Source organism: Lactuca sativa, chromosome 8 (assembly GCF_002870075.4).
Source record: "Lactuca sativa cultivar Salinas chromosome 8, Lsat_Salinas_v11, whole genome shotgun sequence".
NCBI classification, from domain to species: Eukaryota; Viridiplantae; Streptophyta; class Magnoliopsida; order Asterales; family Asteraceae; genus Lactuca; species Lactuca sativa.
In genome coordinates, this window is record NC_056630.2 from 24,215,998 (window position 1) to 24,288,086 (window position 72,089).

General features: G+C 33.9%; 6 protein-coding genes and 1 long non-coding RNA gene across 7 annotated transcripts; 1 reads left to right on the top strand and 6 right to left on the bottom strand.

Moving 5' to 3' along the window:
• Positions 1–14,800: 14,800 nt before the first annotated feature.
• LOC111888985 (glutathione S-transferase DHAR2) lies at positions 14,801–17,180 on the bottom strand. The gene is made up of 6 exons (XM_023885117.3): positions 16,890–17,180; positions 16,697–16,787; positions 16,452–16,595; positions 15,568–15,685; positions 15,323–15,463; positions 14,801–15,080 (listed from the first exon to the last, which is right to left on the bottom strand). The coding sequence occupies exons 1-6, from the start codon at positions 16,945–16,947 to the stop codon at positions 14,994–14,996; spliced, it is 639 nt and encodes a 212-aa protein (XP_023740885.1). The 5' UTR covers positions 16,948–17,180; the 3' UTR covers positions 14,801–14,993.
• Positions 17,181–22,392: 5,212 nt separating this feature from the next.
• LOC111888975 (glutathione S-transferase DHAR2) lies at positions 22,393–24,339 on the bottom strand. Its single transcript, XM_023885107.3, has 6 exons — positions 24,075–24,339; positions 23,875–23,965; positions 23,630–23,773; positions 22,964–23,081; positions 22,721–22,861; positions 22,393–22,610 (listed from the first exon to the last, which is right to left on the bottom strand). The coding sequence occupies exons 1-6, from the start codon at positions 24,130–24,132 to the stop codon at positions 22,524–22,526; spliced, it is 639 nt and encodes a 212-aa protein (XP_023740875.1). The 5' UTR covers positions 24,133–24,339; the 3' UTR covers positions 22,393–22,523.
• Positions 24,340–33,525: 9,186 nt separating this feature from the next.
• Positions 33,526–35,543, bottom strand: LOC122195556 (uncharacterized). The gene is made up of 3 exons (XR_006185895.2): positions 35,405–35,543; positions 34,217–35,203; positions 33,526–33,889 (listed from the first exon to the last, which is right to left on the bottom strand). It is a non-coding gene; the product is annotated as an uncharacterized LOC122195556 (long non-coding RNA).
• LOC111888984 (uncharacterized) lies at positions 34,345–36,075 on the top strand. Its single transcript, XM_023885115.3, has 2 exons — positions 34,345–35,031; positions 35,102–36,075. Exons 1-2 carry the CDS (start codon positions 34,345–34,347, stop codon positions 35,843–35,845), a joined length of 1,431 nt encoding a protein of 476 aa, XP_023740883.1. The 3' UTR covers positions 35,846–36,075.
• A 2,186-nt stretch (positions 36,076–38,261) lies between these two features.
• LOC111888979 (dirigent protein 24) lies at positions 38,262–39,591 on the bottom strand. Its single transcript, XM_023885110.3, has one exon. The coding sequence runs from the start codon at positions 39,537–39,539 to the stop codon at positions 38,415–38,417; it is 1,125 nt and encodes a 374-aa protein (XP_023740878.1). The 5' UTR covers positions 39,540–39,591; the 3' UTR covers positions 38,262–38,414.
• Positions 39,592–49,245: 9,654 nt separating this feature from the next.
• Positions 49,246–50,355, bottom strand: LOC111888952 (protein ALP1-like). The gene is made up of 3 exons (XM_023885084.1): positions 50,068–50,355; positions 49,776–50,001; positions 49,246–49,697 (listed from the first exon to the last, which is right to left on the bottom strand). The coding sequence occupies exons 1-3, from the start codon at positions 50,353–50,355 to the stop codon at positions 49,246–49,248; spliced, it is 966 nt and encodes a 321-aa protein (XP_023740852.1).
• An 18,706-nt stretch (positions 50,356–69,061) lies between these two features.
• Positions 69,062–69,948, bottom strand: LOC111888954 (uncharacterized). The gene is made up of 2 exons (XM_042897497.2): positions 69,535–69,948; positions 69,062–69,375 (listed from the first exon to the last, which is right to left on the bottom strand). The coding sequence occupies exons 1-2, from the start codon at positions 69,926–69,928 to the stop codon at positions 69,182–69,184; spliced, it is 588 nt and encodes a 195-aa protein (XP_042753431.1). The 5' UTR covers positions 69,929–69,948; the 3' UTR covers positions 69,062–69,181.
• Between the last annotated feature and the right edge of the window lie 2,141 nt (positions 69,949–72,089).

The following is a 72,089-nucleotide window of genomic DNA, read 5'->3' on the forward strand; positions in this document are numbered from 1 at the left end:
ACTTTCCTAAAATAAACTAGTGCTCGTGTCTAAAATTTATCAGACACACATCTCACAATCTCCACTTAGCATACTAAGTTTAAGTCTAGAAATCCTACAAATTCCTAGTTCACTTAAACTAATGCTCTGATACCAACTGTGACATCCCCAAAATCTCGGCCAGAAAAGACCGATTTCATTTATGCTTTTTAAACATTTTCAGAGTAAATCCGTTTGATTTTAAAAGAGATGCGGAATTTGTTCCCAAAAACAAAACATGATAAAATAGATATTTATCAAAACATTTCATATAGAAATATGATTTCATTTCATAATCAAAAGTCGGGATGTCATGTTCCGATACAGATCATAAAGCATAAACGATAACATTACAAGTCATTCAACAAATATATACATATACAGACTTGTAAACAAAGACAACTTGATGATTCGCCCATCTTAAACTCTTGCGCCACTTCCTGTAATACAAATCAACTGAGTGGGTCAGGCTTGGGAGCCTGGTGAGCATATAGGGTTTTCAAACCCACAATAATTATATTTAATTACAACAATCAACAATAAACCCGATTACCCATTCCCGTTATCCTCACCTTACGTTCCTAAAAATAATCGTCTATTATAAGGAACTTATTTCAGGATTTTCGTCGGGACGGACATTACTGCAGAGGGGCTTCCTCAACAATAAGTGTCCTAAAGGCAACCATGTGGGGGATAGAGTACACCGGTGAACACGTCGTTCACAACACCTACAGGTAATGAGCCTGCTAGTGTTCCACAGGACAGTCTAGAATAGTCCGTGGTCGTCATCCATACTCTGCTGAATGACTAGAATAACACCAATAACACCGAGGCCTCTCATCTGTTTATTTCACACCAATTATCTACCCATGTTCTACCCAACATATTAGTAGATAAAAATATACATTTTTATACATTGTTTAAAAAACTGTATAGCATGCTCTGATCAATACATATTCCACATAACAGATGAGGCACACACACATAACACGTATTTCATAGAGAATATACATTCACACATATAACCACAAAATATATATACACGTAGCACGTATTTTATATTAAATACTTCATAATATTGCGTTGGAAAGAAAATAACTACACACTCACTTGATCAGAAGATGATCCGACAGCACTACGGCTTGCAGAAGTAGTGTCTCTTCGTAGATCTGGAAGATCTTCACAAAAATCAAACTCCTCGCGGGCAGAGCTTCGGCTCGGGAATAACGCTCTTCGGGATCCTCGGGGCTTCGGATCTTTCTTCGGGGCTCGGGAATGATACCGGGGCTTCGGGATATGATTGGCACGCAAATCGAGGCAAAACTTAGAGAGAGGGAAGAGTTTGAACAAGAGAAAATGGCTGATTTCGAGTTCTATTTATAGGCTGAGGGTCTGGGATTACGTGGGGCGTAATCTCAAATTACGCAGGGCGTACTCAGTACGCGGGGCGTACTCGGTTACGCGGGGCGTACTTTGACGTCACTGCATGCGTCGATCTGTGGCACTCAAGTATTGGTCAGGCAACTTGCATCCGCCTGAGTACGCGGGGCGTACTCAAATTACGCGGGGCGTAATTGACTCGTCGAACTTCTAAATTGCGTAACTTTCGCATACGAGCTCCGTTTTCGACGTTCTTTATATCCACGCGAAGGTCAGACCATACTCTATAACTTTCATTTAGACTCCGTCGGCTAATTTTGACTTTATTTTTTTATTATTTATTTTTAGAAGGCCCGGACAGGAAAACCTCGTTATAAAATCATAACTTCTTCGTCTGACGTCCGTTCTCGCCTAACTTTTCATTGTTTTGCTACTAACAACGAGATCTTCGATTCTCATTTAGATTGTTTCGGCTAAAAACCGTTTGATCTCAAATCAAGTATTCGGGCTGCATACTGCTAAGTCGAAACTTAGAAAAATCATAACTTCCTCATACGAAGTCAGATTTGGGTGTTCCTTTTATGCACGCTCTCGGCTTAACGAAATCTACGACTTTCGTTTAGATCGCTAAGGCTAAATATCGCTCTATCTTAAATTCATATTTTACGTCACTCGGCGTCGTGCCGGTTCTGTTGCAAAACTTCGACAGGTCATAACTTCTTCGTTATAACTTGGATTTTGGCATTCCTTATATCTCCGGAATCCTTGTTTCAACCACTACAACTTTATGCAAAGATATCGGGCTTATCTCACACTTTAATTTTGACGCTTATTTTATTCTTAATTCATTAAATTATAATAATTAAGAACACACACATAAATCACATAATTCACAAATAATACATTTTATTATTTCAAATTGGGGTTACAAAGGTTAACCTAGACTATTACATTGCTAAAAATGGCAAGCCCAGAAACACGGGCGTTACAACTTCTTACTTGAACTATTACACTTGTCCCATGCTCTTAGCATGCACACAATGTTTACCTATGGTTCTTACTTTGTGAAATAGACCAAATTGAACACATTTCCAATCATTCTCATTTCACAACTCCAAATCCTTTTTCATAAATTTAAGAATATCAAATTCTTGCCACTTATAGAATATGTTAGATTCTAACATTTTATGCAATGATCCTTTCGTAATGTCACTGCACCAAAGTCACAAAGACTATTGCCAATGATATTACAAAGTTCTCTATTGGAGATTGTTACAAGACAATTCCTTATATATGATGTCTCTCACTCAAAGTACATTCCTTTGAACATCCTTTTGCATAAAGGTTTCTAATCTAGACATAGTTATTCAATATTCAATTCCCAATGTGGACACGTTTCCATATTTTCCATATGACAACTTATTCTTAATAGAATCTTGTCTATTCATAATAATGTCGATATGGTCCATCCAATACGGAAACATTTCCATATTTTCCAATACTATACTTCCAACTACTCACAAGCAACCAATCCTCGTCGAACTTTGGATTGTCCTTTGATAGTTGTTTAATTATTTTAGTCAAAACCGATTCTAGTCCCTTTTCCCTTTAAATGCGCTAGACATTTGGAAAATCTTAGAATGGTCAAACATTAAAGCATTTGCAATCGATCCTTTACCCGAAGTGTATGGGACACGACGCATAATGTTTTATTTGTTATGTTCTCAAAATTCAAATTGTGAAGAGGAATGCCGTAATCATAATCGAAATTTTAAGAACACACTATGTACCCTAGACTAAATTTATTAACATTTCTCAACCTAAACCTTTAGATTTGAAATGAAGCATAATATTCTCTCCCTTAATTATAGCAAAACAACTCTTCTACTATTGCGACTTTGCAAAGTATAACTCTTGTTTTCTATAATTAATATTGCAACTTTGCAATACTTTCCTTAATAATCATACAATCATAACTTTTATGCTCCCACTATCATGATGATTATTATAAAACATAACATTTATGCTCCCACTAGCTTCGACATGTATTCATAAACATCTTAACTTTCAGAAAAACAATGCTTATTGAATTTCTTAAGTCCATGTTTCTAATACTTAATGCTTTGATAATCTTTTATCAAGGCTTCTTCAACTTATACACCTTTGCCTAAGATAGTTCATATGTGTGTGTAAACAATTGCCAAATCTCACAATTCAAATTATGGAAAGGGATACCGTAACCATAATCGAATTCGAGAATGCAATTTTACAATCACTATCTTCTTAAAATCTCTCTTAGTGAAAGCATTTCCTCACAATCATTTTCATGAAGTAGGAAATCTTATGACACTTCGATTTAAACGGTGTATGTGTTCCTATCCATGTGAATTTGTCAAAACTAAAGTTTACGACAAATTCAAACTCATATGGACCGAACTTTCTTAATCTTGATTTCTTGCCTTATGGTAGCACAGCTGCCCACCATGTATTCCAAGTAGTTAAGCAGCTCACTCTTTCCTATCAATGTACCTTTCATTGATTAAGGTGCTTTGCCTTTTATGCGTTCAAAATGAGAACTCATAGAACTCACATGCATAATTAACTCGATTGGATTGGCACAGAAACAAAATAATGTCAACACGATAGGTTGTAAACCTCAACTCGTGTGCTAGTGATGATCGGTAAGGTTTATTTGATTTGTTCTTGAAACCTTTCAAGACCATTAAGACTCCCACTGACTCCTTGACATATAAGATTCTCTTGTCAAAACATTTCTTGACAAACAAATATTCAAGAGTTAGTGTAGTTTTTATCAAACACTTCATAAATTGGTCCTAGTTGGTCTTTGTCTTATCCAAGACATCACAACTTTCCACATTTGATGAATTTTATAAACCTTCTTAATACTTTTCTTGAAACCTTTCAAGACCATTAAGACTCCCACTGACTCCTTGACATATAAGATTCTCTTGTCAAAACATTTCTTGACAAACAAATATTCAAGAGTTAGTGTAGTTTTTATCAAACACTTCATAAATTGGTCCTAGTTGGTCTTTGTCTTATCCAAGACATCACAACTTTCCACATTCGATGAATGTTATAAACTTTCTTAATACTTTTCCACTCAATGTCACAATCTTAACTCTAAGACTTGTTTTGGAACGAAGTATGATTGACTTCTTGATTTAACCATTTCTCCAATCCTTGATTCCTCTTCTTAAACATACAATTGTACTAAGACTCACTTAGAGGATCAATTGAGATATGGTTCTTAATCATTAAGACCTATCATAAAGCATAAAAGTTACTCTCCCTTCTTCTTATAATGGAGAAACTTTTATCTTTCTGCCTACTTGATTCTTATTATTCGTTCCGCTGTTGATTTAAACATTTTCAATCAATTCAGAATTACACTTAATCTTGTAAGTATAATCATATTTACTAAACCTTTAGTAAATCATGACGAATATCTTTGTTACTCTTATGGTGGACTTGATCAACACGCAACTTTGTGTATTCGATCTCCAAGTCCTTTACTTAACACTTTGTCAATGAATTAGTCTAATTTTCAAATATGAAATTTCTCATTCATCATGCAACCAAGTTGCGTGATTCCAAATTTCTGTCCAATTGAAACTTGGGCGATGAGAAACTCTCCCTATTTGGTAAATTCTCGACTTTCCATAAATAACATAATAAGAACCAAATCCATTATTGTTAATAATAGAAACATTTTAACATCAATTTTTTTATACACGCCATTGCAAGGATAAATAAATAAAACTTAAAATCAAAATTTATTTTATTGCGGAAAAAAATTTGTCCTTACAATGCAATTCATTGAAAAACTTATGCTAACACATCTTTCTTAGCAATCTAACTCTAACTCTAAGTAGTAGCTTAAGAATCTAATCTTCGAGAAATGCGATCGAAATCCATTCCTTCACGGTTAGGTTCTGCTCACTTCTTCCCTTAAGCTTTCTATCAATTGTAATTTTATCACATTATGTAGAATAGAAGCTTAAAAGAGTTAGTTAATGGATTTTACCTATATTAGAGTCATACATTTTGACTCTCCCATCTCTTAGATCTCTTAGGTAAATGGGGCAGCTTCGTCTCTAATGCCCTTTCTCTTGGCAATAAAAGCAAATTGACTCTTTTGACTACTTCAGACATTGCCTTTCTCTTATGATCAAACTTTTCGATCATAGCATGTCTTTCGTTGCCATTGTCTATATCCATAGAGGTCTTAAAGGCAGATTCACCAATCAACTTTGCTTTTCCATTGCGCCAAACCATTGTTGATTCAGCAGCAATAAGCATATAGGTGAGATCTATAAGGGTCATGTCGCAGTTCATCATATAGTACTCTCTTACGAACTCACTATATGAGTTAAGAAGTGATTGAAGAACCCAATCAACAGCGATTTCCTCACAGACAACGGATCCCAACATTCTTATCCTATCAATGTGTGACTTCATCCCTAGGACGTGTGCACACACCGACTTTCCTTCTTTATGTTTACTTGCCAAAAGGGCTTGAGTGATCTTGAACTTTTCAAGCCTTCAAACTTGTGGGTTAGGGAGAATAATTGGAGGAGGAGGAGGAGGAATTGAAGTATGATCTCTTGTTCCTCGATCGAATCATGGAATATCATCTTCATGTGGAATGCTTGTTCCACGGGATTTCGGAAGACCATAGTTGTCAAACTTTGACATCTACAAAATGGGAGAAAACGAATTCAAGTTAGTTGATTGATTAAGTCCTTAGTAAATCACCCAAATGAGATACTAAGGCTAGGACCCAACACATTATTCTACAACTCGGGAGAGGGATGTCGTAACCCAAATTGCAAAACATTTGAAGGTAAGTGAATGATGATTCACTAATTTCCACCATGAAAAACGAAAAAGAAATTTAAGTTTTAAATCTATGACAACTCCTAGATCCTTTGAGATTCATTGAACTTTCAATGGCATGTTTAAATCTCGATATGCCCCTCTTGTTTGTGACTGGGATGCCGAGGATCACAAAGCGGGTGTGAATAACCATGCAAACTTACATGGTGCCCTCACATGTTACAGTCACCTATTCGATGTGCCGGTAAACCACACATGCTCCATCGAACTATGACAAACATTGAGTCACCCTTTGCTACCTTTGCTTAGAACCATTTAGTGTGCCGGTAAACCACACAGGATCCACTAATGTCTTTGCAAGGGCACAAAGTGTAATTTCATGGAATTGCATCAATTCACTTTTGCCTAAGTAACTAAGATTGGGAATTTTATGAAAACATTTAGTTACTTTAATAATTCATTATACTTATAATGGAAGGTTTCATCCTATCATACCCGTTCGGCTAACGACCCTCCACTAGTCAAGAGTACGGTGGGTAAGAGTGGATACCCATTCAATCGCCATTTTATAGGCAATTTCCTTAAACACCCCTTATAGACCAGCTTCGTGAATGAGGCCTACTAACGGTAAGATTGACTTTTACTCATACATATATATAATGTTATACTTTTAATGTTATATATAGTATAGGGTGTATTTTACACTTTTAAAATATTAGGTGGTCTAATTTAACAATTATACTTTTAATTCAATTAAATTTAAACCAAAACTTTTATGGATTTATTAAAACTCTTTTAATTATACTCCTGAATTAATTAATAAAACCATGAGGGTGTGATTTGAACTTTTTCAAAACTATACTAGAATTTTAGAATTTAACATTCCTAATTAAACTTTTAATCAACTTTTAAATTCCAAAACTTGAGGGCAAGTTTTGAAACATTTCAACACATTAGGGTTTAGAATTTAAATATACATCAAAATTAAACCATTTAATCAAAATTTAAATTTCAAAACTTGAGGGCAAGTTTTGAAACCTTTTTCAAAACATTAGGGTTTCAACTATTTAAATTTCAAAAACAACAAAACTTTTGGGCTCAAATTTAAACTATAAAACCTAAGGGGAAAATATGAAACTTTTCATAACATAAGGATCAAATAACAAATAATCTAAATTAACATTTAATTACAGAATTATCCATATTTGATTTATTTAATGATTTCTTGCAAAACAATTTACCAATTAAGTCAAAATAATTAAACAATTATCACATAAGGAAACAATTATCTTATTAATTGATAAATATCTTCAATTAGATCAAGAATATAGTCAAATATATCATAAAATCGGATTTATATTGATCTAACATGATAAGGTAACTATCCATAAGCAAAAACAGCAAGAAATCGCGAAATTATCCCCATCTGACGAGTTGACTCGTCGAGTCAGGCTTGGACTCGTCGAGTCTGCATGGACTCGGCGAGTTCAGCCATGGAATCGGCAAGTCCAGCCTCCAGAAACCCAAAAAACGAATTTTCCAGTTATACAATGCATCAATACAATTGAAACCAGGCTAGGCTCTGATACCACTGATGGGTTTTGGTCATAAGACATCCTATGTGCTCATACAAACCCTAATGCTTGGATCTAGGTTTCTCTATTGTACATGCAAGTTATCCAAGGCTATAAACCCTAATTCTAGCATATGGGAATCAATATTAATATATAATTAGGTTTAAGATATTACCTTGATTGTTATGTAGCAATAACAATCCCAAATATCCTTGAATTGACTTTGGAAGGCTTAGAGTCACAAGTGACACTCCTCTAATGGCTCCTCTAATGGCTCACAAACACCATAAGCAAGAGGATGAAGAGGAGAGAGGATGGAGGTTGCCCAAAACGTGTTCTAACCCTAGAAAATAAGTTCCCCCACGTTTTTGAGCCTTAAGGGTTATATATATAGTGAGGCTATTAGGGTTATCTAACAAGGAAACCCTAATTTGGTTGCTTAAGCCCTAAGCAACCCATGGACTCATTTAATCAAGCCCTTGGACGATTTCCTTATGGGTTTCCCATTAGAATTCGTCCACCCCTTGATTCAAGACAATCCATGGCCCAAATTGTAATTATCTTATAATTACAATTCCAGTCCCTTAAGTTTAATTAATCTCTTTTAGTCACAAAACTAATTACCAATTAATTATTGACTAATATTAATTAAAAAATATGATTTCTCCTTTAATATATTATTCCCATAATATATTAATAAATCATATTTAATCCTTTATCTCCATAATTCATCCTATCAAGTTGCTTTGGTGAAGGCAACCCAAAAGGACCATGCACCATCGGGTCAAGTACATACCAAAATAGTTATGGACTTAGACACTAATCCAACATTACTATCATGCACACATCCCCTATAGGGATAGGGATCAAATCGATCAGGTAAGACACCCCGAAAAGCACAAGAGCAGGAAAAAGCGGGCAAGGAGTTCACTAAGAAGGTACCTACTATAAATACAATCATAAGAATAAAAATAAATATCTCGAAAAAATAATAAATGGAAACATACCAGTAACGACGTATGGCACCGCCTTGGCCTCCTTTGTCGCGAGCTGGAAAGCATGACCTCGAGCCCTCGAGGGCTCCGCCCTTTCTTGGCGTCTATCTGTGATTCCCAAAGTAGTCGGGGATGGAGCCAACACCAGTCTTGCAACAATCAAGGGACAGTTAGCCTTCACATATCCAACTTGATCACAGTGATATTGAATCCTGGTGCTCGGTATTGGGACCCACTGACGACAATCCCTAGCTATATTGCCCTCCACACCACATTTTGTGGCACCTAGAAGAATATTAACAAACACTCGTATGAACCTTGCCTCACTTGCTACAAGTACGATCCCTCACCACCAGATCGTGAATCAGCGGGGTTGAACCGCTTCGCTACAGCCTGTAATTGAATTGGATCCTGCCTTTGCTCCCTCGTCCGAGTTTCAATCTCAATCTCCTGTCTACATGTTGTATTCTGAAGCTTGGAGAGGGTATTGTAACGAAAGGTAGACACAAATTGTCGAATATCAGTCTTGAGCATGCTCAAGTATTGTGTCATCTGGGCCTGCTCTCTACCAGCATAATCAGGACAAAAAAGTTCCCCTCAGTAAACATCTCAGTGTGTTTATGATTATGTTAGGTACCTTCGTAGTGAATTCCCTGCCTGTTCTTGTGCTTTTTAACTCGAGTGTGATTCGGCCTTTTGTGTCTCAGTCCTTCAGTGGGTGTTTTGATATGTCTCTTGGAGAGTTGGAGTGTCTAGTTGATAATTTACTTTATTTCTGATTCTGAGATCTAAATTTTGTTTATTAAATACCAGTTTATGTTTTGTTTACTTCACTTTTCATATACTAATAGTCTTTATTATTATTATTATTATTATTATTATTATTATTATTATTATTATTATATATATATATATATATATATATATATATATATATATATATATATATATATATATATAGGGCTACCTATAGGGCAAGGTTATAATGTGGATGAACAACTATTGTACGGATGTGCGGACAATGCTATTCTATGAGAATTACTAAGATAATAAGTTGTTTAGTAATGTGAATACATTCAACCTCACACAACTATGGTCATTTTAATGTATTCTCACTAATTCTTATTAATTTTTGTTCTCACGTATCATTTTTCACTCATTCTCATTGTTACAGAATACGACTCAATAAACATTCTGATAACATTCTGACAGAATGAGAATAATAATAATAATAATAATAAGTGTATAATAACCTTATAGACGATTTAATTAGTAAGAATGTGTGATAATGACGAAAGTTATATAAGATTGAACATATTTATATTATGAAACAACGTATTTTCTTTGTCATTGTCACAGAATAGCATTGTCCACGCGTCCGCACAATAGATGTCAATCCACATTTGAACATATATATATATATATATATATATATATATATATATATATATATATATATATATATATATATATATAGTTTAGTGATTTTCTCAATGCTCAATATAAAATACTTCTTTTGGGGGAAAATTTTATTCTAATAAATTTATCATTTCCTTCCTCGAACGTATTTGGCATTTTATTGGTAGGATTTAAGCTTTGTTCTTCATTAGTAATTTGTCAATATTGCATACTTTTTAGCACTTTGTTCTTTAGTAATTTCTTTTTTATGATAAATTTATTTTTGGTTGTTCTAGAAAAATGTAAAAGTAATTTTGGCTTAGATATAAAGTCTCGCTTATGAGATTATTTATATAAAAATGTTTGTTTATTTTTTCTTTTAGTAATTCCATTGGGGCATAATATTTTTTCACACGGAGCATAGAAAATCTATAGAAACTTCTTGTTATAAACATAGGAAATAAATGGTATTTGTAACGGTAATAATGCATTCGCGTAATCGCATTGGGCTTGCTACAAATAGAAACTTCTTTTAATTTCCTAAATAATTAATATAGTTAATAGCACTGTTATAAAAATCCTAGGTACCGATTAATCTTCAATTAATTCTTAGACGCTATTCAACCAATTAGAATTAATCCTTAGACGCTATTCAACCAATTAGAAGACCCTTAGAAATTAAGCTCTGCATACATAATGAGTGAAACATTATAAAACGATGAAATTTTAATATTTTAAATAAGTTTTATCTCTATGGAAACTATTCGAGGCATGATTAGTGTTGTATTAATCATATTAACCTATTCTGTTATCATATTAGTGGTATTTACAAACTTCGATATGATATTAGTCATATTTATTTTTTTAAATTCAACAAATTAGCAATTAATGGTACTCAATTAATCCCCCGATTAATCTCCGCCTAGCTGATTAATCTCTTGACCCCAGTCCACCGACTAGCTAACGTCGAACGTTTTTTACAACCTTGGTTAATACTAATACAAAATAAATAAATAAAGGTGAAAAGCATTGATCAAGAAATAATATTTTCTTGAATAAAACTCATGCAACATGTTGTAAATACTTTGAATACCATATTTGTTTTAGCTAAAAAAAATTATTTTTACTCATTAGACCTGATTAGCATATCATAAAGGCCAACACACAAAACTTATGACAGGTCAAAATTCACAAACCATAGATTTTTATTAAATATATCCACTAATTTAAAAATGGAGTTATTATATATACATACTAATTTAGAAGTACAAGATAAACAGTTCTTTGCTTCTATTGGCTGAATTTTTTTTTTTAATTTTCTTTTTGTCTATTGTGTCTTCTTCAATACAGTGGTTTCCACGTGCTTTGATGGCCAATACGTGTCTCTTCTTTCTTTCTTCTTTTATTGTCGGCTCTTCCCCACCGCCTCTAATCTCGATTTCCACAAATCTCCCACCGCCTGCCGCCTCAAATCTATCGCCTCGCATAATAAGAACATCAAGAACGTTTATCGATTATCTTCATCAATACATATCCTTCTTTTGGTACTAAAATAATCATTGTTTAAGTTGTGGATCCCGTTCTACCAGGTTCTCCATTGTTACGTGTTTCCCATCGGCTTCTTCCAGAAAAGCACCACCGCCTACCATCTGGGTTTTACCCAATTTCAATCTCCTCTAGCCAGTCCATCGCTTTCTTCGCCACCATGACACTCAATCACATCCTCCGCCAACACTGGTAACTGTAAGTTCTCTTCTTTTACCATCTTCTTTTCTAAATCTACTCCACTTGGACCTCCCGTTATTCACTGCTCCCAGGTTCGATAATATGCGATGAAGATCAACAGAGGATAAGTAGTAGTTCTGGAAAAAAGGAGGCAGCGAACGTATAACATCGAATAGCTTTCAAGAATTTCAAAGTAATTTCTTTGATTTCTTCCCTTTTTTTGTTTCTTTTCATGTTCTTGCTGTATTTTCGGTCAAATAGTTTTGCTTCTAGCTACAGTATCGAAACCGATGGAAAGTGGATAAGTGAAATATGTGTAATATCGATTGCAAAAGAAGTCGATTTTTTCGTTGGCGAGTCCGCCTCCACTACAGCAGACGCCGACAACTCTGCCTCTCCCAAACTCAACTAAAACTTTAATGCGATGTTTATCAGCTCTTAAGCTTCATACTTCCAGTTCCATCTGGACCAACACCCTTCAAATGATAGGTTATGCCTTTTCACTTTCGAGGTCCCATAAAATCACGTAATTAGCCTTTGTTGTGTGTTTTCAATAATCCCAATAATTCCCTTTTTTTATCTGTTCGCTCTGCACATTTTTCCGTATAGGTATGTGTACATAGATCATATGGGCAACGTTTGTTGTTGCTAGAACAATGCGAATCGAATACCCATTTCTTTTTGCCCTGGATTGTAATTTATCCTATCTATCTTCTTCTTGATCAGAAATGTGCGTCCTGAATTGTATACAATGTTGAAGTTTGGTCATCATATATCTTTGGATAATATTTCATTCTTAGTTGACTGAACCTGGATTTACAGTTTTTTTTTTTTGTTGCAATTTTCTTATATTTTTAACCTATAACTGAAGAATTTGATTTACCAATCATATTCTCAATGGACTCTATAAATCAAATTGTCAAATTTATCATTATAATATTGTACATATACCTTTAATTTTGTCTTAGAATTTGTATATTAGATAAATGGGCGTGAAGCAAACGCATGGTTATATGTTCATTTTTTGGGTATCATTTAGATTGCATATTATTTCATTTGTCTTTCCATCTTCTCCCGCTCTAACTACAATAATATACTTATAGAGATGTATATATGGTTTGATTTCTTATCCATTTTAGCTTGATTTGGATGTCAATCTTCAGCTCACTCATATGTTCGATTCTGAAACACACAGGCAAAACATGAGGGTGTTCATTACCTCACCCCTAATACACACAAAATCAAGTATACATTTATAGGGGTAAATCTGTCCAAAATTTAGGTGACGCGTCCATTAGTTGTGTGATGCATCTTTAAGTTGGGACAGTTAAATATGTTCACCATTGATGGTTTTATTTGATTACTTTATTTTATCTTTTTTCCATTTCTTCACGGTACATTCTTTTAATTGCTTTGAGAATACATTTCTTTCATCTATAGTAATGATTATGTGATGAATATCACAACTTTGTCATTCTGGTTAATCATATATGTGCATGCACCTTTTTCATTCTTCTCTTCTTATAGGTCTATTTTTAAAGTTTGGCAAAGTGGATAGATTTCCCCCTGAACATTAAAGAGGTCAATAAATATCCCCACGAGCTTTAGGCTGATTGGCTCCCTTTTTAAGAAGAAAGAGTCTATTTTTTTGGGTATTTGAGGCCTGAAAACTTTACTCACACATGCCTATCAGGCATGTTGGCACAATACAAATATACAATCAGGCTATTCATTATCTTGACATCAAATTTTAATAACAAATACATACATATGGTTTATTTTTTTAGTATTTGTTGTTTTTCATGTACACTTAAGATATTTTGTATTAGTATTGGATATAATGATCACCAAGACTCTTAGGGTTCTATTTGTATTGAGAAATTGATGTTTCATGATCGCTTTGAAGATGCTTTACGCTTTGAAGATGCTTTACACTGATCAATAATGACAAAGTCGTTAAACGAAGCTTCTTAATTTTTCGTTTATATTTAACTCGATTGACCTCCAACCAAAACTGTTAAAGCAAAAAAACCTGGAAATTTTTTTACTTCATCGAGAATACACTCCTATAAACTATAATCAATCATCATCACATGGGTCCCTTTCATTCAATTTTCACAAACTTTACATCAAAATGTGCGTAATCTTAGTGGAAAGATAATTTCAGTTATGGATTGATGTATTAAATGTTAACTTTGCTATTTAACTTCTACAAAGGAAGTAGAGAAGATTACATCAAAGTTGGTGTTCCCCTATATGAAGCAGCCATTAAAGGCGATTGGAAAACTACTGAAGCGATTCTTGATAAAGATCTAAAACCGGTACGCTTTAGCATCACTAAAAATCATGAAACCGCCCTTCATATTGCAGCATCAGCAAAATGAACAAAACAGTTGCAAGAGTTTGTGGAAAATTTAGTGAATAAGATGGATGAAAAGGACTTAGAAATTCAAAAAAACAGTTCCAATACTGCCCTTTGTTTAACTGCTACAGCTGGAAATGTTGAAATGGTTACGATTATGGTGAATAAGAACAAGAGGTTGCTTTCAATCCATAGTACTCAAGCAATGATGCCTCTTTATATGGCTGCTTTATTTGGTCAACATGACATGATGAAGTATCTCTATGATAATTTTAAAAACTTGAGTGATGATGGTTGGACTCCTCAGAATCGTGTTGTTGGATGGAGAAAGAAAGACCAAAAAAATGGCTGTAGCAGGAGATTAGGGTAATTTTTTGTTTTAAAAGTTAGTTTTGTATTCATTATTTGAAATCATTTGTTAAATTTAATATCTAGAGATATTAATTAAAGATAAACGGGAGAGAATCTTTCAAAATGTAGCCTGAATGTTTGTAAAGTTTATGCTTAACATTCTTGGAGTAGTTATACAATTTGCAACCTTTGTAAACCATCTATTAGGAATTGTCACTATTTGGGTTCTGAATCTACTGATTTTATCCGTATGTTTCTCAGTGGTTTTTTTCGTAACCAATCCCGCAATGCGGGACTCTTCCCTAGTTAAAGCTAGAGCTTGGAATGGCTTCATGCATTAAGCTTCGGTACCCATCCAGCAATCACATATTCTTTAGCAGCTTTGGTTTTCTCAAACGACTCCAAAGCAAACAAAGACTGCATAAAATAAATCATAAGTTTTTATGCACATGATTTTAAATAAATAAACAACTAAAAATAATCATATTTATGTGAAATCTTTTGACACTCAAAAGTTTGTCAATACAATGACTTAATGGTTTATGCATTGGTTATACTTTTATATTTGAAAGAGACAACATATGTTTAAAATAAACAACCTCTCTTATACATATTCTTAAGAGTATATCTGAATTTTGTAAAAAAAAATGTAACAATACCTTTGTGTAGTTATGCACATGAATCAAACTTTCAGGGATAGTCCAGTTCTTGAAATGAGGAAGAGCCACCACAAGTTGGTAAAGAATTGGTGCCAAACTCAAATCAACGGCTGTGATCTTTTCTCCATTCACATAAGGTCCCTATATTTAATATGTTCAGCTTACAACTTACACATCATTCTAACAAAATAAAAATTGTAATAGAAAAACAAACAATCATCTAATTTTTTATTTAAAAATCTTACATGATTCTTGAGGTGTTCTTCCAATGCCTCCAATTCATCAAGCAAAGCTTGCTCTGTTCCATCATTACTATCCTCGCTCTTTAAAAATGTCACAAAATTTGAGAAAATCTCTGATCCCCTAAAAGTTCACATGACAACTATAATTGATTGAATTATATAATAGACAATAGTCAATTTGACTTTTGTAGTTGTACACGATGATTATGATTAATTGACAAATTCATCAAAGGTCAATTTGACTAGAGAAATTCAACTGAACAACTATAGTCAAGGACTCAAGGTACAAGTAATAAATAATTAAGTATCTTTATAATAAATAATTAAGTGTCTTTATAATAAAATACTGCAAGCGTCACAATATAAACAAGTACTTGACTTCAACAATCAACAACATGGAGAATTGAAAGAAGAATAAAAAAGACTTCATTGTTTTATATATTATTAATTTATGACCAAACGAAAATATTAATAAATAATAAATTGTACGTCAATCAAATCAATTTATATGTAATCCATTTATTATCTTTATCAATTTAGGTTGGTTGATAATGATATAGAAAGGGATATCCATTTAACTGATTTGTCTGCATTCAGCAATCCGATTTTGCTTTTCTGTTGATCAGATACACTAAGGACGAATTGGTCGAAGTCTAACTTTTCCCTCTACACACACAATTCACAGATTATAAAACTATAGATACAAAAACCAAGGTGTTTAGGGAAGGTTCAGGGAACTTCTCTTCAATCAGACCCACAATAACCAAGGTGTTTGAGAGAGAGAGAGAGAGAGAGAGAGAGAGAGAGAGAGAGAGAGGAGAGAGAGAGAGAGAGAGAGAGAGAGAGAGAGAGAGAGAGAGAGAGAGAGAGAGAGAGAGAGAGAGTACACAGAGGCGAGTTCAGGTGGAGAAGAAAGTGAAGGTTCAGGGAACTTCTCTTCAATCAGACCCACAATAACATCAGAATCAGAAATCCATTTGTCATCGAATTTTATCAACGGAACTTTCCCATTTGGATTCACTTCAAGAAACCTACATGAACCCACAAAAAAAATCATCTATTAAAACCCTACAATCAAAAAGGCGACATTTTTCTTGGGTAAATTCAAGATTCTTAAGAGAATCAACATCACCATTCGGGTTTGCTGTCCAGATTAATAAGAAGGATTGTGTAGGTGACCTTCTTCTCTTCCAGTGTCAAAAGAACCTTTTGACAAAATGGACCTAAATTCATACCAAAAAAAAAACCCACAAAAAGATCAAGAAATCTTGCTAAAATAAAATCTCTAGGAATCATGAGAGAGAGAGAGAGAGAGAATGAATTACAGTCTCCAAGAATATCAGGAGCACCGACAGCAGCTTTGCAACAGACCTCAATCGCCATTAGAATTGAAACTTATAATTTGCTGCTTGTTCTATCGAATTGGGTGAGTTGTGTGGATATTTATGCAGGACTTGGAGCGCATACTGTCGTTGATTGTCGACAGAACCCAATGAAGGGAAGGATGTTTCATATGCTCCGTAGCGAAACGGAACAATTGAAAGATTCACGTTTAACAAACCAAAAGGCATGATCGAAAAGTTAAAGAAAGAAAACGGATACCCACCCTATCTAGTTTCTAGAACAAGCAAATGACTGTTAAACAGACACTGTGTTTGTTCATGGATTTAAGTATTCTGGTGAAGACGTTTCGTAAAATGTTTTTAAGGATGTTCAAACATCAAAAGGAAACTACTAAAATATGATATATTTTCTAGAAGATAATCGTGATGCCAATGGTAGATGTAGGGTGCAACTAAATCAAGCCATTTCGCCGGATACTCATGACCAACTTGAAAATTACTCGAGCTCGTGCTACTCAAGTATATGATCGAGTCGAGCTTGAGTATTGAAATATACACCTCGTGAGCTTAAGAGCTAGTTATATTTATAATTTTACCCTTTATTTTAGACAAACCTATAAAAATGTCTTTATGGTATATGTATTTTTGGGGTTTTAGTCCAAACCACGATTTTTTTTGGATTAGTGGTCCTTTTGAGGTAATTTCGTTGCCTTTTTTGTCCCTCAGTAAACTAAAATGACTGTAATACCCTTATGATTTTTTTTAAAGAAAATACTTAATTAACTTGGGCCTCTCTCTCTCTCTCTCTCTCTCTCTCTCTCTCTCTCTCTCTCTCTCTCTCTCTCTCTCTCTCTCTCTCTCTCTCTCTCTCTCCTATACGTTATTCTCCTGCGCCATCACCCACTGTTGAACTCTAAATTGAGAAGATGAACTCCAAATTCTTCCCCACTGACTATCGATTTTCCAGTGACATCCTTTATTTCTTTGATTCCATTAACCCCCAAACCTATAAATGATATAATACATGCATACGAAATCGATTTTTCGGAAATCAATTGTTCTTGAAGACCCATAAGCCTTCTTTCAGATTCAGAAATTGATTTCTAGTTCCAAAAGCAACCCCAGACATCCGGTTTTTCTTGAAGAGCAAACATAAAATTGATTGTTTGTATGCGTGTGTGTTTGACTTGAAGAGCAAACATAAAATCGATTTTTCAGAAACCGATTGTTCTTGAAGACCCATAAGCCTTTGATCTAGGAATTTTCAGAAAAACGCATCCAAACACCCCCCCTTGTCATCATTAAATTGATCATCCAAACATCTTTTAAAACTGGATAAAAGAACTCACGATTCCATATCCAAAATCAATCAACAAAGGTTCCAGATCCAAAAAAAAAAAAATACTCATTAAAGTGCACAAATCGAAGTATCTACGAAATGCTTACATGCATCTCCACATCCAACCTGGTAAACCTCATATAGTATCCTAAAGAGGTGTAAAACATACCTAGTAAAGTGATATTGAGTTGGGAACAAAATTCAAATCAAACTATGGAGTTTGGGAACAAAATCATAATTGAAATCTGAAGTTTGGGTTACAGTGGAGAAATACGAAAGGGAAAGGAACAAAATCAAAATATAAAGTTGAGATCGTCGTCGGAAGTGTGGATGGAACTTCCATCGTGTCATCGTCCCCTGGATTTGTAAGAATTTGGGTTATAGGGGAGGAAGACGTATACAAAGGGTTGGGTTTGGTCATCGTTGATTGTATATTGTGATTCAAATGGGAAAAAAATGGTGAATCTTGAACCCTCGCTTCATTTTTTACATCTGAACTCTTCAAAGATGTAAGGCTACTATGGTTCATCTATGGAATTTTGTGTGTGAGAGATCTTTTTGTGTTTGAAGTTGCAGATACGGATTAGTTCTAGTATACTTTTGTTCCTGATTGTTTGTAGTTCTTGCATAAATAAAAAGTCATACGAGAGAGAGAAGTTGGGTCCTCTTTTTATTTATCAATTAGTAAAATAGATAATTATATATATTAAATTAAGAAAATAAAAGAAACATGAAAAATAAATACATGAGGGGCATTACAGTCAATCAGTTTACCGAGAGACCAAATATGCATCGAAACTAGGCCAAAATGACTATCAATCCAAAAAATTCGAGGTTTAGACCAAACCTCAGAAAATGCATAACACATGGACCATTTTTGCAATTTTGTCTTTATTTTATTCATATTTTATATAATCGGACCGAGTCGAATCGAACTCACGAGCTTAATCGTATTTCTATTTCAATTTAATGTAATTTTATCTTTTTAATAATTAATCGAGTCAACTTAAGCCGAGCTCGAAAGTGACAATTACTTTATCAAGATCGAGCCCGATTTGAAATTGAGGCTTGAGTCGAGATCGTGTTGAATTTCAAGCCCAAGTTTTTCAGTCGGGTCAAGTTTCAAGCTCGATTACACCCTAGGTAGTTGTATCTCCAATCTTTAGGGCGGCATGATGATAACTCAACGTTGTGGCGTCATCGGTTGGGTCATATGAGCGAGAAGGGAATGTCGATTTTCAGTAAACAAGGATAACTTGGTGGAGATGTAATTAGTAATATAAAGTTTTATGAAACTTGTATCAAAGAAAAGCAACATACGGTGAAGTTCAGGTATAGTTAACAAACAACCACTAAATAAATTCTTAAGTATGTTCACTCATGTTTATGGTGACCCTCATCGGTGAAATCACATAGTGGATACTCGTATTTTGTGATGCTCATTAATGACTTCTCAAAAAAAAAAAAGGATTTGGCTGTATTTTTTTAAAATGAAAAAACAAGGTGTTTGGGTGGTTAAAGGAGTGAAGAATGTGTAAGAAAACGGGCATGAAAACAAGTCAAAACACTAAAAACGGATGATTGGTTAGAATTATGTAATGCACCATTTAACGAATTCTAAAAAAGGAAAGCATATTTAGGCACCGCACTGTACGATACACATTAAAACAAAAACTGTTTGTAGAAAGAATGAACCAACCATTAATACAACATGCAATATGTATGTATTTGTTCATTAGTAAAAGCAATTTTTAGGCTAAAGTAGTAAATATTGCTTGCTATTTGGTAATAGATCTCCATTCAGTTGTAATCGACTTAAAGACTCTTCAAAAGGTTTGTTCTTGTAAACCTTTTGATTATTCTTATCTATGTATATTTATTGTCATGTTAATGATGGTAAACTGAAACCGAGAACTAGGAAATGAATATGTTTAGGATAAGCAGTTGGAGTTAAAGTTATATCGATTATGGTGTGCAGAATAAGGAAAACTCTAAAAAAAATACTATTAATAGAGATGTTACCTTTTATGGATCTACTATATCTTATCAAATATGAGAGAATACGAGTCTTTAAAGAAAAAAAAATGATTGTGGTGATATGTAGAAGGTAGATTAAAACAGACTCCTAACAGAGAATACAAGTCTTTAAAACAAACTCTTTTAAAGGCCCATGGCAAGTGCATTTAGTATAAAGCTTGAGCAACTGGATGTAGAAACATCATTCTTTCATGGTAATCTAGAAGAGGATATTTATGTCTCATCCCCAAGGGTTTCTTGACTACAAGGAAGATCATGTATATTTGTTGAAGAAATCTATTTATGTTTTGAAACAATGTCCAAGTCAATGATATAAAGGGTTTGATTTATTTATGATATCTCATTGTTATGTTTGAATCCGGTTGGATAATTGCGTCTAATCAAAGAAATTTTTTTATGATTTCGATATTTGTTGTGATAGATAACATGTTAATTGCAACCAAGAATATGGTTGAATTTAATGCCTTGACACTTTATTGAAATGAGAGCTCCATATGAAGGACTTGGGTGCAACAAAGAAGATATCAAGTAAGGAGATCTAGAGGGAAAGGAAAGTAAGTAGGTTATACAATGCAGGCCGACTTGTACTCGTTTAGCAGCAACTTTAAACTCGACTATACCAATTATAAATAAATAGAAAATTTACATGACCAAGAGTTCTGTATTCGAGTGTTGTTGGAAGTCTCATGTATGTTATGGTTTGTACTAGACTTGACCTGCATCACACCGATAGTATTAAGTAGGTTTATGAGTAGTTTGGAAAATGAGCAATCAAGCATATCATGTGATACTTGGAAGGACCAATAAATATTTGTTTGGTTCATGGTTTTGGTACATATAGTGATGGTTTGGTTGTCTATGCAGACTCGGATCATGGTGATGACTTTGTGAAGAGACGATCACAAACGTTCTATATCTTTACCTTATCTTGATGACTAATTAGTTGGAAGGCAACATTACAACCCACAATTTCCTTATTCACAAGTAAGGCAAAGTACATGTCAATGACCGAAGGGATGAAGGAATGAATATGGCTACACGGTCCCATTCAGAGTCTTATGTTGAAGGTGGAGAGGCTCACTTTGTATTGTGACGGTGAAAGTGTGTTAAGTCTGACAAAGAATCCAATACATCAAGTATATCATGATAATACAAAGCATATTTACAGCTAAACTTTTCATCCGTGATGTTCTTGAAGAAGCTTGATTCTCTACTTGGAGAAAACTATTGAAGAGAACCCAAAAGATATGTTGACTAAGGTGTTACCTACAGATAAGTTCAAGCTATTCTTAATTTTGGTAAATGTTTGAAAAAGGTGAGCCATTCATGGCAGTGAAATGGTTCTTGAAGAAGTCTTAGAGTTAAGGTAGAATTGTTAGACATGTTACTTTGAATTGTATGGAAATTCAAATGGTTTTATGGCACAACCCAAGTCTGCTACATGTTCTTGTATTTAAAAAATCTTGTATATGCAGGCAGCACAATATGTACTCGAGTTATGGCTGCAAGATTCATGATGTAACATACGTAAGAGTAGTATTACATTGTGAATAAGATATCTCCATTTCCTACCCATGGATCGAAGTCATCAAACCACATCTTTGTGTCATCTCATTAATTTTTTGTATCTATTTATTTCCCTCTTCTTTTCTCTTTAACACCTTGCATGACAATATCTTTAAGGAAAAGACACTTCGAATTTCATTGAGATGTAACTATGGTTATTATAAAACTTGGTTTAATCTTCTCACCATTTAACCCGAGTTCCGACCCAACTTCTATTGTTTAATCAAAAGGCAACAGCAATACACAAAGACTCAGATTGGGGGTTGAATACCCTGCAACTTTTGTTTGTAGTTTCTTGTTGTAAACATAGAAAATATATTGCATTTGTAATGACAATGCAAAGCCAACTTGTGACAATACTTAAATAATGCATATGTGTAATCGCATTTGGCTTACTATCAAACATCTTCCAATTTCCTAAATAATTAATATATTTAATACTAATACAAAAATCTATTGACTAGGGTAACGATCTAATATTTATTTGAATAAAGCAACTCATGCAGCATTTTGTAAACACTTTGATATACTTTGAATACCATATTTGTTTTAGCTCAAAAGTTAAATTTTACTCATTAGACCCAATAGCATCACAAACCATAGGTTTTTATAAAATATATCCAGTAACATAAAGTGAAGAAATGGAGTTACTAAAGCTAGAGTTTGGAATGGCTTCATGGATTAACCTTTGGTGCCCATCCAGCAATCATATATTCTTTAGCAGCTTTGGTTTTCTCAAACGACTCCCGAGCAAACAAAGACTGCACCAAAAAAAAAACCATAAATTTTTATGCACAGAATTTTTAAAATAAAATAAATATATATAAAAACCTTTTGTGTATATCTGAATTTTGAAAAAAAAGTAACATACCTTTGTGTAGTTATGCACATGAGTCAAACTTTCAGGAACAGTCCACTTCTTGAAATGAGCAAGAGTCACCTCAAGGTGGTAAAGCTTTGGTGCCAAACTCAAATCAACGGCTGTGATCTTTTCTCCATTCACATAAGGTCCCTATATTTAATATGTTCAACTTACAACTTACTCATCATTCTAACAAAATAGAGATCGTAATAGAAAAACAAACAATCATCTTCTTTTTTTTATAAATCTTACATTATTCTTGAGGTGTTCTTCCAATGACTTCAATTCATCAAGCAAAGCTTGCTCTGTTCCATCATTGGCATCCTTGCTCTTTAAGAATGTCACAAACTTTGGGAATATCTTCGATCCCCTAAAAGTCCAAATAACAAGTCTATAAATGATGCAATTATTTAAAAGATTGAGCAATAGTCGGTTTGAGTTTTGTAGTTGTTTATGAGAATTATGATTATGGATTAAACGACAATATCATGAATGGTCAATTTGACTAGAGAAATTCAATGAGACAACTATAGTCAAGGTACAACTAATCTCAATGATGAAGTACCCTTATAATAAAATACTGCAAGGGTCACCTAATTAACAAGTACTTGACTTCAACATCATGGAGAATTGAAAAGAAAAGAAAAAAAGACTCCATTGCTTTATAAAGTATTATACTTATTTGACTGGTTTGTCTGTATTCAGCAATCCATATTTGGTTTTTTGTTGATCAAGTAAACTAAGGAAGAAATGATCTAACCTTTCCCTATACACAGTTTGCTAGAAGTATCTACACAATTATCGACAGATTATAAAAAGTACAGATACAAAAACATAGGTGTTTAGCATTTCCATTAGCGTTTGTTTTGCATTTTTGGACTAATATGTACACACAGAGAGAGAGATGGAGAGAATTACACAGAGGCGAGTTCAGGTGGAGGAGAAAGTGAAGGTTCAGGGAACTTCTCTTCAATCAGACCCACAATAACATCAGAATCAGAAATCCATTTGTCATCGAACTTTATCAACGGAACTTTCCCATCTGGGTTCACTTCAAGAAACCTAAAGAACCACAAAGAGATCATCTTTTAAAACCCCAAAAACTAATTAAAAAACTTCACAATTTCGTGCGAAATTTCAAGATTCTCTAGAATTATCATCACCATTCGGGTTTGCTCTCCAGATTAATAAGATGAGTTGTGTAGGTGAGTTTCTTCTCTTCCAGAGTCAAGAGAACCCTTTGGCAAAATGGACCTGAATTCAAACAAAAACCCCAAAAAGATCGAAGGTGAAATTTCAAGAGATGTGTATAAAGGGAATCATGTTGTACATAATAAACTGTGGGGAAGAGAGAATGAATTACAGTCTCCAAGAACATCAGGGGCACCGGTAGCAGCTTTGCAACAGATCTCAATCGCCATTAGAACTGAAACTTTTTGATTCGCTCAGAGAGACGATACTTTCTTCTAGTGAATTCTATGAATCAAGACGAAATTGTGTCCGTATTAATACAGCACTTGGAGCTCATACGTGTCACAACCTACAACCCGATGAAGGAATGTTTCACATGCTCCGTAGCGTAACGGAAGAAAGATTCATTTACCTTTTACATACCAAAAAGCCAAAACGGAAAAGAAAGAAAACGGATTCCCTATTTCTAGAATAGAACAGCGAGCAAACGATTCGTTTTTTACCGATTGTGTTAGTGGTCGGTCAATTAAATGGAATAACTCGTCTGAAATTAAAATGTACACACTTTGGCATCATTATGTTCGATTTTGAGGTGTGGTAACAAGTATCATTGATTATTTGATTAAAAAAAGACAAATATACTTCAAATTAAAATTTTATTTATTCTTAGATTTATTTATTTACTTTTATTTTTGTGATTTAAAAATATTTTACTATTTTAGATGTTTTATTTGAATATATTATTTGATGCTGTTTTTTTAACATTTTATTAAAATATTTTTAAAATTATTTTTATTTTAGATGATTTATAAAGTTATTCTAATTTTAGATGTTTTATATAATGATTCTTTTACGTTTTGCTTAAATAAACAAATTAAAATAATAAACCAGATAACTATAAATCGTCCAATATAAATTTAATGTTGTTTTCTTTATTTTTGTATTTTGTTTATATCATTCAATTATATGTTAGTGCTTGTGCTTTTGTTTTAAGAGGTTTATGGCTTTATGCATTTTTCTTTTACATCATTTGTTTACATGTCAGTTTATATATCAGTGCTTCTTCATTTATTGTCTAAATAATTATATTTTTCGTATAACTATTTCTGAAGGAAAAAATCAAAGTAAAACTATTCAATCTAATATATATATATATATATATATATATATATATATATATATATATATATATATATATATATATATACACACACACACACACGCGCGCGCACACACACACACTAGTTTATATCATGTGGGAATCATGGTTATAAAATTAATTAAACTTTTAAAATAAAAATTTATAATTATTAATCAGTTATTTTAAATAAGTCATTTTAAATATATTATTAATTAAGAGATATATCAAGTTTTTAAAATTATTATAACATTAAATTTAACATATAATTAGAAAATGTAAGTTTGAATCTTGAAATGAATTGTCTAATATATCTACATGACACATGACATAATATTAATGAGGAGTTGTATTAGAATGACACTTGACAAAGGATATTAAAACTATTCATTTATTTTATATATATATATATATATATATATATATATATATATATATATATATATATATATATATATATGATAATGATAAAGAAAATATGTTTCTTTGATAATATCAATACGTTCAATCTTACATAACTATTGTCATTAACAAACATTTTCGCTAATTAAATCGTCTATAAGGTTATTATACACATATTATTATTATTCTCATTTCTGTCAGAATGTTGTCAAAATGTTTTATTGAGTCGTATTCTGAAAATTAGTGAAAAACGATGTGTGAAAACAAAAAAAAAATAATTAACGAGAATGCATGAAAATGATGATATTTTTATAAGGTTGAACGTATTCACATTGTTAAACAACTTATTCTTTAGTAATTCTCATAGCATACGATAGATGTACAATAATTAGTTCGAATAAAATAACCTAAGCATATATATATATATATATATATATATATATATATATATATATATATATATATGTGTGTGTGTGTGTGTGTGTGTGTGTGTCATTAAAAGAAAAAAGAAAAAAAAAACAAACCTTAAATAATTTTATTGTAAGACTTATAGCTATCTGGGTTTTTGTTTTAATTTGTTAATTAAAAAAACGTCAAAAAAATCAGTATATAATTTAAAGGAACAAAACATAAAATAAAAAATAAAAAAAAATAAAAAATAAAAAAAACAACATTAAATAATATAGTCAAATAAAATGTCAAAAATATTAAAATATTTTTAAACCACAAAAACAAAGATAAATAACTTAAGAAATAAATAAATAATAATAATATGATTTTCTATAATTTAGATAATTCACTAAAAAATAAAAATAATTTTAAAAAATCTATATTAATTCTATTAAAATAAAGATAAAAAACAATATATATATATATATATATATATATATATATATATATATATATATATATATATATATATATATATATATATATATATGGCAGATCAATAAAAAATACATAAAGATTTGGAAACCTTAAAACCTAAAAAATCAATAGTAATACATAGAAAAAAAATACTTTAAAATATCTTTATTTTGACTTTATAGGGCTAAAATTCGTATGTTTTGAAACAAATTCGTTGGAAAAAAAAATGCAATTTTTTTATAAAATTATTTTTTTTTAATTTTTTTCAGCAATTTTATAAAAGAAGTAGCGATTTATATATATATATATATATATATATATATATATATATATATATATATATATATATATACACCTTAAAAAGCATTTACTAAACTTATCTTCAAATCGAATGGGTTAAATATAAAAAAGTCAAATAACATGATGATAAGATTTTGAATGGGTCAAAGTTTGACCAAGTGTTTATCATATCCAATTGAATCGGTAAATACTAAATCTTATCCGATCAACATTTATGAAAAAGTCAAATAAGATAATGATGATAATATTTTGAATGGGTCAAAGTTTGACCAAGTGTTCATCATATCCAATTGAATCGGTAAATACTAAATCTTATCCGGTCAATATTTATAAAAAAGTCAAATAAGATGATGATGATAAGATTTTGAATGGGTCAAAGTTTGACCAAATGTTCCTCATATCCAATTGAATCGGTAAATATTAAATCTTATCCGATCAACATTTATGAAAAAGCCAAATAAGATGATGATGATATGATTTTAAATGGGTCAAACTTTGACCAAGTGTTCCCCATATCCAATTAAATCGCTAAATACTGAATCTGTCAATAATAATGAAAAAGTCAAATAAGATGATGATAATATTTTGAATTGGTCAAAGTTTGACCAAGTGTTCTTCATATCCATTTGAATCGGTCTAATACGATGTACACGTTATAAAGCATTTCATATAAACTGGAAGATGCGCATTGATCTTGCATTCATCTATCATCAATGTTTTGCCATTGACCGCAAAACTTTAGTTCTCTCTCATGCTCACTACCTCCTCCTTTGGTTTTTTTTTCTATTAAAATCGAATAAGCCCAAAAATGTCTTACGTTTAATCCTAGCCCAGGTATAAGAAATTTCTATCTGTTCGGCATTTTGTTTAACAAATTTTTTATGTCATTTTGTTGATTCGCACCCGTCGCTTTGCGCGGGTAAACGGCTAGTATATATATATATATATATATATATATATATATATATATATATATATATATATATATATATATATATATATATATATATATATATATATATATATATCATATATACTTATAAAGCTATCATTTTTTCTTAAATCTCATGTATTTGAAACCCCCATTCTTTTTTCCTTTCACCATATTTATTTGAAAACTCCCATGACTTTTCAATTTCTTTATAATAATAATTATAATTTGGTAATTAGGTTAAATAAATATCAAATCTAAAGTATATTCATATTTAAACTAAATTTCAATATTAAAATAATATCTTTAATTCTACTTATAAAATTATGTTTTTTTAACTTTTAACATATTATACTTAATTTATTAGTTTTAATATATTGTTGGATGTAAACCATTATCATTTTAAAGGTATAATTTTTGAACAATTTGTATAAAATACTTAAATTATTAATTAAAATATAACATTATAGGCTCAACTTAAATATAAATTTTATTTAACTTAAACAACCCAAAGATTATTTTATAAATAGTTAAAAATGATAAATTGTAGTGTCTTTCTAATAATGATTGTAAATTGGTTAATAAGGTTAAATAAATATCAAACCTAAAGTGTAATCATAAATAGACTAAATTTCAATTTTAAAATAATATCTTTATTTCTATTTATAAAGTTATGTCTTTAAATTTTAACATATTATACTTAATTTATTAGATTTAAAATGTTATTGCATGTAAATCATTATCAGTTTAAAGCTGTAATTTTTGAACAGTTTGGACAAAATACTTAAATTGTTAATTTAAATATAACATTACAGTGTAACTTAAATATAAATTTCAGTTCTACTAAAAAAACCAAATAATATTTTGTAATTAATTAAAAGTGATAAATGCAAAAACTAAATTATAATATCAGTTTAACAACAATATTTTCTAAATATATTTATATAATCGTTAAAAAATTTCAAATAAGTAGCTTAAAATAACTTATAATAACAATAGTTAAAAATAACTCTATATAAATGATTATATTGTTACATTTAAAATCAAAAAATAAGGTTTGATGTTTTAAATAATTATAATGATAGAAATTAAAACATTAAGCAAATAAATTTTAAAAAATTAGTTAAAAATAACAACTATAAATAATATTAAACCATATATAATATTTAATTTTATTGATGTGTAACTCGCGAGTAGAAGTCATTCAAACGACTGGGATTATGACGTTATAATAGATTTATATATTATCATATAATTCAAAGTAATCAATATATTATATCAAATTAATATACGAATTATTATATCAAATTTAACAACAACGTTAATGTTATATTTTAAAATATATATATTTGTAAAGACTTCAACTATATAGATGTTTTTGCGCATTACAATGTCAACTCAAATATAAATTTCAGTTCTATTTAAAAAAACTAAAGAATATTTTGTAAATAGTTAAAAGTGATAAACGTAGTGATAAAAGCAAAAACTAGATTGTAATCTCAATTTAACTAAAATATTTCTTAAATATATTTTTATAATCGTTAAAAGTTTCCAAATAAGTAGCTTAAAATAACTTACAATAACAATAGTTAAAAACAATTCTATATAAATGATTATATTATTAACTTTAAAATAAAAAAAACAATGTTTGATGTTTTAAATAATTATAATGATAGAAATTAAAACGTTAAGCAAATAAATTTTAAAAAATTAATTAACAATAAAAACAACTATAAATAACATCAAATCATATATTATATTTAAATTTATTCATGTATAACTCGCGGGTAAAAGTCATTTAAACGATTGAGATTATGAAGATATAATAAATGTATATATTATCATATAATTCAAAATAATCAATATATTATATCAATTTAGTATATACAAATTATTATATCAAATTTAACAACAACGTTATTGTTATATTTAAAAAATCATATATTTGTAAAGACTTCAACTATATAGGTGTTTCTGCGCAACGCGCGGGCATTCGCCTAGTATATATATATATATATATATATATATATATATATATATATATATATATATATATATATATATATATATATATAGAGAGAGAGAGAGAGAGAGAGGGGGAGGGGTCAATTGAGAAAAAAAAGGTTGAGAATGGGGAATCATTCTCAGCCACTCATTTATTTTTGCCGCAAAAGCCTCCATCGTACCAACAGAAATGAGAAAGGAATAGACATGTGTTTTCCAACAAAACATGTTTCCTTAAACTATGCTAATCATTACCTTAATATATACAAAAACATAGTTTTTTGTTTTTTTTTTAATTTTTAAGAAGCTATTTTTATCGAAAAATGATTTTAAATATACCAAAATTCATGATTTTTTATTCTCTACAAATAGACATTCATATTGATATAATTTTAAGATAAAATAAAAAATTTATCTTTTTTATATTTTCAACTATCGTTATTCATAAGTGAATAAAAATGAATCAGGTTTTTACTACAGTACATTCGTTATTTATTTATGAATAAAAAACTATGATTAATTTTTTATTTTATTTTTTTTACAATTTAAGTATCATTCATATATGAATATAGCATATAATAAACATAGTATGTTCATATTTAAATATTAGACGATGCATTCACTTATGAATATTACATAGTATATTCACTTGTGAATATTAGATGGTATATTCACTTATGAATATTAGATAATATTTTCATATCTGAATATTACAGAGTATTACATGTTATATCACATGTGAATATTACATAGTATATTCATTTGTGAATATTAGATGATATATTCACTTATGAATATTACACAGTATATTCACATATGAATATTACACAGTATATTCACATATGAATATTATAATGTATTTTCACAAATACATATAATTTTTATATGTTATTCACATATGAATAACATACAGACTTTCCTGTCAAATGATCCAACCAAACACACCATACATTTCTATCCAAACAAGATTAAACAATAGCAAACAAACATCCATAAAATCATTGTCATCTGTTTTCTTTCCTGTCAAATGAAACAAACCAAACTCCCTTCGTTATCGTTGATTTCCAGTCAAACCCATTTCTCCATCTGTTCATGATGAACACACCAAACTTGATCAAATCCTTTTCCCCCATCTACTCACCCGTTGAACATCGATCACCCAAACACCCACCTAGCTGATTTACAATCAAACTAAAAGAAACGAGAAGAGGACCGTACCAATTGAAGCAGCAACTGCTAGGGGTGAGCATAATAACCGAAAAACCGAACCAAAACCAAATTAACCGATACAACCGAACCATAATAACCGAACCATTTTAAAAACCGTTGGTTCGGTTTCTAATTTTTGTTAACCAATAACGAACGGTTCGATTATGGTTTTATAGGTTAACCGAACCATTATTAACTGAACCGCTAACTTTATATTTTAATATAAAAAAATTATATATTATATATAAATTATAAAATAATATAGTAAAACTTATTTAAGACCCATTAAAATTCCAAAATATAATTAATTAATCCTCACTTATCAGGAGACGAACGAACAATCAAACCATCAAATGTTGATCATGCAGACACACGCAATCTTCCAATCATGCCAATAGTTAGATTATTCATTAATGTTGTAATTCATAATCGGCTAATTCTACACTTTGTAAACATTATTCACAATTAGTTTAATCTTCACACTCATAATCCTAAATGAATGATTCTCACACCGTTAATCATAATCAAAGATCGTTTTGACTTTATAGACCTATTCGAAGGATTTTTTGACTTAATCACATTGAATATATATGAGTGTTTGGAATTTTTTTTTTATCCAGATAACACATAATATAAATGTTTGGCTATTTTATTTTATAGTTTTTGATTTAATCGCATTGAACGTGTATGAATGTTTGACTTTATTTTAATGTTAATATTAATTATAAATATATGAAATTATTAATGTCAATTTTTTTTAAAAGTTTTATATTTTTATTGAATGTTTTTGATTTTTAATGTGACTATGTGTTATCACACTCTGAGTATCAAATGTACACATTCCTTTTTTTTATTACTATAAGCTAGGTTACAAACATTGGCGTCGAGGACTTTTTCGTATTCCGTTTTCATTTTTTATGTCAATATATTTTTGTCATTTATATTATTTTGAACATTATGGTTAACCAATATTAACCATTAACCAAAACCGTCAACCGACAAAAACCATTAACCATAACCAATATTAACCATACTCAATGGCTATCAAAATGCATTAACCAATCATAATGGTTATGGTTCGGTTTTGACCAATAACCTAACCAAACCGCCCCATACACACCCCTAGCAACTGCCCCATCGAGATCCTTCAGCACTTCCCGTCGATTACCACAGCCAAAAGCCACCATCTTCTAGACTATTTCCGTCGATTGGAACCTCGGTTTCCCTTTATCCCTTGGCTCGTTGACCCACTAACACCGATGCCATCTTCCCTCGCCTCCCTCTCTCTTCATTTCTCGCCGGCAGGAAGCAAATGAGAGGCAGCGGACGTCCGACCCAATCTCTTAGCAAAACCAAACCCTTGCTTCTGGCTTCTTTCCAATCGCAATCTCCTAGCAAAACCAAACACCTCCTCCTTTGGTCTAGCCAAAACCACGGAGACCATCTCGGTTTGCGAGTCGAGCGACGAACCTCCGTGCTTCTCCCCCTTAATCAGACAAAGACGAGCACCAGAGAATCTTCACCTTGGTCTCCTTTGCTGCCGACAACGGGAGGTGAACGAAGGGTTGCTGCAAATCTCGCTGTGTTCGTTTATCGATTCGCTTCTCGTTTTCCTCTCGCCATCATCTGCTTCGTATCCCCTTTACAGCTTTACCCGATCAAAAAAATGGATTGATGATGGTTTAATCGAAGAAATTTGGATGATTGTTGAAAGTTGGAGAAGAAATTTGGATGATGAACGATGAATGAGTTTGAACTACAGATACGTATTTGATATTAAAGGTTGTTCTCATATTTACAAGTTTGCCACTGTGTCTTTTTATGCTTGAATAAAATGAGTGGCTGAGAATGATTTCCTCATTCTCAACCTTTTTTATTTTCTCAATTGAACCCACCTATATATATATATATATATATATATATATATATATATATATATATATATATATATATATATATATATATATATATATATATATATATATATATATATATATATATATATATATATATATATATATGAAAAGACCATAAGATGTAACTTATCAAATTTTAAATTTAAGGACCAAAATTGAAAATTCGATCAAACCACAAGTAGCATTTCTGTAATTTACTCTAAAGAAGATTAAACTAGAGATTAGAGTGAAGAGACCACACACATTTGAAGGTGATCAACCTTAAAATATTTTTGTTAACAGTTGTCTTGATGATAATGCTAAGGTTTAGGAAAAATGGAGGGGGGGAGGGGGTGTAGTGAGTTTGGTAATGGGACGTTTTTTTCAAACTTTATGTTATAGTGGATTTTGTTTATAGTAAAAAGAAACCTATGTTGTTTTCATTTGTATAGTGGAATTAAAAGTGATGGGCCCAGTTGGCGCCGACCATGTAAAGTATTATATTGTTTGTTTAATATTCTATCATTCACGTAGCCTAATACTTCTTAACAATTATTTACGAATATCGTGCGATCTCATCCACATTTTAGTTAATACGACAATAGAAAATTATTTACCATGCAAACATGTTTAAAATTTCAATAAAATACAACAACATTAAACCTTTTGTAAAGTACATATATCTAATATCAAATACGTTGCATAATTTTATTTTTCAGTAATATACAATTGTAAGCAATTTAATATTGCTATACCATGGTGTGCATGTTGATGATCCGACTAAAGGACGTCAACCTGTCTTTTACCAAATGAAACCGAGACTTTTTGTATGAAAAAAGAAAAGAATATCGATCTAAATAAGACAAATCAATAGTCATGTTGTAAACATGAGTTTATCCTTTATACAATAGTATAGAAGGGTCTTACAAGCCAGGTTGAATTATACAGGGGTTTCTTTTGAAATATATTTCATATACGTGTAAAAATGTGATTTCATTCTTACAAGAAAACTCCAAAATCCGAAGCATGCTAAGGATTTCCTCTAGAAAATTATGCCAGTGATGTAATCAAATAAATTCAAACCTACAATTAATGATAAACCCTAATTTCTCTCTCATATCAATTCAATTTAGCCACCGTTTTATTCATTTCATTCTTCTTTATCGTAATATCATTTATCTGTCATAATAACTCCACCTTCTTAACCTCGATTCATCGAAATCTTTCGCGTTTTCAGGATCCTGAAATCAGTAATCATTCGGGGGATTTTCATCAATCCTCTCGGGATTCGTTTAGTTTCATAATCAAGGTTAATTACAAATCAAAATCTTTGATGATCACAAACTCATTGTTCTGTTAGTTCGATAAGTCGAATCAATCCCATAAGGTATGATTTCATTGATTCAACATCATTTCCAGTTCTTGAACCACATGTGAACAGTGAATTCGATTAATTATCAATTATGATTTTCATAAACTGATGTGTTTCAATCTTTCATTTGGTTTGGTGAAGTGCGTATTGAATGATTGTGTTTTTTTTTTCTAAACATGAATGTGGGTTTACTTACTTCCTGCATATAATAATCTTCTTTAATTATGATGCTCTCATGATGACGTTTTCTCTGTATTTTTCCTTCTCAGCAGCAGATAATCACTTTGCCTACAATTTCTGCATAGAGATACGAAGCTGTTGAATATGATAAGAACCGAAAGAAACAACAATCCAAGTGTCATTGCAAAGTTAATGGGTCTTCATGAGGTGCCATTGAAGCAACAGCCAGTTTCTAGACCAAAAAGAGTGTTGTCTGAGAACTATCTCCAGAAATCTGCTTCTGTAGGTTCACGAGGAAGAAGATGGAGTAAAGTTAAGCAAAAGAATCGGGAGATATTAAAGAAGCCGAATTCAACATTAAATGATTCAAGTAAGGATGTTTCTTTAAGGTATCTTGAGAACAGAAGTACTACTTTTGGGTGGGAATTCAAGAAGCAGCTTTTAGCAAGATCAAAAAGGCCCAAAGTTTGTCAAGAAATTTGGTCTGGTATACGGGTTTGTGATCATAGTGAGGTGCCTTCAATGGCGGGTCTTGAGTCAAAGCAGAGATTAGAATTAGGAACACAAGATTGGAAAGATAAATCTGCCACCAAATTGGTATATAAACGATTTAACATCTCTTCTCTTCCAAATAAAAAGCTCAAGAAAGTGTCTAAACATGATTTGGGATTCACCTCTGGGAGACAACACAACAATTTGTTGACAAATTCTGAGGATGTTGAGTTTTCTTCTGGTGATGAAGGGATCAAACAAATAGATGAGAAAGCAGAATGCAACGATTCTGCAAAAGAAGGATGTTTTCCCTGTTCTTTGGATGTTTCTTTTGAACAGGTAATACTTGCTGCTTTTCATTATGGTTTTCTTTTCTGAAGCTAAACATATCTCGTCGCATATTTTGCAGGATTCACCATGTGAAGACAGATTCACGTCTTTAAATTGCATCGATATCGATGAACATGGAAGCAACGCGACTGAAGCTCATCATCCGAGTCCAAATTCAGTCCTGGAAACAGACAATTTATCAATCGATGAATACGGTGACAAATTTAGCACTGATCTCCATGGTTTGTATTTGAAACTTCAGATTCTGAAATCAGAATCGGAAGAAAACCAATCTAAACCTGAAATCGTTACATCAAGTGACGAGGATGCTGCCGAAACCGAAAGATGCTTCGGACCAAAAGAAAGTCAAGAATTTTCGTACCTTGTCAACGTGCTCGATGAAATTGAAAGTTTCGAAAGATGGCATTCCGTCGAACACATTGTGAGCCCCTTGATTTTTGAAACATTAGAGAAGAAATACGGGAAGCAAGAGTCGTGGAATAAGGCGGATAGGCGGTTGTTGTTTGATCGTATAAAATTAGGGTTATCAGAGATTCTCAGACAACATGTGGAATTTATAGTATACTCGAAGCTTTTGAAGAGAAAAATGAGTAGCATTTTGAGGAGGGACGCCATTGAAGAAGAACTGTGGAAAATGGTAGTTAGTGAAGGAAAGGAAGTCAGTGTTAACGCTGACTTATCTGAGAAGGCTGTGGGGAAGGAACCATGGTTAGAAGAGTTGGGGGAGGAAGTGGATTCCATTGTTGTAGAGATTGAAGCTTTCTTGTTCAATGAGCTTGCATTAGAGCTGGTTGCTTTTTGAATATTATTTTCATTCTTTTAAAGAAAATATAGGGTATGATTATAGAGATTGATTTGCATATAGTTTAAGAGTGTATATCAACAAATATCATTGTCATTTTTGTAGATTTGAGAGTGCATAAAGGTGTATGTTTGGTTTGCATATAGGTTAAGAGTGTAATACAACTATACTTTTATGGTTTAAGAGTGGGATAATGACTTAAAAGAGTAATATATTTTTTGATTTGTATATATTTGGTCACTGAGTTTTTTTTTCGTCTACATTTACCCCTTCAACTTGTTAAACTGTACACATTCAGTCCTTATGACCAGTTACTCCAAGTTAGTCGGAAAAAATGACTTAATAGGGTAATATATTTCCCATTTTGTACACATTTAGTCCTTAATATTTTTGTACACATTTATTCCTTAATATTTTTTTGTTTCAAAATAAGTCATTTTTGTTTTTATACACATTCAGTACTTATGAAAATGGGACAATCATTGATGAAATCTGTGGGACTGTTGATGTTTATGTGTAACGTCTCATTTTCACAACAAAAAAAAATTCATTTTTAAATAAGGCAAAAGTCCCTGATTATAAATTTATTATTAAGAAAAAACGTTTATTCCAAAATACATTTATCGAAAATCAGAGTAATATAAGAAACGTGGAATCCTCAATACTATTGATGAATGTGTACAATCATGTTTTCGTCTTCCCACGATCAACGATAGAACCTGAAAACATAAACAACTGGGTAAGCATAAAGTTTAGTGAGTTTCTTCCAAAATACTCGATACAACAAACGTATTATCATGCATAACGGGCCCACACTCATCAGGTTGGAATACCTTGGCCAAATCAGTCATCGGACTGGAATGCCAACATGCAACAGGTCCAATCAGTCATCGGACTAGAATACCCAGGGTTTGTCAGCATGCCTCCTTAACCCAACTGCTCTTCTCGAGCCTCCGTGCATACGGCTTACAGCTGACCCGCACTAGGTATCTTGGCCTACAGTATATAGTAGAACCACCTCAACCTATCTCACCACCATATGGCTATCCCACGTAAGATGTCGCGAGAAAAATCTAAAAAAATCATTCATAAGTACTGAATGAGTACAAAAACAAAAATGACTTATTTCGCAACAAAAAAAATATTAAGGACTAAATGTGTACAAAAATATTAAGGACTAAATGTGTACAAAGTGAGAAATATATTACCCTATTAAGTCATTTTTACCGGCTAACCTAGAGTAGCCGGTCATAAGGACTAAATGTGTACAACTTAACAAGTTGAAGGGGTAAATGTGGACGAAAATAAAAATCAGTGACTAAATATGTACAAATCAAATAATATATTACCCTTTTAAGTCATTATCCCTTTAAGAGTGCATAAAGGTTTATCTTAGCTATTTTACACAATAATTTATTGGTCCAATTTTCGGTAGATTTAAAGGGAAAACAACAAAATGACTTATTTATCTATTTGCGACTTCATACCATCAAACTATTGTTCATCATTTTCATTCTCACAACATATTTATTTTCATTCTCCTAGAACCTGTTCTTCACTCCATCGAACATTGTTTTCTCTCATTCATCTTCTTTCTCTGACGAAGCTAATGAAACCTAACTAGGGGTAAAACGTCATTTGAAAAAGAAATTTATCTCTCCCCTTAAAGCCGACAATACATCTATCTTTTCTTCTTTCTCTTTCCATATCCTTACTATGTTTCCCCTTCCAACATTCCCCTTACACTCACATAACAAGGTGTAAGAATGTTGATTTGATATGTGATGTGTATGTATAGTATAATCTTTATGTTAAAGAGAAACTTTCTCAAATTGAGTGTTCACATTTAATTAATCTAGCTTCATAGTAGCTTTACCTTTAATTTAATTATATTTTAGAAAAAAAAAATATATCAATAAAACCGTTAATTCGTAATGCTTTCATTTTTTTGAAGGATTGAATGATTAAATAAAAACCAACTAGCAAAAAGTTATAGAATAGTTACAAAAGAAGATAAAACAATGGGTTTTGTAACAACCAAGTCCAATCTACTCTAATCTTTTTGTAAAAGAAATCTACTCTAATGTTTTTATTCCTATTCAAAAGAAGTGATCACATTTTTTCACTTGTACTATTTCTAGGAAATTAGAAGATTAGAAAACCACCGAAAACCTCTGATCATCCAAATGGTAATCAAAACTATCACTTCCAAGGCTTTTCTCTTCAAAACATTCATAATGATATTAATTATAATATTCTTGTCTACCTTTAATGAACTTACCTAACATAAATCGTTAATAATTATCAAGATTTAGAAATTCTTTTGTAGAGTTGATACATGATGTTGATATTCACTCTTTTTCATCTCGCAATTTAATTATATATTTCGTTAGTTTTATTTCAGTTGGAGGTAAAATAGATAAAAACTATGCTCAATATGATAAATTTTGAAAATCGACAAATACACGTTTTGATTACAAATCACTCCAGAATACAACAAATGAAACATAAAGTGCTACAAGCACAACCTAGAATCATATAACACAAACTTAACAAAGGCCACAGACATCTATAAGGTAGTAAGGTAGACATTAACATGGACAATGGTTTCGACACCATCGGTAGTATGTTCATCCACCTGTGGCAAACTCTCAATGGTCGCATACCCTTTAGCCTCCTCATACTTCCCGGTCCCACCAATCACCGCAATATGTGATATCTCAGAAGCTGTCCGATGAACCCCAAAAAAGCTAATCGTATCATCAACCTCATGATCACTACCATGAAACAATGTCGTGAGTGCAAACGTATGACTACTTCCATCCAATGAGCTTGCAAGATAAAAACCTTGACCTTGACCGATGACACCTGTCCCGAGCTCATGACCTTCGGTTAACTCATTGTCAATAACAGTGATTGACCCGAACATGAGTTGTTCAAGTGTTATGCCAGCTGGCAGTTGACCGGCTGTAACGAATGGTTGGTTGTTTCCTCCATTGACAACGTTGTTGTTCCCGGTGTTTTGGAGAACGGTGTTGGAGTTTGGATTGTTGGGGTTGTTGCCATTGAAACCGGCTAAGAACGGGAGGTTGTTGTTGTTGACTATACCGTTGATGTTGTTCAACGGGACTCCACCGGTGATCGGGAACACTTGGCTGTTAGGTGTTGAGAATGGAACAGCGTTAGCGTTTGAACTTGCTATGATTCCGGTGACCACCCTGCTTGTAGCATGAGACCCTCCCATGACATCATGCATAAAGAAACTCAAAGTCGGGTGTTCTGCACCTAGGGTGGCACCACCAGCGGCAACAGCACCGGCACCTGTCCCTCCTGTTGTTGTAGCGCCTACGCCAACAGGAGTGGCCACTGGTGCCGCCACAATAGGCGCTACTTTAGTTGGTAGTGGGACAGTGGGTCCCTCTACTGGCGCAGGTGCCACGGTAGCAGGAATCTGACCACTTGGTAATGTAGGTGTTGGGTCTTCGTTAGGGGTGTCATCCTCGTCTATTGGACCACTAGTTGTTTCGGGCTGATTAGCAGGAAGTGGGATTGCAGGTGCGATAGATGTTGTGTCATCGTCTATTGTATCTATGAGAATTCGGGCCCCACTGGAACATTCTAGAGAAATGGCTAGCAAGAAGATACAAATTGTAGTTTTGAGAATGGTAGAAGCGGATAACTTGAGAATCGCCATTTGGGTGGTGTTGTTTTTTGTTGGAAAGGGAAGATGTGTGTAGTTGATGAAGAGGAGTGTGTGCATATGGGGCATATATAGTGTCGTGTGATGGAGTTGATGAGATGGATGGAGTTGTTTGGTTAAATTCACAAATGGTGGGTGTTTTGTTTTGGGTCAACAACTACTTTAATAATCATATGTTGCCTACTTAAAAGTTTGTATACGTTAATAAATAACAGAAAAAGGAAAAAGGCATGCTAATTATTAAGATGATACATTAGTATTTTCAGATTTTCTAATAACATATATTAAAACAAAAAAAAATAAATAATCAGTTACAATATTTCAATTTTCTTGTTCATTATTTGTATAATCTTGTAATTACAACATATACAACATCTTGCAATCTAAAAAAACTGTTATTCATGATTTGGTTAACTTAGTTTAAATAAGACAAATATAATCAAAAAGTATAAAAGCAGGATGACCCGTTTATATATTGTTATGGGAAAAAGTTGGGCTTGTGGTTTTACATAACGACTAATGCAATTTAATTTTTTTAAAGCACAAAATAATGAAAAAAAAAAAAGTAAGACAGGCAGCCTAACGTGAGTGTTAATCGCTAAACGCTAACTGTATTTTGGATGTAAAGACGTTATCGGGGGAGTCTACCCTAATAAATAAGAATGATTTTGCCACATGTTCTTCTCTCATTTAATTTGCCACATGTCATTTTGTCATAATTTAGAGATATATTTATTTTCCACTTGTCATTTATTTCATTTTCCATTTCTAATATATTATTAATTAGTTTCCATAAATTAAACCTACCATAATGATATTAATTTCAAATTTTAAATTTTAAATTTCAATTTCAATTTCAAATAAATTTACAACTTAAACATTTGTGTTTAACATTTTGTTATAATTAACATGTTTAGTATACGGGTCTGATAGCTAAACAATAATTTTAATTTATTTATTTTTTGCATGTATTTTTTTCTTATAATTTTTATTTATTTCAAATTTCGAAATCAAATAAACTTCTCATTTAATCGTTTCTATTTAACATTTTGTTTTAATCAACCCGTAAAATATACGGGTTTCACAACTAGTATAAAATAATACAAAACACGTAATAATGTCACTTTTACATATTTTATTTTAATATTTGAATGACATATAAGATGTGTCGCTCGTATATTTATATTTTTGTAACGAAAAAATTACAAGAATGGTCCTTGTGGTAAGGTCGAAATTTCAACTTTGGGCCAAACAGGTTTGGACTAGAATTTATGATCCAAATGTTTTCATTTTCTTGCCACTTTGGTCCAATTTACTTTAAATTTTTTAATAATGACCATTTTACCCGTTGTTTTTACTTTTTGAGTTTTTTTTATTTATTCAAATACTTTAATACTTAAAAGAAAAATAAAAAAGAAAATCTCTCTCTCTCTCTCTAACAAAATGATAACGTTTTTTTTTAATACCAAGAACTCAATCCACCACCACCATCTTCTTCAAAACGCAACTCCACCCTTTTCGTTTCTCAACCATCGGTCCTCTCCCCTAGCCCAAACATCTCCGTCGAGCTCCACCGTCCACGAGACCAGAGCGTCGAGAAAAACAGATCGGTGGTTTGATTACCACCAACATCTTCGACCTCGGATACATCGGGAAATCCAAGTTTCAAGCCCATTTTTGTGTTGTGGTTTTTATCGATCTTTTATGTCAGCTTCCCTCTGGTTCAGATCTTCAATACATTGTGTGTGTGTTTTATCTGGTGTGTGTGACTCTCCAGTTCAGATCTTTAAATTCCGTACCAGCTCTATACGAGTACTGTTTATTGTCTTCTCCACCTTCTCATCTCCTTTTGTAATCAGTATCTTCTACTTCGTGGAAATGTGTTTATTGGCTTACCGAAATAGAGGATGGAAAATATGATTTTTGCACAGATCTGGGATGTTCATGGCAGCTAGGATTTCTTGGTGGTGATGCATCGTGTGCGCTAGGGCTTGCTTTAACATCTAATTTTTGCATCTAGTTTTGAAAACTAATTTGTGAATGTTCTTGGATAGATTAGTGCTTTTGTAATATGATTTTGAATGTTTTGTGTGCTTTAAAATCGATGAACATTCAAAGATAGATTGTTGATTTCTATTTTGATTTTGGTTATCAATGTTTAATATTTGATGATTCATAGCTGATCAACTTCTCTTTTACAAGAAGAGAAAACAAGAAACAAAAATGATTTCTATTTTTTTATTCTTTTATAATAGTGGAATCTGATTGTGGTGGTGACAGGAGGGGGTGATGGTAGCTGTAGGTGGTGGTTCAGGAAAGAATAGTGGAGGGTGGTGATTTAGATGCTCGGAGTAGATGCAAAGAGCTTCAGGTTCTAATGGAGAGAGAGAAAGAGAGAGAGAAATTTTCTTTTTTATTTTTCTTTTAATTATAAAAGTATTTGAATAAATAAAAAAGTAAAATTCGACCGAAATGGCAAGAAAATGAAAACCTTTGGACCATGAGTGCAATTCCAAACCTGTTTGGCCCAAAGTGTCAAATTCGACCTAACCATAGGGACCATTTGTAACGTCCCAAAATACGACCCAAAAATTTTTGTTTAATCATTACTAAAATCATTATATCAATACCATAAAGTAAGACCCATACGTCAATGAATCCAAAACCATAAAAAGTATCACAAGAAAACTGTATCAAAACTGTATCAAATCATGTCAATGAAAAGCTAATCAACTGCCAGGACAAAAACTGAAGCTATGGTGTGTGCGATGCCATCATCCCGAGCTCTTCCCTTTACTTGCGGAAGTACCTGAAACCAAAACTGAAACTGTAAGCACGAAGCTTAGTGAGCTCCCCCAAACTACCACATACCAAACAATATCATATAAACACATACTGGGCCTTGCCCACTACATTGGACCGAAGTCCGAAAACTGCATCGGACCGAAGTCGGGACTAACCACGACCTTACCCTCTGCAACGGACCGAAGCCCGGAAACTGCATCGGACCGAAGTCCAAAACTAACCGGGACCTTGTCCCCTGCATCGGACCGAAGTCTGGAACTAGCTGCATCGGACCGAAATCCGGAACTGACTGGGACCTTGTCCCCTGCATCGGACCAAAGTCCAAAAATTGACTGAGCATAGCATGGCTTAGTATAGACATATCAATTAGCATAAGCACATATATTGTATACTGCATCGGACCGAAATCCAGAACACATAACACAAAGCATGCTTGAATCACAAAGACATCAAGCAATCTAACTACTGCATCGGACCAAGGTCCGGAACTACTGTTAACAAAATGGGCTGGCATTGTGGCCGTAGACCCGTTCCTACTGGAAAGAAGACTCACCTCGTAGTCTAGTTGTTGAATGAACTGCTCTAGAATCTGTATGTTGCGGCTCCGGTTTCACCCCGGCTACAATTTCCATAAGTACACTTAATCAAATAATGATAATTATACTGAGGGTAAAATGACTATTTTACCCCTGGTCAAAGTCAACCTCTCGGTCAAAGTCAACATACAGTTGACCTGACTCGTCGAGTTGGTCCACCAACTCGTCGAGTCCTTATTCTCATTTCTCAATTCTACTCGCTACTACTCGTTGAGTTTGGCATAGACTCGACGAGTTCCTCTTTTATACAAACACTTAGTCAATCTGCATCCGACTCTCCGAGTTGTATGAACAACTCGTCGAGTTCTCCTTCATCATATGAAAACTCCAACTGGGACTCGCCGAGTTGTATGAACTACTCGCTGAGTCTATTCTTGGGATATGAAGATTGCCTTGGACTCGCCGAGTCAGGGCATTGACTCGCCGAGTCCCTCCATGAATGAGTTCGATCTTCGACTCACTGAGTTCACCTAAAACTCACTGATTCCATTCGACATAACATAGAAGGGGGGGCAACTTGAGGACTCGCGACCCGACTCGCCGAGTCTGAAGAACGACTCGCCGAGTCGGTTGCATGCACTTTTATACAATCGATTCTGCTCAAAACCACTGCATACAACTTATAGATCTGGGTTTCTTAGGATTGTTTACCACGTAAAGTTTCCAACTTTACGTGTACATATGCATGAAAAGGGATTTAAAGGCTCAAAAGGCACTTAAAAGAGTAGATCTGGGGCTTTCATGAAAAATGGCTCCAAAAGGAGTTAGATCTACGTTTTTGGAACTGAAACATGGCTAGATCCGAAGGCTTATCAACCCAATGTGATCTCTCTACTAAAAACAAACTAAGAAATGGATAAAATGGCCTAAATGTGATTAACAATGGAGAATCACTCAAAGAAACAGAAGGAATCCGATTAATACCTTAATAAACTCTGTAGTGGGTGCAAGATCTTGGATCTCCTTCTACTCCTTTGGATCTAGCTTCCTTCTTCTCTTTAAAACTTCAAGATTCACACAAGAAATGCTCAAAATGATCAAGGAATGGCTAGGGTTTGCTAAATGATGCTCTGAGGGTGAAGGAGGCGAGTTTGGGGCTCATAACATGGTTTAAATAGGGTGCAAAACCCGTGGATCTAGGGTTTCTTCCAGACTGGCGGACTCGCCGAGTCTAGGATATGGACTCGCCGAGTCGCCAACTTAAACGTGCTCAAAATCTCGTCTCTACTCGGCGAGTCAGGCCTACAACTCGCCGAGTCCCAGCTAAAAATGCCAAAAATTACTTAGATTAAAATACATACCAGGAACCAGGTGCTACACCATTCTTGCAATTTTGTCTTTTGTAACTACCATTTTGTTTGGTTTCGATCATAATTATCAACAAAAGGCAAAACTGAACAAATGGTCTATACGGTTAGCTGAAAATTGTCACTTTGTTCCAAAAAAGTTTGGACTAGCACCAGATATCCAAATTTTTCATTTTTTGCGAGTTTGTTCCAGTTTGCTATGAACTTTTTCATAATAACGATTTTGCCCTTTTTTTTTACTTTTCAACTTTTTTATATTTAAATATTTTTTGATTAAAAGAAAAATAAAAAAGAAAATTTGCATTTTCTATTTTATTTTTATAATTTTTTATAACATAAATATATATATATATATATATATATATATATATATAAATAAATACAAACTCTCTCTCTCTCTCTCTCTCTCTCTCTCTCATCATTACAAGAAAAAGGTGATTTAACTACGGAAAAATTCTGTATCTAAAGCTTAGAATTCCGTAGGTAAACGTGAATAGCTATGGAATTTGCTATGACACCATTCCATAGTAAAATTCTTTGTAGCTAAAGGGTCGTCACGGAATTTGTAGCAACTTTGCTACGAAATTTGCAACAACCTTCTTTCATAGCAAAATAGCTACATACGATTTTCGTAGTAAATCCGTAGCGAAGTACCTACAACATTTTTCATAACGATTTCATAGCTAATTAATTACGGATCATTCCATAGCAAATCTGTAGCAAACTTACTACATACTAATTTCGTATCAAATATTTCATAGCAAAATCACTATGAACTAATTTCATAGCAACTATTTCGTAGCAAACTCACTACAGACTAATTCCGTAACAAAAATTTTGTAGCAATTTCAATGATGGAAAATTTCCGTAGAAAATTAACTACAGTCTATACTTCCATAGCAAAAAAACATGACGGAATAACTTTCGTAGAAAATCCATAGCAATTTAACTATAAAATAAATTCATATATAGATGCATATGAAAATAACTACCTAGTAGTTTCATAACGAAAAATGGTGACAAGATCAATTCCATAGCAAAATGCAAACAAATGATAAACGAACAAATAAAGAAAATATCATAAGTTCTTAATAAAAACATGGTATCATCCAATGTTTTCATACTTTGTCCAAAACGTGAGACAAATTATTTAAAAACTAAAATGTAGCTACAAATGATAACGAACAAATAAAGAAAATTTCACTAGTTAGTCACATTTCTCATATCATTGATTATGTTTTTCACTTCATCCAAGTCGATTCTTTGTTGCACTATAGTTTCCTCTAGCTTTTGGATCTTGGTCTCGAGATGATGTTTTTCAGAATTTGTATCCGGTGAAGAACATGTTTTAGAAGAATCTATAGGAAAAATGGATCTGTCATATGAGCCAAACTCATAAATTCTTCTTTTACGGTCATGTCCTCCAACAGCCGTATAGAAAAACTCATTTTCATCAACTTTCTCTCCTAATAGTTCCAAATCCGCGCGTCTAGACTCAATAAAATCCTACAATGTTATCATGGTATTAATATACAATTTATACAACAACTTTAATTTAATATTTTATAATTACTTAAATAAACTTACATGAACTTTTTTCAATTTGTCATCTAGGAATGTCTTTCCGTCATGATCCTTAGTATGAGTAAAAATGAATACATCATACATTGATGGAGCTTTTCCCGTATATTCCTCCTAACATTAATATCACAAATATATAAAATCTCACCAGAAGATGTATCAAATGAATATATATTAGCATAACAAAACATAATACTTTCATAATCAATAATAAACCAAGATAGTTGTTATATAAAAATAAAGTAGGATGCTATAATACATATCAAGTAGTAATCATAAATAAAAAATAAGTGTGATGCTCTAACACTCAAGACACACCTCCATTGGATCAATTGAAAATATGATGTTATCATAATGATATGAACCAGTAAAAAAACACTTATCATCATCATCATCATCATCATCATCATCATCATCGTCATCTTGTTACTTTAAACTTGAAAGAAACCTACACACCAAGAAAGAAATTTGCAGCCTCCACCACTACCACCAGATCTAAATGCTTGAAGCTCTAAATGGTAGGAACTCAAGCAACTCCCCATCGTGTCCATCTTTGTCTCATTATTTCATCTCTTAATAACCATAAATGTGTGGTGTCACACCCCAAAACCGAGAATGGCGGAAACGTTCTGGGGTGGAGGATGTCATGTATGTATCACAACAATGTAAAGTAGTAAACAAGCAACAACATCATCCATTTCATTAATAGAATAATTCTGTTTACAAGTGTGTGCCTTCATAGTATAAAACAAAATAATGAATACTCAAAATAAAAGATGAGTCTTGACTGCTCCGTCTTCTCTAAACCTTGCATCGGTACCTGCCTATTTGTAACCTGAGAATACAAGTTATTTTGAAAGCGATTATCAGCAATAAAGCTGGTGAATTCATAAGTATTTTAATGTTATTGCTTTGAAAAGTTGTTATGAAAGACTGGTGAATGTTTGATGAAACATTTAGTATAAGTATGAAATACCCTAGAAAATCCCGTATTTCCTACTAGTATAAAAAGTAGTCTTCTACCAAGACCCGAATGTTTTGAAAGTAGTCTTCTACCAAGACCTGAATGTTTTGAAAGTAGTCTTCTACCAAGACCTGACTGTTTTGAAAGTAAGCATCACTGTAGATGTGACGGTTTTTCCCTTGTTTAACTATTATTATAAAAGTTATAATCTACCTCGTCGTTTATGTGTATGAGTCTCAATATAAAGGTAATAAGGAAAATAGTTTATCTATATCGAATATGTTTTTAATACTCCCTGTGAGTCTTTTGTTTAAGTAAAACTGGTTAAAAGGGTGTGTATCCAGAATTGTAAACATGTTAATAATATCCCATGGTATAGTTATTACCCCCTGAGCATGTGTCACACCCCAAAACCGGAACGACGGAAACGTTCTGGGGCGGATAACGTCATGTCAAGTATCACAACGTATGCAGTATAGTAATCAAAGTACAACAACCATTGCATTAATAGTAATAGTTTTACATGGTTTACATTACATAGAAAACATCAGGTAATACAAGTAATAATATAGGTGCAGCTTGGTACTAAACTGTCTTCATCCAAAAAGCTCCTGGAATGTACCTGTCTAAAGCTGACCTGAGGATACAAGTTATTTGAAAAGCGAGTATCAGCATTTTTATAAATGTTGGTGAGTTCACAAGTATTTAGTGTCATTTTACTCAAATAACTTTATAAAAGTAGTGGTTTAGAATCAACAGTGTATTAGAGTCCTTTCCAGAAAATCCTATATTTTCTAATTAAAAGTAGTCTTCTACCAAGACCCGATAGTGTTATGTTTTAAAGAGTATTTTCCCTAAAATATTATCATTACCAAAACACGGTATTTGATTTTAAAGAAAGTAGAAGGATATCACAAGTAAAAGCATTAGGGAAAAATAATATAGGCCTCAGCAGGAAATACTGCTGACTAAGGAAAAAGAAATCATAGACTCCAGGAGAGTATCGAATGAACAACACGTCTGGCCCAGTCTAACAAAAAGAGACACAGACCCCAAACAATATCAAATGAATGATACGTCTAGCAAGGTCTAAAAACAGTGAATACAAACCCCAGACAGTAGCAAATGAATGATACGTCTAACAAGGTCTAAAACAGTGAATACAATGTTAAAACCCGTTACCTTAAGGCCATGAATTATAAGGTAACCCCGAGATACTCGTAACCATACTGATAGACACTAGAGAACTTGATGCCCTGCAAGCGTCGGTGTAAGTGTGGCATTTGTCACCCTTGGCTTGGTAGGTCGTGGACTGTAGCTAGCAGTCAGGGTGCGAGGGTGTCAATCCCTTATAGATCTATACACACAATGTCCGCTCTCCCTACAAGAGACTCTGGTTACCAACTTGACAACGGAGAAGGCCGTGTACTGAAGATGTATCTCGTATAGTGAGATCTGATGTAAAATACTGGACTAATGATAGAGACTCACAAATAAGCTGACTAATGTAAACCTATATGTCTATGCTTGTATACATAATATATAACTAATGATCAAACGGCCTTCGGACGGATATCCGATCCCACCAGACCACATCTCAATGAAGAAAAGGAAATAGGGCGAACTAGCCTTCCTAAGTCCTTTAAACATTATTTATATATATCTATACAAGCACAGACATACATTTAACCAATAGGAAAATTTAACGAAGTTTAAGTGTTTAACGAAGTAGAAGTGTTTCACAAAGTATAAGTGTTAACAAGTAGGAGTGTATCGTGAAGTATAAGCGTATCATGAAGTATAAGCATATCGTGAAGTATAAGCGTATCGTGAAGTAAAAGAGTATCGTGAAGTATAAGCGTATCGTGAAGTATAAGCGTATCGTGAAGTAGGAGCGTATCGGGAAGTAAAAGTGTATCGTGAAGTAAAAGTGTTAACAAAGTAGTAGCGTTTAACTAAGTAGGAGCATTAACTAAGTAGAAGTATAACAAGGCAGTAGAATCTAACGAAGTAGGAGTATAAAACATGGAAGAAAACTTCTGAGAAAACTTTGGAAAACCTTTAGGATGCGTTTGGTACAGAGAAATGGAATTGCAAAAGAGAATGGAAATGCAGAGAAAGAGAATTAAACTAGAGAAAGAGAATTGATTACACTGTTTGGTAGAACTGAGAATCCACTAGAGAAATGTTGTTGAAAATCATTTCTCTTGTTTGGTTGTATTATGCAGTGAAATGGAAATATTTTATTACCTTGTTTATTTCTTTTTAAACAACACTTTTTTTATTAAAGTTACAAATAGATCCAAACTAAAGAAATATTATCACACCACATAATAAATATAATATATCAACAAGAATAATGAAATAATAATAGAGTTGTTCAATCATTAAACATAATATCAACACCACATAAAGAAAATGAAGTTTACATAAAAACATGGAATAAATTAATTGTTGGCACGCCTTGCACTCCAATCAGTGAACATAGTATTAGCAAGAAGATCTCGACGGTCAGTCCATCCTTGCGATGTCTCTATGGTAGAAATAATGTTGTCATGTTCGTCTCCAAATTGTGTATGATTAACAACGATTTCTTGATCAAGGGGGTCTTCAGTCATGGTTGTAAGTATGAAATTATGCATCAAACAACATGCAATGATTATGCGTGGCATAGATTCTATTGGATGGTATGCATTATCACATAAAATAGCCCATCTAGATTTGATCAATCCAAAACATCGTTCTATTACGTTCCTTGCCGATGAGTGTCTCATGTTATATAACTCTTTAGCATTTGTAGGTGGTCGAGACCAATCATTAAGATGGTAACGTTGTCCGCGATAAGGTGTTAAAAAACCTTCACCATTTGTATAACCCGCATCACAAAGGTAGTATGTTCCTACAATAGATTCTACATATTTAGTTAGACTGTATTGATAATAATATTATGTAGCTTTATAGTTTATGTATATCATACCATGAGGTATTTTAAGACCATGTGGTCTACTAATAGCATCACGGAGTACTCGAGTATCTGCTGCAGAACCCTCCCATCCCGCTAGTACATATATAAATTGAAGATCTCTCGAACAAACTCCTAGTACATTAGTACAAATCTCACCCTTGCGTGTTCGATAAGGTTTTCTGTTCGCTGCAAGGACTTTAACTTTGATATATGTTCCATCTAATGCTCCTAAGCAACCCTGTACATAAAACAAATTTTTTATTAATATTGGAATTAAATAAATCTATATTAATTTAGTACTAACCTTAAACCACCTCCACCTCTCGTCGGTTTCATCATCGGGTATTGGTACGGGTTTCTTGTAGAACTCTTTATGTAATCGACATACTGCATCTAAGACTAACTTGAAGCATCGACTTACAGTTTCACCTGACCTTTTGAATCTTTCTACTATAATCCTATTTTTTTCATTATGTGCAAGTACATGTAAGAACATAGCAACTTGCTCATCAACTAACATGTTTTTGCTATTTTTCAACCCTCCTCTTTGTTCAAGCATGTCACATAGTCTTGTAAATGCATTTCTATTCATTCTTATGTTAACCACACTTGTTTTATCACTTTTATAAACCATATCATGAATACTATCACGTCCATTATGGTAACTCATTAAGTATTTTGCCGTAATATTGTAGCTTTTTCTAAACGGTTCATAGCAAAATCATACATCATCCACCAACGAATAATAACATACATTGCATAAAATGCTCTTACGACAGATGTCATAACATTTTGTCTATTTCGTACAATCCGTTGTTGCAATGGTGTTCGTGTCATCTACATATATACAAACAAGGAAGAGTTGGGACAAAAAAGTTAAAAAAACAAAATGTTTAAATATATTACAAAATCCTAACATCCACTGTTTGGAGTTGCATAACTCAGCCAAAACAAAACCAAATAAGCGATTTCTTGAGTCTAATACGTAGACAACTCATAGGACTACAATCGAGAAAAAATTTCACCGTATTCCGAGCTCGTATGAAGATTTTATAAGGTTTCAAAGTTGGACAAAAAAGCTAAAAAAAATCTGAAATGTTGTACAAAAATTCTAACAGCCACTGTTTGGAGCTACATAACTCAGCCAAAACCAAACCAAATAAGTTTTTTCTTGAGCCTAAAAACGTATTAAAGACAGAGGACTACGATTTGAGAAAAAAAAATACCTCATTCCGAGCTTCCATGAAGTTTTTATGAAGTTTCAAAGTTCGACAAAAATTGTAAAAAAAAGTGCTGAAACATTAAAAAAAATAATAATAACAGCCCCTGTTTAGGCTTGTATAACTCAGCCAAAAATCAACCAAATAAGCTGTTGTTTGATCCTAAAACATAGCCAAGATAAAGGGCTACAATATGGAAAGAAAATCACCTCATTCCAAGCTCTTATGAAGATTTTATGAAGGTTCAAAGTTGGACAAAAATTCAAAGAAAGTGCTGTCACATTATAAAAAAAAACTAGCACCCCCTGTTTAGGCTTGTATAAATCAGCCAAAAATTAGCCAAATAAGCTGTTGTTTGATCCTAAAACATAGCCAAGACAAAGGGCTACAATCTGGAAAGAAAATCACCCCATTCCAAGCTCTTATGAAGATTTTATGAAGGTTCAAAGTTGGACAAAAATTCGAAGAAAGTGCTGTCACAATATAAAAAAAAAAAACTAGCAGCCCCTGTTTAGGCTTGTATAAATCAGCCAAAAATTAGCCAAATAAGTTGTTGTTTGATCCTAAAACATAGCCAAGACAAAGGGCTACAATCTGGAAAGAAAATCACCTCATTCCAAGCTCTTATGAAGATTTTATGAAGGTTCAAAGTTGGACAAAAATTCAAAGAAAGTGCTGTCACATTATAAAAAAAAAAAAAAAACTAGCAGCCCCTGTTTAGGCTTGTATAAATCAGCCAAAATTAGCCAAATAAGCTGTTGTTTGATCCTAAAACATAGCCAAGACAAAGGGCTACAATCTGGAAAGAAAATCACCTAATTCCAAGCTCTTATGAAGATTTTATGAAGGTTCAAAGTTGGGCAAAAATTCTAAGAAAGTGATGTCACATTATTAAAAAAACTAATCTACAAGTATTGCCAAACACAATTAATTTTAACATATGAAGAATCGATTGTCATGAATATGTTTTAACATCAAAAATAGGATTCAAACAGGTACAAAGAATCGATCATACCAAGATTTTAACACAATTCCAAATCATAAGAAGAATCGATCATAACAAGATTGTAATACAATTTCGAAATTAGAATTCTTGAATTGGAAGTATTCATAAGAAGATTAACAATCATACCTACGGTCGGAAGAAGATGATGCCAAAATCGCCCAAGAAGAAGTTGTGCATGAATGAAGCGACACTACTGTGAAGACTTGATCCTATGTATCGATCGTATGTAGGGCAATCAAAATTACGTGGGCCGATTGCATGGTAATCGGCTTGAAACCTTTTGAGTGTTGATCGATTGCAAAATCTTGACCGATTGCACATAGTGGGGTTTGAATGGGGGGCAAATCGATTTCTCCGCTTTTTTTTTACATTCTCGGTCACGCCTCTTTTTTCTTTTCTCTCTTTTCTCTTTTAAAATAGAGAATGGATAAGATGGAAAGGGAATTGATTTATTTCCCAATTATTTATTTTTTGTATCAACCAAACAAGAGAAAGGGAATCAATTCCTTTTCTCTATTTTTAATTCCCTGTACCAAACACCCCCTTATACTTAAGAAAATCACGACTTGGTATTCTTTTATAAAATAAGTTTGAAAACCTTTAGAAATTCATTGGAAAACTTTCATAAAGAAGTTTTGAATGAAACTTTGATAAAACATTTTGGGTAAAGAAATCCTTTGTTTAACATACTGCCGTAACAGGATTTTAAGTAAAACATACAGCGTGAGAAACAATTTGAGAAAAGCTTTGTACAAGTAAAGATGTTTTGGAAGACCATTTATAGTATCATGCTTGGTAAAAACAGTTGACAGTGTAATAAATTCTTGTGCATGCGGGTTATCAATCACATGTGATTGATATGATAATTGGCATGTTTAACTTGTATCCCCCCCCCCCCCATAAAAGCATGTAAAAACATTTAAAAGGTTAATTCAGGGGTATGAACTCACCTAATGTAAGTGGATCCGACGAAGGTGCCGGTTGGGTGCTCAGTGTCAAGTAAAGACTTGAACACACTTTATGACCCTATTAACATATGAAGACATATGTTTGCAAGTAATTAGTGATTTAAACACTAATTAAACACATATAGCCATCTAATGTGAGTAAAGGTCTTGTGGTTAAATGTTAGGAGACTAATGGGTTGAAAGGAAAGAGTGTAAGACCTCACCTTGGAGTTTACTCTCCTAAAACTCACTTTAAGTGAGTTCACGGTTGGGAGACCACATCCCCCATGATTTTACGTCCGTAAACTCATGGGAGGAGTGTTTTTGAATGCTTTCAAGTCCCATGTGGTTCTAGAAATGGTTCTAAGGAATTATACAAGGCTATAGGGGTGTTTAAGGGTCCAAGAGTATACTCCCTTGGAGTTTACGGCCCAAAGGCCACTCCTTGGGAGTTTATGGCCGTAAACCCTATGGTTTATGGTAGTAAAATCTCATACACCCCCATTCCTTGATTTCTAGGCCTTTGGTTTAATTCTAACAAATTCTAGTAAGGGTATAGGGCTCTTTAGGGGCTTAAACTCCCATTTTGCATGATTTAGGGTAGTTTACGGCCTAAGCACATGCTTGGGCCGTGAACTCTATTTCACCCCTCAAATGTTTGTGTTTAATTGCTCCAAACCCGAAATAGCAAGTCCCTAAGCCATATCTTAAGTCCAAGGGTGGTTTGGAAGTGTTTTTGGACTTGATTTACAAGTTTAGAGGGTGTTTACGGCCTAAGCATGTGCTTGGGCCGTAAACCCTCTTTTATGCCCTAAAAATTGTTGTTTTGAGGTTCAAACACTTCTAGGTTAATTCCACAACTAGTTTCTAAGCTCAAATGAAGGAAAATTGAGAGTTTTGGCACCATTTTAGGTGTTTACAGCCTAAGGATGTTCTTAGGCCATGAACTCCTTTTTGATGGTCATTTTGGGTGATTTTTGAGCTATTGTAACAAGAATTGATGTCTAGAACAAGTTAGGGTAAGAGATCTTACGTTTTGGAGGCGGCAACTTGCGGTTTTGAGTCGAAAACGAGCTTGAGAGAGAGAGTAGAGAGAGGAAATGGGTTTAGGGTGGTAAAAGAGTTCTATGGGGTGTTCAACTCCCTATATATGTGCCTTGGTGTTGCACCCGGTATACGACTACCCGATGCTAAAGCTTATCGAGGTTTAAACTTTTTACCCGGGTTAAATGGTCGTAATAAAAAGAATTTTTTTCCAATTAAATGGAAATGTAAATTATGTGTTTATATTTATTTTATCACGACGATAACAACATAAAATATAAATAAATAAAACATTTATTTATTTGACGGCCTCTAATTAACGGAACTTTTATAAAATAGAATATTCCGTTAACGGAAACGGGTAATATAACGGAATACACTTTGGGTTGTCACATCATCCCCCCGTTAGAGGGAATTTCGTCCCAAAATTCAGGTTTACGCAAGGAAGTAGGTATGAATGACCGAGTAGAGGCAGGAGGGTACTTCCTATTCGGTTTGCCTTGCACTCCCAAGTGATCTCTGGCCTGTGTCTATCATTCCAACAAACCTTCACCTATGGGATGCGGATTCCGTCTCGTGTAGTTAGCGATTTCCTACAGGTATGTCTACGAAGTTAGGATTCTCAATGCTTTCTATCAAGATGAGTGGGATACGAAGAGTGACATCGGGCAAGCACTTATCAAGTCTAAGAAGTGGATCGATCTAGGATGAAGCTTGTGGAATATCCGAAAGTAGTAGTGGTCTGATGAGGGTTGGACCAAACTCCGTAAAGGATCTCGGATGGTCCAAAGCTCTCGGAAGGGTAGAACTTTTCAGTACTTAGAACATAGTGTACTTCTATGGCAAGCTCATCACTGGCGTGATTGCCATTCCGAAGTTCCTAACGTTCTCTCTCATACTGGAAGTGTAGTCCTTCAGGTTGTTTCTAGATCATCGGATGGATTGCGTGTCTACGGGTATCTGTTTGCTGCAGAGTGTCTATCTCAATCTTGTGCAAATGAACCTGCACTTTTGATTCTTGAGATATTCTAACGGAAATCCTCAGGGTCGGGGAGATACGGTTTCACCAGACGAGTGTTGGACTATCTCGGGAGGTGGTTCTACTATTCTGGGCGATATAGTATTCGTGGAACACCTAGTAGTCCAATGAATCTCTAAGATGTTGGTTTATTTCAGTGCGGAAAGCGGTTGCTCTTGTATAACCCATCGACTAACACCTAGACTGGTGTCAAGTCTATAATCTCTTCGGGATCTGGGTTATAAGGCTTAACGCAACCTACTCTCGTACTTTATTCAAGTATTCATGGCTGCGGAGGTTATCCTGTGGTTCTTGGCATTCTAGTGTTCACTTCGTAGAATACAGTTTATCGTCTATAAGGCGACGGTGACTTCTCTCACGTAAGGGGGGGGGGGGGAGTGAACATCTTCTGCAACTACTCTTCCGAAGGTTCTGAGTTCTCTCATTTTATGCCAAATCTAGTGAGTATAGGGTTCCATCACTCGGAACTTAAATCTCCTCATCCACTCTTCTCAGAGTTTAACTTATCGCAGCTTTCAGATCTCCGGGATATCCGCTGGGATGCTTACTTCATGGGATTAAGCGTGAGTGGATGGTCGCAGTCAATGTCCTTGACTCTTACGACTTAGATTTCCTTACCAACCGAGGGTGTTAGCTACTATGTTGGCTTAAGCGGGATGACAACAAACTTCGGAATTGTAGTCATTATAGTAGCTCAACCCGCCGTGGTTCTCTTGACTCTAGCTCCTATTCTAAGGAATAGGATGAAGGGTTTTACTATGAGGTTCGTGGTAGGGCTCATACTTGGCTTAACCACTGATACTTGGTGTATGCAAACCGTATATAATTGAGGTCGGCAGGATGTTCAGTTGTGTGACTCCACCCCAGACCCACAACCCAACAAGGAACAGGGAGTAGGGAGGAAGCACACATCTTAAATCCTTTTGATCTCAATTATATACCACTCTTATGCATATACTCAGTTATAGTGGTCAGTCTCATGAGTTCTATCCTCTTGATTCACGAACCTGATTGTGAGGTGCGTGCGAAGGGTCTTTCTGAGGGATCTACGAGGTATGCTTCGGGTGGTTATCGTCTTCTGGAATACCTACAATGTCTTTCGCTTCGGTTTCTATCCGTCTAAGGAGGGTTGGTTAACAGTGTGAGGTACCCTTCTCCTGGGTACTTCGGGAGGTTTGAAATAAGAGTGACGACTGACGGATCATATTAGTCTTTATTATTTTTATTTTGTTTATGTTCGGAAGAACCTTTATTTTCCGAATGGCTATGGAGAAAGTTCTTTTTACACAGCACTAAGGATTTACACATGGTTGCACGAAATCAAACCATGATTGATAGAGGCGTCGAAGTTGGCATACTTCGACATGATATAGAATGAGGGTCAATAGAGTCATGTGCCGAACGGGCACACAAATACTAGGCATCTCGGGTTTCGTCCCGTGTATCACTGTCGCGGATACTTGGACCGATAGAGTCGACACGGAACTATAGAGGGTCCTGAGTGTTTCTGAGTAAAGTACCAATTCATGAATGGTTTTTCACGAGGCATTTCTATAATCGCCTCACATATACTAGTCATGTATAATTAAGGTGGGGAGGACTGTTGACTGAGCGACTCCGCCCTAAATCCACAACCAAATGAGGAACAGGAAATGAGGCGGCCTTCACTCACTCTAGGTCTATCCATCTCAATTATACATGGTCGTAACGTATATATTTAGCCATTATAGTTTTACCTAATGAAATTTTAAATTTTATAACAGTGTTGCGACTTTCACCTTAACGGGGAAGTATTTACATTTAGAATTAGTCTTTTTAATGTTTTTGGTTAGTTATCTGAGATCGAGAGACGTACCAAAATCTACCGGTTTCCTTGATGCTTCTCCCTAAGCTTTATAGTTAGACTCCTCATGTGTCCTTGTTGTTTCCTTCGGTTGGGCAGTCCCTTTTGAAGTGTCCCACTTCACCACATAGGTGGCAAACTGTATTGGTCGCCACATTGGTGGTTGATGTAATAAACTCAACAAGGGTTCTGCAGACGCGAGTAGTATGCCCCTTCATGTGGCACCTAGCACAATAGAGTTCCGGACAGAAACCATGATGATGGTAGCTGCACTTGAAGTCGGGGTGGAAGGGTTGGCCGTGGTATTGACTGTCTCAGCTCGTTGCCCTTCGGAAGGTCCTTGAGCCGAGGTACTTCCCTCCTCGATCTTGAGTTTTCTCTTCAGTGGATTTGGTTAAGGTTCTTGGGTGGTTGGGTATACAGAGGTTGGCTGCTGCTGTCCATGACTAGGATCGGTATTCTTGATAGGGCTCTTGCTAACATTGGCGTTGTTAGCATTGAGTTGAGCCATGACAGCTGCTACGGCTGCTGAGACTGCAGCTTGGAACGTAGCTTCATCGAATATGAGAGTCGGTTTTTTGCCAGCGGATGGGTTACGCTTCTTCGGAGGCATGGTTTTTCCTACACGGAAAGGAACACAAGCTGATGAGAGACGATGGTTAACCCTGGACGTATCAATCCTTACTATGTTAGTCATAAATTTTTCCCGTGCTTCGGAGACTGGTTGTCTGAGTGTCGACCTACATCCCTATGATGTAGTCTTGGGTATTCAAGGTAAGAGTATGAGTGTCGGAAAAAGCCATAAGATGGGAGTCGTTCCTACTAAGTTACCTTTATACTGGGAAAGGTTTCACCCTCCGGCCTGGAAAGATTTGAGAACAGTTCGGAACGAAGACCGCTGGAAGAAAGGCTCATGCAGACTTATGGCTAAACGTCCTCAATAGAGGTGTTGGGATCCGCTCTAAACGTGTTACTGGCAACGGGAAAAGGCGATATACCTAACACATAGCGTGAGTAGTGTAACCACTAACTCACTAAATTGTATTATTTTATGGGTGTATTAGCGTGACGAACACGAGGAAAAGACACTTCTTGGGTTCCATGTACTGGCTCCCTCTGTTTACCTCATATCTTTGATTGGGACCGGTGTTGGTTTCCTTCGGGTAGTTACCTAGGGTTCTTTCCTCATGAAGACATATTGAATTTTCTATTCCGCCTTACTTCCGAATCCAACTCTGGGTGTCATCACTTCATGATGGATGACTGGAATCCTCGGAAGTTTAGGCGAATCTCTCACCGATGTCCCTAAAAAGATATAGGCACTTGGTGATTTCAATAGTCTCGACCTAGTTCATTTATTTCTGAACTGGGAATCCTCTCAATGAACTTTTCCTAGATCTGCATCACTTCTTCTGCTGAGTACTGAAGTGGATAGGGTTTTCTACAGGGTTCGTGCGAGAATGGAAATGTATAAAGAATCCTAATAGATTATTAACATTTCACTGTGTGATCCATATCGAGTCCTGCTACGATTACATAGGGTATACAAATCATATATAGCTTAGATCCGATAGGCCTTCGAATATGTGATACTACTCGATATCCACATCCAAACAAGGAAAAGGAAGTAGAGCGAAACCACACATTCTTAGCCTATGGGATCCTTATTATATATAACCTTGGGGGTATTCTCTCTGTAATTGTAGGTATATCAATAAGGATCTTTTTAGTTCTTCACACAAGGTTGTCTATGAATCCTAAAATACCCCTATGGTATTTTAATTTCTTGTTTGTGTTCTTATCTTCTGAATATGATTCTGGGATTAGTGTGAGTCTTTTAGTATTCCAAAATACTCCTATAGTATTTTAACTTTATGTTTGGATCTATCATTCCTAGTTGGTAAGTTTCAGACCTGTTGCAACACCACTATCACTCCCAAGCACACGTTCATCGCATCTCGAATAAATGTAGTTGATCAGGTTACATTTATTCCAGCTTACGATTACATAACTGCCCAGGTTTGACGGTAATGCTCAACATCCGAAGACTTTTATTCTTGTTCTTCTTGTGATACTTGTGTTCGAGTGTTTAGATTCTGGATGTTCTTATACTTTGGTAAAATATAAGTGTTAACAAGTAGGAGTGTATCGTGAAGTATAAGCGTATCATGAAGTATAAGCGTATCGTGAAGTATAAGTGTATCGTGAAGTATAAGCGTATCGTGAAGTAGGAGCGTATCGTGAAGTAGGAGCGTATCGTGAAGTAGGAGCGTATCGGGAAGTAAAAGCGTATCGTGAAGTAAAAGTGTTAACAAAGTAGTAGTGTTTAACTAAGTAGGAGCATTAAATAAGTAGAAGCATAACAAGGCAGTAGAATCTAACGAAGTAGGAGTATAAAACATGGAAGAAAACTTCTGTGAAAACTTTGGAAAACCTTTATACTTAAGAAAATCACGACTTGGTATTCTTTTATAAAATAAGTTTCAAAACCTTTAGAAATTCTTTGGAAAACTTTCATAAAGAAGTTTTGAATGAAACTTTGATAAAATATTTTAGGTAAAGAAATCCTTTGTTTAACATACTGCCATAACAGGATTTTAAGTAAAACATACAGCGTGAGAAACAATTTGAGAAAAGCTTTGTACAAGTAAAGATGTTTTGGAAGACAATTTACAATATCATGCTTGATAAAAACAGTTGACAGTGTAATAAATTATTGTGCATGCAGGTTATCAATCACATGTGATTGATATGATAACTGGCATGTTTAACTTGTATCCCCCCTCCCCCCCCCCCATAAAAGCATGTAAAAACATTTAAAAGGTTAATTCAGGGGTATGAACTCACCTAATGTAAGTGGATCCGACGAAGGTGCCGGTTGGGTGCTCGGTGTCAAGTAAAGACTTGAACACACTTTATGACCCTATTAACATATGAAGACATATGTTTGCAAGTAATTAGTGATTTAAACACTAACTAAACACATATAGCCATCCTAATGTGAGTAAAGGTCTTGCGGTTGAATGTTAGGAGACTAATGGGTTGAAAGGAAAGAGTGTAAGACCTCACCTTGGAGTTTACTCTCCTAAAAGTCACTTTAAGTGAGTTCATGGTTGGGAGACCACATCCCCCATGAGTTTACATCCGTAAACTCATGGGTGGAGTGTTTTTGAATGCTTTCAAGTCCCATGTGGTTCTAGAAATGGTTCTAAGGAATTATACAGGGCTATAGGGGTGTTTAAGGGTCCAAGAGTATACTCCCTTGGAGTTTACGGCCCAAAGGCCACTCCTTGGGAGTTTATGATGGGTTTTAGCCATAAGAACATTCTATGTGCTCATACAAACCCTAATGCTTGGATCTAGGTTTCTCTATTGTACATGCAATTCATCCAAGACTATAAACCCTAGATCTAATATATGATAATCAATATAACATATGAATTAGGGTTTAGATCATACCTTGATTGTTATGTAGCAATAACAATCTCAAATCCTTCTTGTATTCACTTTAGAATGCTTAGAGTCACAAATGTCACTCCTCTAATGGCTCACCAACACCAAGAGAAAGAGGATGAAGAAGAGAAGAGAAGGAGGCTGCCTAAAACGTGTGGAAACCCTAAGGATCTTGTTCACCACGTTTTTGGGGATTAAGGGTCCTTTAAATAGTGAGGTTATTAGGGTTATCTAAGAAGGAAACCCTAATTTGGATGATTAAGCCCTAAGCAACCCATGGACTCCTTCCTTAACAAGCCTTGGACGATTTCTAATGGGCTTCCCCATAGAACTCGTCCAACCTTATATTATAAGGTAATTCATAGCCCAATTGCAATTATCTTATAATTACAATTCCAGTCCCTTAAGTTTAATTAATCTCTTTTAGCCACAAACTTAATTCTTATTAATTCTTGACTAATATTAATTAAACCATATGATTTCTCATTTAATATATTATTCTCATAATATATTAATAAATCATATTTAATCCTTTCTCTCCATTATTCATCATATCAAGTTGCTTTGGGTCAAGTACATACCAAAATAGCTATGGACTTAGACACTAATCCAATAGTTTATGGCCGTAAACCCTATGGTTTATGGTAGTAAACTCTCATACACCCCCATTCCTTGATTTCTAGGCCTTTGGTTTAATTCTAACAAATTCTAGTAAGGGTATAGGGCTCTTTAGGGGCTTAAACTCCCATTTTGCATGATTTAGGGGAGTTTACGGCCTAAGCACATGCTTGGGCCGTGAACTCTATTTCACCCCTCAAATGTTTGTGTTTAATTGCTCCAAACCCAAAATAGCAAGTCCCTAAGCCATATCTTAAGTCCAAGGGTGGTTTGGAAGTGTTTTTGGACTTGATTTACAAGTTTAGAGGGTGTTTACGGCCTAAGCATGTGCTTGGGCCATAAACCCTCTTTTATGCCCTAAAAATTGTTGTTTTGAGGTTCAAACACTTCTAGGTTAATTCCACAACTAGTTTCTAAGCTCAAATGAAGGAAAATTGAGAGTTTTGGCACCATTTTAGGTGTTTATAGCCTAAGGAGGTTCTTAGGCCATGAACTCCTTTTTGATGGTCATTTTGGGTGATTTTTGAGCTATTGTAACAAGAATTGATGTCTAGAACAAGTTAGGGTAAGAGATCTTACGTTTTGGAGGCGGAAACTTGCGGTTTTGAGTCGTAAACGAGCTTGAGAGAGAGAGAGAGTAGAGAGAGGAAATGGGTTTAGGGTGGTAAAAGAGTTCTATGGGGTGTTCAACTCCCTATATATGTGCCTTGGTGTTGCACCCGGTATACGACTACCCGATGCTAAAGCTTATCGAGGTTTAAACTTTTTACCCGGGTTAAATGGTCGTAATAAAAAGAACTTTTTTCCAATTAAATGGAAATGTAAATTATGTGTTTATATTTATTTTATCACGACGATAACAACATAAAATATAAATAAATAAAACATTTATTTATTTGACGGCCTCTAATTAACGGAACTTTTATAAAATAGAATATTCCGTTAACGGAAACGGGTAATATAACGGAATACACTTTGGGTTGTCACATCATCCCCCCGTTAGAGGGAATTTCGTCCCAAAATTCAGGTTTACGCAAGGAAGTAGGTATGAATGACCGAGTAGAGGCAGGAGGGTACTTCCTATTCGGTTTGCCTTGCACTCCCAAGTGATCTCTGGCCTATGTCTGTCATTCCAACAAACCTTCACCTATGGGATGCGGATTCCGTCTCGTGTAGTTAGCGATTTCCTACAGGTATGTCTACGAAGTTAGGATTCTCAATGCTTTCTATCAAGATGAGTGGGATACGAAGAGTGACATCGGGCAAGCACTTATCTTGTCTAAGAAGTGGATCGATCTAGGATGAAGCTTGTGGAATATCCGAAAGTAGTAGTGGTCCGAAAGTAGTAGTGGTCTAAGAGTTGTTGTTTTCGTTGTTTGAAAGTTTCTCTTAACCATACTAGACGTGGTACTAATGTCGACATTTGTCACCCCAGACCTACCGGTCTAACTGGAGCTTACAGTTTAGGTGCGGGTTCATCAAACCCGTATAGATATATACACAAATTTGCGCTCTCCCTACAGGAGTCTCTGGTTAAAGATGGGGACTTTTGTTTTGGTACCAACAAAGCCATATGTATCACATGATTGCTAACAACAAGTTCACGAGTAATACAATGAAATACCTTTTGTATGAAAAGATTATCCTTGTTACGAAGAATGCATACTTGTAAATAAAACGTTGGTATAGACTCATGAATGAATGACTCTTGCGTGATTCCTTGTAATAGGAATAATGTTTTGTATCCCCTAAACTATTCCTAAAATAGTTTACTGAAAAGTAATTGATGAGTGTCCAAGTAGGTTTATACACCCTTGCTACCCAAGAGTGTCGGAACTGAACTAACTGATGGAACTTTTATGTCTATATAGGTATACATGATCTATATAACTAATATACTGCAAGGCTTTGCTCTGCCCTTCCACCAGAATCCACTCCGGGTCAGAGGAGCAGCTAGTCCAACTTCTTGAGCAGCCGAGATATTGAAGAACGAACATTTGCTTGAATTCCTTGCCTCACCCTGAGATGAGAGGGAAGGTCGATTTGACTCGAATCCTGGACCTGATCTTTAATCCCGTATTGGGCACTAATATTTTTTTAACGTCTAATTAGATCGGGTAATCATTCAAATTTAGACGGCATTCGGACGAATAACTGATACCCTAAGGCCACATCCCAACGAGAACAGAAAAAGAAATAAGGCGTGCTAGTCGTTCCAAGTCTTTTAAACCTTTCTTATTTAACTATACATATATAGGAAAGCATTTAACAATATAAAAGTATAAAAGAGGTTTTGTAAAACCCTTGAAAGGTTTAATAAATAAGAATTTATGACTTGATGTCAGTTTATAAAACAATCCGAAAACAGTTGACAAGACAGTTTAAGTGTAAGAAAACCTTTGTTTGAAGCACAACTATAACAGATTCAAAAAGGAAACATATATTTTGTAAGACAGTTTCTAAAAGTGTTTTAACATGTAAAAACGTTTGAGAAAGCTATTTTAAGTACTCTATCTGGTGAAACGGCTAAAAGTGTAGTAAGTCCAATTGTATGTTAGTTATAAATCACATGTGATTGATTATATAACCAAAAAGTATAACAAAGATTTATGTCTTTCACACGGGGATAACAGTGTGTTTAATTGTATTCCCCCTTAAAAGTGTATAAAAAGCATTGATAAACATTTGAAAGTGTAGTTTATAGGGGTACGAACTCACATGATTGAAGTGGTTGATTTGAAGTAGCCGAGAGAAGAATCGAGCAGAACTTCGACAGGAAGAGTTGAAAACGCGGGAAAATCTCGGGATTCTCGTGAATCTCGGGAATCTCAAGAACACAAAACTTTCCTTCGGGACTTGAAGGTGAAAACTGGGGCTTTGGGAGGGATTCGGGGGCTTAAACGCAGAGTTTCGGCGCGAGAAAGAAGGGAACTGAGCAATGGAACTCGGAGCCCTAGAAATCTATTTATAGGGGCATTTCTGGTGAGCCACGTCGTAGCTAAGGCTGGCCACATCGTGGGGAGCAAGTCTTATCCTCTTCTGTTGATTGGACACCCTCAGTCACTTGCCGGGTCGCGGCAAACTGTGCCACGTCGTGGCAGGCCTGACAGCCTCGGATTTTGGACCCCAAACTTGTAAAATCCATAACTTTCGCGTACGAGCTTCGTTTTCGACGTTCTTTATATGCACGCGTAGATGAAAATATGATCTACAACTCTCGTTTAGACTTAATCGGCTAATTTTGATTTTATTTTTAATTATTTATTTTTAACGGGCCGGGACACGAAAATTCCGTTAAAATCCATAACTTCTTCATCCGATGTCTGTTTTCGTCAGACTTTTCGCCGTTGCGCTAATATTGTTGAGACCTTCGATTCTCATTTAGGTTGTTTCGGCCAAAAGCTTCTCGATCTCTAGCTGTCTACTACTATATCTGGATCCTGGAAAAATCATAACTTCCTCATACAAAGTCAGATTTGGACGTTCTTTTTATGTACGCTCGCGGTTAGTGATATCTACAACTTTCATTTAGATATTTAAGGCTAAAAACTATTGTATTGAAACTTCGCGTTTTTCGTTTAATCGGTGTTGTCGGTTTTGTCGGGAATCTTAGAATAGTCATAACTTCTTCGTTATAACTCAGATTTTAGGGTTTTTTAGATGTACGAAAACCTTGATACAATTCCTACCACTTTATTTAACCCAAATAAGATTTTAGGAAAGTTATATTTTGAACTAAATTTAACTGGTGTTACATTACATTGTTTCGAAATATCGGGTTGTCACATGTGGAACTCAACCGACATTGGCTAGCATATCAGGACCGTCGTCTCCCAACATAAATTGACCACCGACGATAACTTATTACCCACTTATACGCCGATTTGAAACTCAATGACCATCTTAACAACTCAATTGCGTTAGAACCCTAACAACGCCATGATGGAGCTTCGTTATTCCAGATCTGAAGATGGCGGTAACCCTAGGGTTTTGTTGTGGCTCAGGCAACCTCGACCTTCATCTCTATCCTTTTCCGATGGTGGTGCAGATCTAGTTCCGGCTATAGAAGTTAGAGCTAGCGACTGGAACAGATGAACAACGGCTAGGGTTCCATCATTGGTGGTTCACAACAGTGAAAGAGGAGACGATGGGTTGGTGAAAACGAGAATAAAGGTTATTAGGTGGAGTTTTACCTCAAGCAGGTAGCAATGGTGGGCATTTTGTAGTATAAAACGGTATCGAGAGCAATAGTGAGAGCAAAAGGATAAGATGGATAGGTTAATTTTTGGGGACAGGAGAGAGAGAGAGAGAGAGAGAGAGAGAGAGAGTTTGCATTCTCATTTTCTATTTCGACAAAATTGCAAAAATGGTCCCTGTGGTATGCATTTTTTGGGGGTTTTAGTCCAAATCCCGACTTTTTTGGATTAATGGTCCTTTTGAGCTAGTTTCGTTGCGGATTTAGTAAATTGGTATGACTGTAATGCCCTTGGGATATTTATTTTCCATTTTCTTTCATTTTTTAGAATATAATGTTTATTTATTTATTTTAATAATTAAAAAATAAAAGGAAGCCCACCTCTCTCTCCAACTAAAATCATATAAACACACACTTACACATCAAACTTCACATATAAACACACAGCTGCTCATCAAAATTCTTGTGTTAATTAATTTCCAAAAAGTTTATAAAAATCATCTTCACATATATAAACACAAAGAATGAGGGAACCCATTAACGTACACACTTATTACACAGACATTAACCCAACAACAATGGTGATTGATTTTAGAAATATTAACCCAACAACAATTGTGATTGATTTAGAGTGTGATGGTGGAAAATCATACTAGTGATTTTTTTATCATTTCTCGTTCTTTCCCGATTCAGAGTGTGAGGGAGAGAACCATTCATCGAATCAAATTAAATAGGATATTAGATAGTTAGGTACAAGATAGGGGAATGATGAGAGAGACGAGATCACCAAAGCCACCATCTCCTCCCTTAAGTCACCACCTTCGTTGCTCAAGAAGGGCGATGAACAAGAAGATTGTAAGAAAATGGGAGGAAGATAGTGTAGGGAGAAATCAAGGTCGGTTTTCGAAGAGAAAGGTGAGTAAAAAGAAGTTTCCTCTCGCCACTTTTCTGGTGAACCCCCCTACAGTCCTCATTGTCGCTTTTTCGATGAACCCCTCACCATCCCCTTTACAGTTGAAAACGGAAAAGAAAAAAATGGATGTTTCGATTTCCACAAATCTGGGTCTAAAGTTGTCGATGTCAGAACTTGCTTGTTGGTCTATAGTCGCCACTAGAGTTTGAGGGAATAGCGGAGGAAGCATAAGGTAGATGGAGAAGCACAGGTTACCGGTGGATTTGACATCACTGAGTTGAATCCGATGCAGATCCCCCTCCAACTCCAGCATGATAAATGAAGGTGATGGTGGCGGAGTGGGGAGGCGTTGAATGTTGTCGGATTTTTATGTGTATGGGTTTCCGTTGAGAGAAGGGATGAGAGGAACGTATTTTTGGTTTGAGGCCAAATTTCTTTTAGATGTGGAGGTGGAAGACGACTTTACACAGAGAGAGAGAGAGAGAGATAGAGAGAGAGATGTGGACCTAAATTAATTAATTAATTTCTTTTTCATTTAAATTAAATAGAAAAAACATTAAAAAAATCAGAAGGGCATTACAGTCATTTCAGTTTACCAAGGGACCAAATCCGCAACGAAACTAGCTCAAAAGGACCACTAATCCAAAAAAGTCAGGGTTTAGACTAAAACCCTAAAAAATGCATACCATAGGGACTATTTTTGCAATTTTGTCTTCTATTTTTTATAAAAATAAAATAGAAAAGTCAGATTTTCTTTTTTTATTTTTCTTTTAATCAGAAAAATCTTTAAATGATAAAATAAAATGAAAAAGAAAAAACAAGGCCAAAATCTTCATTATGAAAAAGTTCATAGCAAATTGGACCAAACTTACAAAAAAATGAAAAGTTTGAACATTTCGTGTTAGTCCAAACCTTTTTGAACCAAAGTGACAATTTTCGACAAACCACATGGACTATTTGTGTATTTTTGTCTCAACAAAAACAATTAGATCGAAATAATATTAATGACCATCTTGACTCATAATATTTATTATATAATTTTTATTAATAATTTATGTATTATTTTCAAATTAAGAATTTGATGAGTAGAAAAAATGGTAATAAGATTCAAGACGAATTTTTGGAATGAATGGTGCATTGAGCCAAGGTCATTAGCTATTCGATTCTCAAGACTTTATATGTCATAGATTAGCCATTGTTGGGGGGTTACAAATCTGTAAGAGCATACAATATGGGCAACAAGAAGTGCTATTTTTGTTGATGTGGCACCTCATAACCTAGTCATAACAAGATGAACATCACCCCTCCTTCTTGTTAAGAGGATGTTATGGCATATCTTGTTGTGACGAGCACAAGATGCAACGGGAAGTTTAATTGGTTGTTGCCTTTATCAACCAATCAAATCATTTTCTTTCTTTCTATCTCTACTTCTTAACATGTTATAACATGGGGAACACCATTTCCCCCTTGGTGTTATGGTGGTGTTATAGATGAGGTGTCATATGAACTTGGTGTTATAACATGACCCATACCTAATGCTCTAAGCTATGACTTTGGTGACTTTGATTGGATGGTCTAACTCGATCGACTTTCAGGATTAAGAAAGCAATGATTTGATCATATAACTTGTCTTTTACATGTTATTTAGCTTTTATTGATGCATCGAAAAGGCATGACTTTTGAAGAGGGTTGTACATGTTTAGAGCATTTGTTTAGTTTAGTTACCATAATGTTCTTTTCCTGACTTGCTTTTCGTTGTAGTAAGTTTAAAGGTTATTGGATGGTATGATTGGCTTAAAGAACCAAATCAAATTCTTGTAACTTTTCTAAAGGTTAGTTCCTTGTTGGTCTTTATTTTCCATTGAAGATCTTTTGGCCTATGTTATTTTGATTAGATCGGATGAAAATTATATATTTTTTATGGTAAAACTTTGTGTTGTGTATACGATTTATCATTTTAATATTCTTGTATGTATCATGAAACAAACAAAACCTTATTTACATGTATATTAATCGAATCCGAAGTAAAAAAATGAATCTATCGGCCCATCTTCAGGTAAATATTGAAAAAAAGTAGTTAACAAAAAGGTATATGCATGCAAGAGTTCACGAGCGTAGCCATATAGATGTAAGTGAGTTTTGACCCACCCACACAAATTTGATGTTATATATATATATATATATATATATATATATATATATATATATATATATATATATATATATATATATATATATGTGTGTGTGTGTGTGTGTTAAGTAAAAGGAATTATAGAAGGAATTAGGGTTGTGATATGACCTATCTCATTCAAAACTTGAAATTTAATAGAAGGGAAATCATTGTTGCTTATGTCGATTAGACCCGATTTTAGATTATTTTAATGATATAAGACATCATCATATGCAACTTGAATTAAAAATTTAGTTTAGAATGCATATATACTTATATTTTGTTATTGTTTGAAGAAATTTTCCATTCTGTTCATATTTTGACAGCTATTTGGTTTATCCTAAAATCAAATCATGGCTAAGTCACTGTAAGAGTTGCATTTGTCATTGCTATCAAAACCAAGAGGTAAAGTATAAAGCATGTTCCAGTTATTCATAATCATTCAAACTTAACAACCATAACAAATAGAATGATCGATCAAGATATACGTAATCATACTTTTTTAAACAAAATATACATTAACCAAGAGATTTGTAGTCAAATGTTTACAAGAAAACCGATGACGTGACTTGCTTATGACTACAATATTTAATTTTTAGAAATACAGACTTCTTGAACGTAAAGTAAAGTTCAAGGTGTCTATATTTTACTTGTTCAATCTATGACTTGCGATGAAAAATCTCTATGACTTGCGATGAAAAATCTATTAAGTATTATCCGTCTTTTATTGTATCTTTAACAATGCAAAAGCAAAACTCAAGTGAACATCTAAATTATTAAAAATAAACTTTCAAGCATTTGGATAAACATAAATGAACGAATTCATTTTACAATTAAAAGTTACTATCAGTCAATAAATTTCTCAAAGCTTAACATTATTATCTAAGAATACAATATTTTAGGTGTACATATGATATTATTTGTTTAATTGTATGAAAAATCAGTATGTATCGATGTATTTACTGATATCTCAACCTAGGTAAACATCTACCAAAAGAAAATCATTCGTCTCCCGGTCTTCTTTTATAGCTTTCTGGTTTAGTTTAACAACCTTTAATATTGCATATCCGTTGGCACCATCATATTTCCCCGTGCCTCCAATGATTGCAACATGAGACTCCTGATTTATATCTGCTCGATGCACTCCAAAAAATCTCAACTCATCTGCAAAATCATTGTTAAGAAAGCTTGTTGTCATTGCCATCATTTGGTTATTTCCTTTTTCTGAGCTAGAGACATACATCCCTTTTGCTTTCCCAAAAGGTTTCAAGCCATACATATTTGTGCTTTCTAATAAGTCAACATCAATTATGTTAACCATACCAAATTCCAATTCATCTTCGAGGATAGGAAAGCTTATCCCACTTCCAAATCCATACAAGCCGGATGTTTGCCTTGGGATGGAACTGGAATCAGGAATAGGGATTCCTCCTACCGGTGGAAAAAGGCCTAACGGTTTCGAAAAGGGAATAGTTTGACCGTTGACTTTAGTTGGTGGTGTTGTGGTTGAGGGGTGTTGTAAGTTCAAATTTAGCACATTTGGCATGTAGAAACTCATTGTCTTATGATGGTGGTGGTGGTTCTTTGGTGGGGGTTGTGGCGGTGATGGAAGAGCGCCAAGGGTTCGTGCCGAAAGTGATTGGTGGATGGTGATGAAGAGTAACAAGAAGAAAGAAGCTAGAGATGTTAAGTTGGAGGGGGGTTTGTGTAGTCCCATGGAGAGACTAAGAGGCTTTTGCGCACTATTTTTAGATGGATAAATAGGCGAGAGGATTTCATAGTGGTTTTGGTTTCAAAGTGGAGTGGTTATTGATCTAAGCTTTGGGGAATAAGTCAAGTCATGTAACTTTTAGTGCTTTTGTTTTGGAGTTGCTGGTGCTCGAAAGGTAACAAATCCATGTTCTTTTTGTATGATTAGAGTCATTAATCATATTGATTATATTATTTTAGTTTGATTATTAGTCAATTTAACAAATTAAAATAAATAATAAAAATTGTTAACCCAGACTCTAACTATAAATATTAATAATTTATATCTTACAAAAAATGATGCATCTTTTGATAAAAACGAGTGAAAGTAGTTAACTTGGACTACAATGTAATGTATATTTTCCGTTATTTTTCTTGTCGAAACATCTACCCAAAACATGATTTATGTATCTATTGGTGTTTTTCTTTTCCCCTGTAAACGTCAAAACAAATTAAAACTTTCATAAATTAATGACGTTAAAAATCCATATGATTTTTGTGTCCATTAAAACTAGGGCTGAAACATTTGTCGGTTTAGGTCCGTTTAGGTGAGTTTTAGGATAAATCTGAACTCACCGACAAGTTCGGTTTTTAGCTTTTGAAATACATAGGCTTCGAATTTTGAATGAATTTAGTTTTCAGTTTCTTTGGTTGATTTTTCAGTTTTAATATATGGGTTGATGGATTTTGCTTTTTTGGTTTCATCATATAGGTTTTTTGGTTTCAAATCAGTAAATTATTACACAATAATTATTAATAATATATTAAATATACTAGCTGATACTTAAGCATTAACTTATGAATCTAGTTCTAACTAAGTAATACAATAAGTATTAATAGTATATTAAATGTGTTAAATAAATTATATAATGTATGAGTCTCTTTCAATTTTTTGGATCGATTGGTTCGGTTTTACATATTGGTTTAATTTCGGTTTTGTGGGTTGGTTAAAAAAGTTAAAACCAAATCTTTCAGTTTTAAAATCCAAACCCAAAACCGAGAGCTTGGGTTTAGTTATGGTTTTATCGGTTTTGTGTTTTGTTTTTACTCATTCCTAATTAAAACTTTTTCTTTTTTAGACCGTCGAATTACATTGTCCTAAAGCTTTTTGCTTTGTAAGATGCATATAAGGTGTATTTTTATTAATGTTTACGCTAAGTCCACTTTAAATAGTAAAAAAAAAAGTTAGACGATTTTGCGTTTACTATTGTTTTTTTTTCTTTGTGATAGTAGCAATATGTTTAACCTTGATTGGGTAGCTTGGTTCTTGGTTACATCTTCGGTTTGTTATTTATTTTGTTAATGTTGCGTTTTTATTAACAGTGTCTCGTCAGTTCAAAGAAAAAAACTATTGAGGTTTTTACATATGTATTAAAATTTTGAAAAAAAAAAATAATAGACACGAAATAAAATATAGTGACTTTTTAGATAATTGGTCTATAATAAATTAGGTTTGACATTTGTATTTTTTTTTTTGTGCATATACTTGTGTTTTCCAACATAATTTATGGTGTATATTTTATGGGAAAATTGCATAAAATACATTAAGTTTATACAAATATTTTATTTTTTAATTTGTGTTTTATTTTTTCTCAATTAAATAATTAAATTTATATTTTTTTTATAAATTTAACCAATCAAACGATTTAGTTATGTAAACCTTTGGAAAAGAAGTCATACGTGTAGAACTCATAATAATGACTAGCTACACATTTAATGGGACAATTCTATATGAATCGAAGAAAGAATGAAGAATGACAAGGGCATCAAACAAGAATAACACTATACTTGGTTGTCCTAATTACAAAAGTAAGTACATATAGACTTTCCCATATTAAGGTACATGACTTCATTAAAATATTAGGCCACCGGGTATGGAGGGTATTTTGATGCGTAAAGGGTGACGTGGAGGGGGGTATTTACGCGTGAACACCGTCCCCTCCCTGGTAAATGTGATGCGGATTGACATGGTTCACGGGTGGTTACGCGCAATTTGATTGGATGCCTTTTTTTTACCGTTTTCTCCCATTTACTCCATCCATTTTGACAGTTAACATTTATTTTAAAAAAAATATGCTCAAAACTAAAACCTCACCTATATATACAAACATAATACATATCACATATTT

Coding starts and splice junctions, on each gene's coding strand:
- LOC111888985 (XM_023885117.3), bottom strand. CDS start 16,947: ATGGCGATTGAGGTCTGTTGCAAAGCTGCTGTCGGTGCTCCTGATATT. Junction 16,596..16,696: donor CTGGACAGCAAACCCGAATG/GTGATGTTGATT, acceptor GGGTTCATGTAG/GTTTCTTGAAGTGAATCCAA. Junction 15,464..15,567: donor AAGAACACCTCAAGAATCAT/GTAAGATTTTTA, acceptor TATTAAATATAG/GGACCTTATGTGAATGGAGA.
- LOC111888975 (XM_023885107.3), bottom strand. CDS start 24,132: ATGGCGATTGAGATCTGTTGCAAAGCTGCTACCGGTGCCCCTGATGTT. Junction 22,862..22,963: donor AAGAACACCTCAAGAATAAT/GTAAGATTTATA, acceptor TATTAAATATAG/GGACCTTATGTGAATGGAGA. Junction 22,611..22,720: donor ATGTGCATAACTACACAAAG/GTATGTTACTTT, acceptor TTTTTGGTGCAG/TCTTTGTTTGCTCGGGAGTC.
- LOC111888952 (XM_023885084.1), bottom strand. CDS start 50,355: ATGAATAGAAATGCATTTACAAGACTATGTGACATGCTTGAACAAAGA. Junction 50,002..50,067: donor AGAGGTGGAGGTGGTTTAAG/GTTAGTACTAAA, acceptor TTTTATGTACAG/GGTTGCTTAGGAGCATTAGA. Junction 49,698..49,775: donor TGGTCTTAAAATACCTCATG/GTATGATATACA, acceptor AATCTATTGTAG/GAACATACTACCTTTGTGAT.
- LOC111888954 (XM_042897497.2), bottom strand. CDS start 69,928: ATGGGACTACACAAACCCCCCTCCAACTTAACATCTCTAGCTTCTTTC. Junction 69,376..69,534: donor CGAAGATGAATTGGAATTTG/GTATGGTTAACA, acceptor ATGATTTTGCAG/ATGAGTTGAGATTTTTTGGA.
- LOC111888984 (XM_023885115.3), top strand. CDS start 34,345: ATGATAAGAACCGAAAGAAACAACAATCCAAGTGTCATTGCAAAGTTA. Junction 35,032..35,101: donor TGGATGTTTCTTTTGAACAG/GTAATACTTGCT, acceptor CATATTTTGCAG/GATTCACCATGTGAAGACAG.
- LOC111888979 (XM_023885110.3), bottom strand. CDS start 39,539: ATGGCGATTCTCAAGTTATCCGCTTCTACCATTCTCAAAACTACAATT.